At 35.0% G+C, this 72,089-nt stretch overlaps 5 protein-coding genes across 11 annotated transcripts in view; 2 read left to right on the top strand and 3 right to left on the bottom strand.

Annotated features, from left to right (window-relative positions):
- Positions 1–5,437, bottom strand: part of LOC125669133 (p21-activated protein kinase-interacting protein 1-like) — a 14,308-nt gene extending 8,871 nt beyond the window's left edge. For all 6 annotated transcript variants that reach the window (XR_008802382.1, XR_008802385.1, XR_008802384.1 and 3 more), the window contains exons 1-6: positions 5,301–5,437; positions 3,753–3,918; positions 3,233–3,353; positions 1,925–2,052; positions 292–374; positions 1–26 (exon numbers count right to left, since the gene is read on the bottom strand). The exon at positions 1–26 is cut by the window's left edge and continues 37 nt beyond it. Coding sequence is in view for 2 of the 6 variants with exons in the window: in XM_056162564.1 (XP_056018539.1) it covers positions 1–26; positions 292–374; positions 1,925–2,052; positions 3,233–3,353; positions 3,753–3,918; positions 5,301–5,402 (626 nt within the window). In the remaining 4 variants the exon portion in view is untranslated. The remainder of the gene's footprint in view (positions 27–291; positions 375–1,924; positions 2,053–3,232; positions 3,354–3,752; positions 3,919–5,300) is intronic.
- Positions 5,438–5,534: 97 nt separating this feature from the next.
- LOC125669134 (tRNA selenocysteine 1-associated protein 1-like) lies at positions 5,535–17,366 on the top strand. The gene is made up of 10 exons (XM_048903584.2): positions 5,535–5,680; positions 7,636–7,733; positions 7,902–8,001; positions 8,304–8,356; positions 8,596–8,699; positions 11,952–12,099; positions 13,798–13,927; positions 14,347–14,395; positions 15,324–15,382; positions 16,493–17,366. The coding sequence occupies exons 1-10, from the start codon at positions 5,645–5,647 to the stop codon at positions 16,574–16,576; spliced, it is 861 nt and encodes a 286-aa protein (XP_048759541.1). The 5' UTR covers positions 5,535–5,644; the 3' UTR covers positions 16,577–17,366.
- Positions 17,367–29,835: 12,469 nt separating this feature from the next.
- On the top strand, positions 29,836–57,452 carry LOC125671104 (ran-binding protein 3-like). 2 transcript variants are annotated; one of them, XM_048906562.2, is made up of 16 exons: positions 29,836–29,875; positions 34,122–34,183; positions 37,263–37,293; positions 38,666–38,758; positions 39,190–39,258; positions 39,341–39,394; positions 40,564–40,656; positions 42,495–42,744; positions 45,583–45,664; positions 47,552–47,687; positions 47,898–48,016; positions 49,553–49,673; positions 50,072–50,211; positions 52,651–52,802; positions 54,652–54,731; positions 56,524–57,452. In XM_048906562.2, the coding sequence occupies exons 1-16, from the start codon at positions 29,857–29,859 to the stop codon at positions 56,574–56,576; spliced, it is 1,554 nt and encodes a 517-aa protein (XP_048762519.1). In that variant the 5' UTR covers positions 29,836–29,856; the 3' UTR covers positions 56,577–57,452. The 2 variants fall into 2 exon arrangements, with proteins under 2 accessions (XP_048762519.1, XP_048762520.1); XM_048906563.2 differs by lacking the exons at positions 38,666–38,758; positions 39,190–39,258 and having other exon boundaries at positions 29,839–29,875.
- Positions 57,453–61,481: 4,029 nt separating this feature from the next.
- LOC125671109 (huntingtin-interacting protein K-like) lies at positions 61,482–62,607 on the bottom strand. Its single transcript, XM_048906576.2, has one exon. The coding sequence runs from the start codon at positions 62,173–62,175 to the stop codon at positions 61,723–61,725; it is 453 nt and encodes a 150-aa protein (XP_048762533.1). The 5' UTR covers positions 62,176–62,607; the 3' UTR covers positions 61,482–61,722.
- LOC125671100 (nephrocystin-4-like) lies at positions 61,482–70,639 on the bottom strand. The gene is made up of 2 exons (XM_048906558.2): positions 70,509–70,639; positions 61,482–67,051 (listed from the first exon to the last, which is right to left on the bottom strand). Exon 2 carries the CDS (start codon positions 67,036–67,038, stop codon positions 62,719–62,721), a length of 4,320 nt encoding a protein of 1,439 aa, XP_048762515.1. The 5' UTR covers positions 67,039–67,051; positions 70,509–70,639; the 3' UTR covers positions 61,482–62,718.
- Between the last annotated feature and the right edge of the window lie 1,450 nt (positions 70,640–72,089).

The raw sequence follows: 72,089 nt of genomic DNA, 5'->3' as shown, positions 1-72,089 counted from the left end.
GTCCACGATGAGCACACACAGGCAGTCTACAACATAAATTCTGTTTATGTACATGTACTACAACATCCTCTATATCATTTTTCTGTAATGTCGGAACCATTATTAACATGCGTATACACACAACTGATAAAAAAGGATGTCTAATTCTCCATTTGTGGGGCAAGTAAATGTATTCAGTCCTATCCCAATGTGGAAAGATTCTAAAAGATCAAAAGTTTGATGTTCCAAATAACAAAACTGTGTTAAGAAATCTAGCAAGAGAATGACAGCCAAGAACAAAACTTGCAATACCTCTAGTTTATAGACATCCACTTTACTGGCAAACACAACTGCGTAAAAAGCACCACTGGGAGACCATGATACAATATCAGCAACTGAAAGAAATTGATGTGAGTATGGATAAATACAAAAAGTTTGATAGATAACAATGTTGTTGTCTTGTATCTGTAACAGGAAGGGAGAAAATGCAACAGACCAGACAGGGATTTGAATCCGGGCCCCCTAAATCTCCAATCAGGTACGTGCTCTACCAACCAAGCTATCTGGCCACTGGTGATCAAACTCGTTTGACCGCCACCCTTCTCCTCCTTAAATGCCTTCACACCTTGAAGACATCAACTCAGGATCTTTATCCCCTTTGCAGGTATTTTCACCTATCAGTTCCAGGGGCTGGTCTAAGGCACCAAATATAATAGGATTAGAGAAAATGCAACAGACTAGACCAGGATTCAAACTCAGACCTCTAGTGCTCCACCAACTGAGTTATCTGGCTACGGTGATTGAACCCATCTGACGACCACACCCCCATTAAGTCCTGATTTTCAGCCAGTTGAGCACGTGTGGGACATGTTAGATCAGTGCATTCAAAGTGTCCCAATCCACCAGAAAATCTACCCACTTTGTATCAGGCAGTTCTGGGAAAGTGACAAACATCCCCATGGCACAAATAAACCACATAACTAACCCTATGCATCACAGAATTTGAGCAGCAACAAATGCTAATTGGAGCACATTCATATTGAAGTGGAAAAATTTCAATGGCTATCATCTCTTCAACCTTGACATTTTTTGCATTAGTGATGATGACTAACTCTAAATTCACTAAGTTTTCTATTAGAATATATGTGTCTTCTAATAGATATAAAAATCAAACAATATATTTGAATGAAATAATAAAACTAGTTCTAAAAATTGGAGGTTTCATTTCTTTTATATGCAGTATATTTAGATTATACATGTAGTATCTAACATTATGAAATTTTCTCTCTGCTGCAAAGAATATACTATCATTCCAGAAACAATGTGTCTTTTTGCACCAAGAACTGTGTGAAAATCCCACTCATGGTTTGATGTGTCATTCACTGATTGGCTGTTTGGTTTCCATACAAATGAGTCTGGATGACTACACTAAAGCATTTGTTCAATGTGATTGGTCACTGAGAACAAAAGTAAAACCTATTTTATTGAAGTCTATAAGAAGCCTCACCCAAAACAAAGGGAAATGACAAACTGTTACTGGAACATTAGTACACAAAACAGTGAGGAAGTTTTTAAATGAACAGAAACTAATTTGAAGAAAAGGCAATAACAAAATACCATAATGAAAGGGCTGAATGTGTCAGGACTGACATTTTCAGGTAGTCGGTCATGACTGGCTGACTGATACTCCAGTAAAATCTGTAACCTACTGATATTATTTAATTCAACAAGAAGAGTCTTTAAGCATATTATGGGTTATCTTTCATAACAAACACTTTGTATGAAAATAAAACCAGTTTTCTTATTCTCTCTTTATCATTGTTATTGTTTGAAAATACAAAGTACATGTATTGGTAATATCAGAAACCCAAAACTTCTGGAATTAAAACTATGTGAAGATGAGAAAATGCATGGCTATAGATTTATTTTACTTTTGTTCAGTTACCTCTTTTGATGTTCGAGATGTAAGCCGACTTTCCTGTGATGAGATTCCAAGTTCTCAGAGTTTTGTCTTGACCAACTGTTAATGCTAATTTCCCACTGGGGTGGACTGAGAGAGAAAGGACTGGTCCCCTAATCAAAAGAATACATCAGATTTAAAATGAAATTAAGAACAACGAGGCTCACAATGCTCATCTGAGCCACTCTGGCTCTGTTGTTCTTCATCAAAAGATTTTTTAAAACACCCACTTTATTTTCACTTTTAAAAAAAATTATGTCCCCTTGGAAAGGGATGTAGTTTTTCCTTTAAACAATTCAGAACCCCCTTTACCCAAAGATGCTTTGTGCTAACTTGATTTGAAATTGGCCTAGTGGTTCTAAAGAAGAATTAAACAAGATGTGTTTATGAAACACTGATGTCCCCATATGGCAGCAAAGTAATTCTGGTACCTAAAAAAGGTCTTGTCACAAAGAACACACAAATATGAAGCATAAAAGCTCTATCACTAACCATTCAAAAGTTATGGATAAGTTTAAAGTTTTAACAAAGTAGGTCAAACTCCAAAGTGAAGGCTATGACGTGCAAATAGCCTCTGTATACACGTGAAATAATGGAGTGCTTCAACGGCCAAGTTAATGTCTACTACAATAGATTGGTCAAATTTTTTGATTGATTTTCAAATATGTCAGGAAGAACTTGGAATTTTGGATGAAATTTGGTGACAATCTAAATATAAAGTTATATGCAAGTCAAAAGGTACAGAATGCAGTACAAAATACTTCTATTTGATTTCTTAATCGCCAAAATTAGGAACCCTGTACTAGGAGTTACAAGCCTCTCCTCTCTCTATTATTCATATCAAGAGTACCCAGATGTTTGGACAGTTTGTGGGGAAAGTGAACTACCATAATGAATGGAATCTTTTCAACCAGGGATTCATAACCCCACAAACATGTTATTGTTTACAAAACCAAGACAACTGAACCCCATGAAAATAAGTGATTCTACAATCTAATTAATATCAGACTTCTTAGATTCGCATTCTCACCCATAGTATACGGCATAGATCTAAGAAGTCCAATTCTAATTAGATTGAGTGATTCTAAAATATTATAAAATTTGAAAGTACACATGTATATGTGTTGATATCCGGATATATTCCCTCTTAACCGATCACTTATCCTCGAATCCATAGATTTACAGTAATTGTGCAAGTCAGAAGAGCCAGTCTTAGCAGGTGCATATGACTGTCAAACACCTGGTAAAAGAAACCATAACTTTATTGTGTACCTGAAACCTTGTGAAACTTACTTATGCCCTCTGAGGGTCTTCAGGCATTCCCATGAAAATGTTTTCCAAATGCAAAAGGTCCCATCTTCACTGGCACTAAACATATGGGAATTCTTATAAAACTGTACACAGGTCACAGATCCTGTGAAAAGACAATGAAGTTACAGATCCTGTGAAAAGACAATGAAGTTACAGATCCTGTGAAAAGACAATGAAGTTACAGATCCTGTGAAAAGACAATGAAGTTACAGATCCTGTGAAAAGACAATGAAGTTACTTTAGAAATGTTAATCAGACTATTTCATGAACAAAATATTGCAATACATTTTGGGTTAGAGTTTTTTTTTTGATGTTTGGTGGACAAAACCTTCTGACATGCAGTTTTCAATAACTCTGTTGGGTTACAATTTGATAATCAAAAGAAAGCAACATGTACTTACTATTATTTAATGTTCAACATTTTGGATGTCCATGTTACACAGCATGTTTAGTGTTTTCTGCCTAATAAAGATATAGTTATCAGATATGAAAATCATATTACCAGAATGGTGAGTCAGGGATCCTAGCTGTGACCGCTTTCTGAGACTGAACAGCTGAATGGTTTCATCTGTTCCTCCCGATGCAAGCATTCCTTTTGCTGACACAGCCACATGTTTTATACAACCAGAATGAGAATGGTCTGTGAAACTTGGCTCCAATTGGAAATTCTTTCAAAATAAGATGAAATTTTTTTAATACAGACAATATTCACTTTTATGAAAATGAAATGCAGTGGGAATTTGGTAACCCAGATGCTTTACCTTCCAGAAAATGGTTTTGTGGAAACCAAACTTTAACACATTATTTTGTATCTTTAATTTGGAAACAGATTATTGATAGATCGAACATCACACCATATGAATATAGAACTGCTATCCATATCAGATGTACTCGATTGTGAGTTAAGAATGTATGAGTGAGAATTATTGAAGAATACCTGGCAGTGGTGAAAATCCGGATTCTGTTTATATACTCTTGATTGAAGTTAAATACAATTAGTAGTAAGTTTGATATGATCAATGGTTTTCATCTATAATTTAAAATGTAACACATATACAGTGTACCACTGATCTAATTTCTGTGGAAATGAGACGGTAATGCATATTCGGTCTCTTCTGTCCCCTTCTTCCTATCCCAGTCTGTATAAAGTGTGAAATGTACAGCATCAGTCGCACTTCAGTTTGATATTATTTCAGGTTACATTTGATATGAATTCCACACTAAGTCGATGATAATGGTCATCATTTCAAATAATACATGTTTTCTGATGTCAATAATAAACAATGACTTAGCGCACATGTCATTTTGTAAGTTAATTTCCAGATGATTATCACCGATTCAGTGTGGAATTGAATGGTAAAATGGAAGCTGTACACAGCGAAATTCAAACTCTGACATAGGTTTTAGTTCACTTTCTACGCTAATTAAAATGGAATTCATGGCGAGTCAGTTGTGAAGGTAATTTTTTTGGTTTTATATTAATGATATGTGACATAATTTCACCAAAACATGTGCTGAGTGCAATTTTTATTTTGCTATAACATTCCGGGTATATGGGACACACTCTATGATCGTTTAAGCGGGTCCGTAGGACATGATCACTTTAATGATAGAACATCCTATCTAGTGGCCATCCCTGCTGACTCTTCATGTATAATACCAAACCATCTAGGACTCAGCATAATAAATCCATCAAGTTGCTGACATGTAATTCTGGTATCTTAAACATGTTAAAGAATTCATTTGTGCCGGGAGTTACCATCAAAGACTGGAACTTTAGTCTTATTACACCATACTGTGTAAACTGTGAAACAACAGATCAGTTTAAAGCTGCTTTAGCAGCCAATAGTGATTAATCAATCATTTCTGTGCAGTCAATTATCCTGGAGAAACTTTGCTCAGCAGTGAGCTAATTTCCAGTAACCAATACAGATACTTTTTCCTACTTTAATTAGCCTATTTTATCTATTTATTGTTTAGTAATCATTGACACAGATATTATACAACACTTAAAATTAAGATCTTTCAGAAAGCTACTTAAGAAACAAACCTCGCCTACTTGGATAACTCTAAACCCAAGTAAAATCTCTTCATAAGTTCCTACAACCACTTCGAAATCCATTTCTGCCATGTGCTTTGTGCAAAACGTCATCACTTTTGAGGTATACAATAAACATCCAACCTTTTTATGCCTTTGGGAATATGTTTAATTTTCGGAAGAACCAGTTTATATATGAAGGATAATTTTAAAATGCATTTCTTAAAAAATTATGAGAATATGAATCTGAAAACAAAATTGATATCATCACACACGAAATAGTCAGGAACGACATAATTAAGATATCGCCATACTTTTTTGCAGATTGCAGTTTCGATTTTGAGAAGAAGTGTAAAATGGCATCTGCTTCAACATCACTTTGGATGGGAGATGTAATTATAGTTTTATAGTGTATCTCTATAGACGTACACAGTGTCAAATTTTCATATTTTGGTTGCAGGAGTCCGAAAAGTAATACAAGGGATTTTAGTCAGAATTTTCTCTGTTCTTCTGCATGTTTAAGATCAATCTCTACCCAGAGTTATCGTTCCCGCTACGCTCCACTAATACCTCTGTCAACGTCTAAAAATCATATCAAAACGTACTAAAACTAACTTAGCATATCAAACTGTAATGATTATATCTAAGCAAATCAAACACTTGTCTGAATTTTATAAACGCAAAAGCTGGTAAATATGAGACACCTGAGCGTATTAAAAGGTTTTATATAAATATTCATTCATCCAATAATACTAGAATAATCATGGAATTCGTTGTTTTTTTAACTTACTGTAAGATTTTAAGCTTAACACTAAAACTTGTAAAATCATACTTTATTATGCAATAGGTAGAAATAAGATTTGCCAAGAATCTTGACATTCAGACGTTGACAGAGGTGTTGTAGCGCAGCGTAATACGCCCTCTGGTGAGAGATTGTTTTAAGATAGCTCAAACTTTAAAAAACAAAGACACTATTAAGAGTATGTCGCCCTGACTTAAGATATGACTAACAGACTAAAGACATGAAGTGTTTTCAAGACCTATCATTGCATGGTGATGACAGTAAAACACCTGTGTCTGTGGTATTGTAAAACGAGATATATAATTATACTTAGACAGGTTGGGAACACATCCCCTATAGCAAGATATTCTCGCTAAAACGCGATTATCCCTCATTAGCGAGAAATAAACATTACCACAAACAGGTGTTTTTGCGTCTTTATTGAAAATAATGTCAAATCCCATGCAACGCTGAATAAGTGCGACACACACTCAACATGATGCGAATTGTTTCTATGAAATTGACAACATAGTCATGAAATTGCATGTCAAAGTTGCTGCGTAAGAGGGAAGCAGTCTGAAATCCAATACACATCATGAGTGTTTTTGTTTTGATTAATATATTTGCAGAAGTATCAGACATTTATGATTTTAGCACTTTTTCTTCTTTTCACGTGAATCACGAAGAGATGTACTCCACGGGTGTTTTTCTCGGTTGTACGGGATATATTTATTCTCGCTAGAGAGGGATAATCGCGTTTTAGCGAGAATATCTCGCTATAGGGGAAGTGTTCCCAACCTGTTAGAGTTAGACTACTTTCTTGACTTCTTCAGGAGTATACTCAGTCAGCTTTGTAATGTTTTATTTTGTTATACTACTATTTTTCTATATTTATTTCTGGATCATTACAGGCAGTCTTCTCTGATATGCGTTTCTGCGGAATAATGTAATTGTATTTCTAAATTAATGTAATATATGTGTACTTAATTGGGGATTGAATTGATTAGCCTTTGAGTTGTATAATGTCTGGAAACAAATGTAACATTAAAAGATGTAATAAACCTTAGAATTGTCAATTTGTACTAAGTTTGTTTCGGGTTCAATTTATTTCATTGACTACTTGATATTATCTTTTTCATTCATGAAATACAAAAAGGATGTGCAGTGTTTTGTGGATTCCAGACAAATGAAAACTCCAAATATATATGCATGAATATGTATGCCTTTTAAAATCATTGTATTACTAACTAATTTTGTTACCTTAGCAATTAAGATATGTTATTAATAATTAAAGTAAGACTTAACAATTAACTCTTGTCCTGAAGAGATGTATCATCAGTGTGGTCTTATCTATAAAATAAAATAGAATTTCTTTCATCTGCTGTGGCCTGATATCTCTGACACTTGTGTAAATTTGTCATCTTGTAGTATATATGATTATATATACATGTGTGTGTATATATGTATAATATTACTGAAGAATTGTTGTTATAATGTAAAGACTATGTTTTAATAATTTAATTTGCATGAAAATATTAATGGGAATGAATATTATTGTGTTTTTAGCTGGACCCATACATGGATGAATCCTTCATTTCTATGGCCTTCAAACAGATGGGTATAGCTGTTAAGGGGATCAAGGTCATCAAAAGTAAAACAACAGGGTATGATGATTTGTGATTGCCTTGCTCAGTGTTTTTATGAAGAACATTCTTAAAATTCAATTCAGTTTTAAATCCGAGTGTGTAATGATTACATACGAAAGGACCTTAGGGTTTTACCTGTAATTCAGTAACATGATTTGTAACACATTTTCTTTATACCATCCATAGACTGCCAGCAGGATACTGCTTCATTGACTTTCATGATCATGAAAATGCACATCAGGCCATGTTAAAGCTGAATGGAAAGAACATACCAAACAGTACTCCAGTAAGTATCCGGGGGGCAGGAGCCCAGACAGAGCCCTGGGCGAGTATCAGACCAGCTTACAGTAAAATCTCTCTCCTTTTGATGACTTGTACAATGTTTTAAATTTTATTAGACAGGAACAATTTTCTAGGGTTGAAAACAGACTGGATAGCTTTTTGTTCCCACAAAGCAGGCTGTTGATGTTTTCAGAAGGTAAAATGTGTCCTCCGGTATCAAAGACTTGCACATTTATGATTGTTGTATAGGGTTGTGAAATGATGGTTATTCATAAGATTATATTCTTTCTTTTCTTTTCATTTTAGCAAAGACGTTTCAAGTTGAATAGTGCCAGCTATGGAAAAGAACACTTATCATCGTAAGAATTAAATCATGTGGTAAAAGTATCAGCTTTACTGACACATTCTCTGTAAGATAATATTAGTTTCAAAATATATGTTTTGATTGCAGTATAGAGGAGAAAGGTTATTCATCTGTAGATGAATTGCAAAGTGTTCTACACCAATAAACTTCAGGATATTTGTGTAACTGAAAATAATAGACACCTGTCTGTAGTATTATAAACAGGAGATTATATATCTTCTTTTTCTTCTGCAGCCCAGAGTTTTCCCTCTTTGTTGGTGATTTGACAGAAGAAGTTGATGATTACACACTGTACCAGGCTTTTTCTAGACGCTTCAGGTCTTGCAGATCTGCAAAAGGTAAATAAGTCTGAGGAGCGTAGGTTGATGAAGAAACAGACTCTTACTTATGATATTGAAGGATAAATGGAACTAAAAGAATACACATAATCTTATTTTGAGTGATTTTTGAGGTTTGTAAGAAGAGTAAGTAAATTCTGGGCCCATTACAAACATATAAAAAAGTAAACTATAAACAGAGGAAGAAATCCAAATGATAGACATTCTACATAAAGTTTCATTTTGATATATAGTAAAATTACTAAAGGGACAACTGACATGTATGTAGACATGATAGACAGAAAATACAGCAAGGGCATGTACGTATGTATATATATTTAGTTTCATTTTGTGCTTATATTTTTCCTTATAACAAATCCAATCATAAGTAGATTTTACAAGACAATTGTTATATTGCTTTTTTCATTTGACCAGAGCCATATCAGTTTATTTTTATCTGAGGGTGTAGAAAAAGAGGTATAGCGCATTTGCTGACGAAAAGGCCGACTCAGAAATCTAAATGGAAAACACCGGTTTCCAATAATAGACTGGCGTGTTATATTTAGATATAAGGCCAACGTTTTTGATGTTTCGTTAACCAAGATAAATAACTGCCACAGTTTATCATTACTGACATTTATATGAGTTGTTCTTTAATCAATAAACCATTTTCCTATTTGGAATGATGGACAGTACAATATTTTCATAGGTGCATTCATATTAATTACACAACAACCCTTTTACATGTGGCATTACTTAACTGACTGTCTTTTTCTGACATGACTGCAGCACCTTTAATAGATTTCATCAGTTCATTTGCCGTTGGTTGATAATTCGAGTGTTTAGCTTTGCCTAAATATCATATGACAGTTGCTACATGAGTTTTTATATTTACTCTTGAGAAGTCAAACTGTATAACAGTTCTTTTCCTCCCTTGACCTATTTTTACTTATTACATGCTGTGCATTTGTGCCCTTTTTCTTGTAGTATTTGTTTAGCTTTTCGTCAGCCACATTACGTTTGAAAATCCTGTGCACACAGGAACATGTTAGTTTAAACAAACGGAACTACAGTGATCTCGAAATTAATTCCTTTACTTTAAGTCGTAACTTGCAAATATTGGAAGTTATGATGAAAATGATTAATATTTGTTATAATATATGTATCACATTTATAACACACACACCCTCAAGAAAACGACCCAAAAAATGAAAAGCAAAAAAAAAAGAAAAGAGAGAGAGATTGGGAAAATATTGGACTTGAACTCGGAATGTATGGTTTAAGTGTTAGATTACCGAGCACCTAAACCACTAGGCCACCGAGGCATGTAAGTTTAAAGGTTTAACGTTTGACAGGCTGCTATATCTCAAGGTAAATTTTGAGAACTTTTTTTTTCATATTTTATCCATTTTCAACAAGAGGGCCACCTTAAACCAAATTTCCTCAAATGGACTTATGTACAGTCATACTCAAGTAAAACAATTTCAGTGTTTTATTTCTGGTTTAGGATGGCCTTTTGCAACAGTTTGCAATTTTTTAGGCCCATTACGTTACATCTACTATATACTCTATATGATCACAGTGATGTTTACGCTCATCAAATAAAGATACTATCAACATATAGATATCTTTATTAAAGCTGTATGGTCCGAATTACAATATTTTTTTTCCATCTCAAAAAAACGCTATTAAATCATCGCATGTATGTACTTATGAGACTGTATGACATATTATAAATTATTTCACCTGTTTTAACCCAAATAATTTGATTTTAAATCGATGTTTACAAATAACCGCGTAACTCTGCCATTTCAAGTGACAGTCACGTGACCAATTCAAACTTTCAGATCATCGGTGGTCTTATCTGTGTAAAGCTGTGTATTTTGTTATAACAGTGCCGTACCATAAGTTTAATAGAAATAAAAAATATCAAATACCTCTTAGTAATTCGTTGTTTTACGCTCTTTCAGCCTTAAAACTAGACAGTTGCGTATGAGTTAATACATCATGTTGGGATTCCCCTGACGCGCGTGGGTCTATTTATAGACGTCTATTATGGGATGATTTATATATGTAGCCACTATATTTACTTTCTAAATAATATTCGCACTGTTTTCTTTTACATGCAGATGTTTTCAAGCATGTAATTAAGGGAAAGTTAATAACTTTATAAAGTAATTAATCTGCTTTAAAGTAATTATGTACAAAAATAATACATGAACATCGGACCATACAGCTTTAAGTAATTTGGGTAAACAGAAGTATAAACTGCCATTGTATAGCAGAATATTTGTAAAAAATGATATTCAAGAAAAAAGTATTTATGTAGGCGAAATTGCATACCAAGTGCACTATACTCCTTTATATGAATTTTGATTTTGATCCATGAATTCTTTTATTTTTCATGTGTCATATACGGAACATTCAATGATAAATGACTCTCATCTTCTATGAAATCTAAATTACACACCCTACATTTTCCGTCAGACATAAACAGGAATATTTCTAAATCTGTCTACTTCAATTGACAATTTATGAGAACTAATTTGTAAAACATTTTAAAATAGTCTTAAGATAGTACTCTACATCGTCATAATGGCTGACTTCCTTTAAAAACATGGATGAAAAAATCGATATCAGCAATATTTGACATTTCCTTTTCCATTTAAATACCTAGCCGAGTAGCTCAGTAGGTTAGAATACCAACTGCTGAACTGTAGGTCGCAGATTCGAGTCCAGCAGGGGTTTTAAATTTTTTTCAGATTACCTTCTACTAAAACTGTATTTTTTGACAAAATAAAGTAAATTTGAAAAATTTCAACTTCAAAATATTGCTGTACATATCCTCCATTTTTCATCTACATCAAATTTCTTTGGTGTATCATACCTCCTTAATTTACTGAAAAAGATTTTTCTCTATAATGTCTTGGTTTGAATAAGGCATATGTTCATAGTGTTACCTTACTGATTTTCAGCACATTCAGACAATTTAGTACTTCATTCATTAACCAATCTTTTCCTCAGTTCATTATAAACTTTTGACTGAGGCTTATTGCACTATTAAATATTATCACAAGATAAGAAGAAAGTGACACTACCCATCCAGCAGCAAATTTTTTTTTCATATAACACTTTTTTAAAAAAAAAAAAACATGCATTAGTAAGTAAGGAGTCAGTCCGAGTCACCATCAGATTTGACATTATGTTGCAGATATTTTACAGTATATAAAGCTTCCACATAAAATGTCAGAGTATGCATATTTGTGCTTGCAGTTGTCTTGGAACCAAGTGGTAAGAGTAAAGGCTATGGATTTGTGAGGTTTTCAGAGGAGACTGACCAACAGAGAGCTCTCATAGAGATGCAGCATATGCAGGGAGTGGGCAAAAAACCAATACGGGTCAGTCTGGCCACACCAAAAAGGTACTTGTCTAGTACAATTTTTATTACATTTCGGGCCAAAATAAAAATATTGTTTGTTTCCCCTCGCCCGACCGAGTCTGAAAATTCACACTGACCCATAAATTTTTATTACGCCATTCTGGTGAAGTTTTTTTTTTTTAATTTTAAGAAAATTTCAAGGTCGTTTCTGTTGCAGATCAGTATTTTATAATGATGAAAATTTTCTATATCTTCTTTGGTTTCGATCCAAAATTAAAAATTAATAATACGAATACAGGAGGTGCTCTGGTCCGAAATCTAGAAATTTTGCCGCCTCCCGCTGGAGGCGGCATTCTCTGGCTGATTTCAAATACTTACAAGCCAAATTCAATTTTAAGCTCATAACTAATCAATAAAACGATTCTTCTTGTACTTACTAATATCGATTTTATGGGTTCTTTCATCACACAAACAGTCTCTTGAAAACATTTTATCAAACTGTCGAGCTTTGTTTTGAGTCACGAGACTCGTTTGCTCAAATGGCAGTGAAAATTCGGTTGACTACAATTGTTGGCTTCTGTTTAATATTGAATTTTGGATTGATATTTTCTTTTAATCGATATTAATAAGTACAAGAATCATGATTGTTTTATTGATTAATTACAAGTGAGTTTAACATTGAATTCGGCTCACAATTCGGAATAGTGATCTGCAAGATCGAGATGGAGAAATGTTGTCTATACGAGAAGCGAGGAAACAAGAGAATTCGGGGCATCCAGTGTGCAAGTTGTGTTCTTCAGTAGGGGAAAGTGTTGATATTTCGGACGGATGCGATATTTTTGACAGTCAATCAGAAGCATTCTCAATTTAACTTATTTCTGAACTGATGCTATATTTACAAACTGGAAAACACCTAATTATATGCACATGTGTAACTCAGCTCTGACTGGTTGATGTCAGCATCCATTTTGTTTGATCGGCAAAATCAAGTCCCGTTGAAACGTTTTCTGGTAAACTAGATCTACTGATATCATTTAAAAATATAATCAAAATCACTATCATATATAAATTAAGATAATGTGCAAAAAACAAAAGCATAAAATGTCAGTGAACCATAAATAAAAGACAGCAACCGAGTTTACCAATTTTATAACACCATGTGTCCAAAACTAACACCATTGTCCATAGTTGCAACATTCTCCCTAACTTTATTTAAGTGTTAGTATGTGGCATAAATAGCAGAGAAAATTCTGATGAAACCCAATGTTTGTCAAATCAACCAATATGTATACATGTAGTCCAATGCCTAAGTTTAGTGGTTAGATAATGAGCATTTCCAAAATACATGAAGTACTGTCCGAAATATCGACACCTTCCCTAATTGCAAAATGTGGAAATCAAAGCAGAATCTACGCGAGAACTGACTATACGAGTTTGATGAGGAAACATGGATGATGTGCTTCACGACGTTTGGTATCGGGCATTGTTAATGGTTATGGGAATTTCATAATAAATAAAATTCTGCTAGCTTAAAAAAAAACTTTTTACCTACCTACCGACCTTCCTCTGAAATTTAGGGTCGGGAGAGGGGAAACAAACACATTTTTAAATGTGGCCTCATTGTAAAAAGCATGATAACTTTTTTGATTTTTCTTTTGAAAGTGATTATAGATGATGTAGATGTGTGTGACTAGGTATTGTTATTTAAGTGGAACAGTAACAGATTGTATTATTTTTCAGGCCCATGGGACAAGACCCCAATGCAGCATTCTATGGAAATTATTATGGCCAGAATTACTACAACAATTCCTACTATAACTACTACGGATATAACGCCTATAACCAGTATTATGACCAGTATGCAAACTACGTACGTGTAATCCGTCGTACTTAGTGGTCAGCAATGCACCATGTGTTTAGCTTGACCATTTCCTTGTGAAACAAAATGCATAACTTTTTATTAGTCATCTTAATTCAAATATTATATTTAAAAGCTAGATTAGGAGATAATGCTTAAAGTGTTAGATACTATCCCTATATATGTTTTGGTTTAAATTGAATCTTTTATTAGTCATCTACATTTTGATTTATGACTGCTTGTATTAGAAAACTGTCTGTCCATTCCAAATATATCTTTCATACAGACTGAAAACTTGGGAAATTTTTTTCACTTTTGAATGTACATATTATTTTATGTGATGATTTTACACAGGACTTTTGAGTGATCATTGTAGCAAGAAAACTAAATAGTTGCAAGATGACTATAAAATGCATTATTTTATCTTGTAGAATAATTACTATGAAACTCAACAAGATGAAGACCCAGAAGCTCTGGAAGGTGAGATGAAATAACATATGTGTTTCCTCTCCATAGGAGGAGCTCAGAACTGGGTATCAGATATTGCCATGAATAAATCGACACTAGACTACAATCACTTGTAATACCTTCAACTGACTTTGTTTGGCAGAGGTTACATAGGAATAGTTGAGATTTTTAAGCATCTGGATACCGATACAGGAAAGTGGAAATTGTTTAAATCAGCTGGATAATATTGTTTACACTAGATTTTGTGGACAGATTCAGTGAAATTATGTTGAAGGGTAGGTCTATGCCCCCAGGGAAAAAGATTTATCCCTTTGCAACATGGAGGGGATTGATAATGTGATGATACCTGTGTGTTTTGTATTCATGTTTTGAATGCCATTATAGAATACATAGGGAGTGATGCCATGCTTATAAATATGCTCATTTGTGAGAATATAGTAATACTCCACTTCTCGGTGCTCTTAAGAGAATTTGAGGCACTGCATATGGAATTCTTTAATAACAATGAGGGAATCTTTGGCATTTTATGATTGATTCAGGTAATATTGCATTGAGATCAGAATGTTTGTATTTGAATTATTATCGCGAAATTGGTTGCTTGGGCAACTCCATGGTTAGATGATTTGACTAGTGAAATAGACCAGCCAATATAATTTTTGTTTATTTATCAAGATTATGTTTGCTCTCTTTGAGTGTTGTCTAATATAGAAACTTCAAAAGTGATTAAAATTCTATTCATATGTCTCCAGTGTAAAAACTTGTGCCTTTACTTTTGAACTACCAGTATATATTAAAGAAATTTTAGTTCTTTAATCCATCATTTCAAATTTTACATCAAGTTTTGGATGTGTTTAAGTGTTGAAAGCAGATATAAAATGAATACAAATATGAATGTCCTTGTACAATATATGTGTAATATTTATTTTTTTGTTTGTTTCAGAACCTGAGCTAGAAGTAGATGTGTTCAGATATAACAAGGACTATATGGAGCAGAGTGAGGTAAGAAAAGCCATACTATTGTGTAGTGGAATACATGTTCATATTCCAAGATTCGTTACATGTGTAGTCAGAGGGCAAGTCAGATATTGGGGCATTTTGATCTTGATGCCTCCTAGAAAAAGGGAAATATTTTATTGTGTGAGAGGAACATGAACAGTTCTTTTCTGTGAACAAGTTCATGACAGTGAGACTAAAGCTTTTCCATGTTGTAATGGACAAGGTATAAGTACATGTAAAAGAACCTAAATAAAAAACTCTTAAAATGTAATTAGTTTGTATTTAGAAGTGGGTTCAACTTTTTAGATAATCATACCAGTTCTTTCAGATGTTTGACCTTAATGTCTGCCCCTTGGCCCAAGACTGACAAATAATCGGGTGGATCAATAAATTTAAAACAATCTAACAAATTTTCTTGGGAAAACCAAGTAGCAGCTGTGTAATTATATGTAATATATTTATTTTCTAAAAATAACATTACCAATCCATGCTTCCTTAATAGTGAACTTGACTTTTTTTTTACAAACAATAATTTTCAATGTTGAACCAGGAGACCCTTAGAATGATACCGATGTCCAAACTAGTATGTATTGGTTGTGATAGATAACATAAGTACACAGAAGTCAAACAAGCATGAACAATATTCTCTGTATCCTTAATACTGCAATAATGGAATTTTCATCAAAGTTTAGATAATACATATACTATATGTAGAAAATTTTGCTTTGGAAAACATGAGCAAGTTTGCTATCTTAGAATGCATTTGATATGGTACTTAAGAGTTAGGCAAGCTTCCATTCTTTGAATTTTGAAGCAATTACTGATAATGCATTCAAAAAGAACAAAGTGGAAAATTTATCAAATTAAATTTATCATCCTTGGACCTCTGCAAAATCAATAATGAATACAATGTTCTTGTTTTGAAACGGGTATCATCATAGTTGGTTGATTATGAATGATCACATTGTTTTGAGACACACCAAAATATTGGAACAAAAATTAAATGGTGTTTTTATCATACCCTATACCTTTCAAAAAGATGTATTTTCCTTTTGATATCTTTGATGTGCTAGAACTCAATTCCTTTTGATATCCAGGTTTTTTGTCTTGCAGGAAATCTTTGATGTGCTAGAACTTTCTCGATGGACTCCTCTGGATTCAGTAAACTCCAAACTTCCAGCTGTGAAGTTGGTGTGATGAAATGCATAGGAAAACATTCAGTTTGTCAATGGCAACTAAATATATATGTACCATTAAAAAATTGGGAAGTTGTGTATTTTAGGGTGACAAGTGACCAACTTTTAAGGAAATGTTCTATTAGTGAAATCTTTTTCGATATTTTTATGCCTCCATGAAATGGCAGGGGCACATAGTGTTACCCGTTTCCATCTTTCTATCATTCTGTCATAATTCAGTCTCTGTTCATTATCTACATAATCAACTGAACAGAGTTGTGCCCCTTGGACCTAGAAAATTGTTTTTCGCTTATTATCTCTGTCATACATGGACATTGTTTAAATTGAAATTTAGTATAGAAATGTCACAGGTGCAGTTTGCATTTGGGTCTGGTGAAAAAAAATTGGTAGACTTAAAAAATTTCAAACATTCATTACCTCAGTCAATCAGTCATACATGGACATTTTGAATTAAAATTTGAGATATAAGAATATGCATGCCAAGTTCGTATTTGGTTCCGGTCAACAATTTTTGGAAGAATTCACTTTGAAAAATTTCAAACAATTCAGGGTTCCACTCATTATCTTAGTCACACATGGACATTCTAAATTGAAATTTTGGATATAAATACATCATGAGAATATGCAGGTCAAGTTCTTACGTGGGTCGGATGGCAGTTATGACTCTCGGATGGGGACAGTCGTTTTGCTTCGACACATCTAAAACTTGACTAATCATGATCACTAATGTAAGCCTGAATGGATATTTTATTTTTGTGAAAACTTTGAAATAAATTTTTTGTATAAAGTAATGTTCTTTTTTGATGTTTATGGTACTAGTAGACACATGTTGTCTTGAAGTTAAAAGTCTTCCCACCAGAATGAGTTGAAATTGAATGCGGTTCTTAATGTTTTACGGAGGATCTGTGGTTTACACTATTTGGAGAGTGTTTTTCTTTTGAGAAATACCTTTTTATACCCCTATAATCTGATTGGGGGTGGGGTGGGGTGTAGTTTTTTGTTTGTTTGCAAAACCTATGGCCATAACTTTTGAATGGTTGGTGATAGGGGTTTCATATTTCACATGTGTATTCCTTGTGAAAAAACCTTTCTTTTCATACCAACATTTTTGACCTTGGAGTTTGGCCATACATCAGTGTGTTTCACAAACACATCTTGTATATTTAATAATTGGCTAATGATATACTACAGCTTTTCAGGTCACCTGAGTTAATAACTCAGGTGACCTATTGCAATTGGTTGTAGTCAGTCATCGTCCGTTAACAGTTGAACATTTTGAACCTTTTCTTGATAACTATGTACTATTCCAATTCTTTTCAAATTTGGTATGAAGCATTGTTGGGACAAGGGGAACATAAATTGTAAATTTCATGACTCCAGCACCCCTGGGGCTTTAGGGGCGGGGCAAAAACTGCCCCAAATTGACCAATTTTCAAAAATATTCTCAAGAACCACATGCGTTGAAGAAAAACTAAATGCATTGTAATGCAGAACTGGAAGGCCTCTACCAAAATCGTAAATTTCATGATCCCTGGGATAGGGGTTCTGACCCCAGAGAGGGGCCAAACTTGGTACAAGGTGTTTATTGTGGCGTCGGTGGCCTAGTGGTTAAGCTGTCAGACTCTTGACCGAAAGGTCGTAGGTTCGAGTCCTGACCGACGTTGTGTCCTTGTGAAAGGCACTTTACACAAATTTCCTCACTCCATCCAAGTTTAGAAGGGGTACCTGGCTATAGACAGTGAAAGATATTGTTGGAATGTTAGTGCTCTAGTGCCTGTAATGGCAGCTTGTGCTGTATGCTTCCCAGGAAATTGAGAAAGTTCTAGATTGATATAAGGTCTGCCGGGGTAATAATGTATTGTAAAGCGCTTTGAGCAGCATTCGCTGGAAAAGCGCTATATAAAAACCAATCATTATAATTATTATTTATGAGTAAAACACTCAAATAACATCATCTTTAAAGCTATTGATACTAAATTGAAACTAAATGGATATTTAGAAAGAACAGGTAGTCCTTTACCAAAATTATAATTTTGATGATTCAAGGGGTAGGGGTTTTGGAATTAGGGTGGGGTCAAAATGGTCAGTTATTAAATGTGTGAACAATATACATTTTAAACTTCTTGATAACTGACCAATTTTCAGAAATCTTGCTCTCTACACCTACATATCTTGAAGAAAAATTCAAAGTGATATAGAGCAGGAAGGCCTCTGCCAAAATTGTATCTTTCAGGATCCCCAGGGTAGAGGTTCTGATTTCAGGGTGGGGCCAAACTAACTTGGTATATATAGTGTATATGTACAAAACACATAAATGATATCTGCTTTAATGTCATTGAAACTAAATGGATATTCAGAAGTAGTAGGTAGCCATTTACCAAAATTGTAAACTTCATGATTGTAGGGGGTTGGGGTTTGGTTTCAGGATTTGAAGAATTTCTTGTTTGCTGATACCTTATAAAATCTAAATGGATATTTAGGAATAGCAGAAAAGGATGTGCAAAAAATGGTGAATTTCGCAACCTCAGGATTTTGACTTGAGGATGAGTCCAAATTAGTCATCGTTTAACTAGTACTTAGGCGACTGATAATTAGGCCTGTGGGCCTCTTGTTTAAAATAATTATAATTTTAAACGTATTTTGGTATTCATTGAATATTATATTGGTGAATTGTGGATATTTAAATAAAAGTGCATGTTTCCACTCTCTGGGCACAAAGGAATAGTTTGATATAAAAATTTTGATTATTCATTGTGTGTTTTGATGTAGATGAATATATATACAATACTAGTATTCTAGGAACTCTATATTTTGTAAATATGTACATTGCCAGCAATAAATTTCCAAGTGAATTAGATAGATCATGCTATATCTGAACTTTTTAGTTCAAGGTGATTTTACTGTGTACAGCACTGGTGTATAATTCTATTTATAAACTTTATTAGTTAGCATGGAAATGTTGAGATAATGGAAAAGGGCCTGGTACACACACACACACACACACACACACACATATATATACAATGTATATAGTTATGGAAAAAAGAAACTAGTTTAGTAATTTTATTTATTGATTCATATACAAAATATTATGTAAATCATTATTTGATATAATGCATTGTCTTTCAATTCAAACATCAAATCACGGACTATGTCCATTATGGTTCATTCGAACAGCCACTGAAAAAAAGGGGGGGGGTGTGTGCAGAAAAGTATCACAAGTTTGAAAGAAGTGCACCCATGCATTCTTCACACCTACGACGCATTGAACAAATCGGGTTATGTAGAAATACCTCGGGAATGTTCTGCCATATGCGCAATAAGGTAAAGAACAACGCAAAGCATCCAACGGACCAGAGGGGGGGGGGGGGGGGGGGGGGAGGGGGGGGTGCTCGACGTAAACTTCGTTCCATTTCATTCCAAACATGTTCTATAGGCGATAAATCCAGTGACACCGCAAGGTCAGGCTAGTACATTCACGTTTTGCTGCTGTAGATAGTTACTAACACGGCGTGCGGTCGTGTGTTGTTCTGCTGCAGAATGACGTTACGCTGGTTGTTGTAAATGAATGAAATGACGTGGTGACGTACAATCTCGTCACAGTAACATACGCTAGTTAAATTGCCCTCCACTGTCACCAAAGGGGTCCTTCCATGTGTTGTAATTCCACCCCAGACCATAACACTCCCTCTGCCGAATTAGCGGCGCTGAATAGCGCAGGCATCAATGTACATAATGTTCTCCGGCATGACGGTAAGCCCAAGTGCATTCTCAGAAATCGTGATTGATGGGTAGGGTTGTGGCCACAATATGGGATCTAAGTTGTATAATGGAATAATATACGTATAGTATATAAGGGAAAACTTTAAAAATCTTTTTCTCGAGTTCAATAGGGTCATTTTATTTAAGTAAAGCAGAGTCTAGTGTGTATTTTGCCTCACTTGACAAGAATTTTAGACAAGTAAGATTTTCCCCTTTAACCCCCCCCCCCCCCCCCTTTACTGTAAAAAACAACAGATGCTACATATCAATGTACATTCGTGCCTGAATGTCAAACTGATTTGACAAGTATTTCTGATTATTTTACGCCTATATTTGTGAAAGACATTGTCAATGAATGTATTTACTACTTTCCCCAAATTATAAATTTTTGTATCGTTTGTCTCTAATATAAAGATGTAATTTTTCTCGTACATTTCTGCCCCACATAGTTCAGTACAATAAACAGTTTTATCCGCATCGAAAGTATATAGACATTGCACAATCTAAATGTAAATTCATGGTCATACTATTCATTTTGTACGTACATTAATTATTGGATTGTTTCCTCGGGTCGATATACTATATAAATGTATTTGCAATAGAAATGAATTACACAAAATCTTAGTGAGAATCAGTGGCGGATATAAGGGGGAGGAGGACGCATCGGCGCCGCCCCCCCCCCCCCCCCCTCTAAAATTTTCAAACTTAAGGTAAATCGTGGTATCTTATTTAGAAAAATATACTAAACGATGTAAAAAACAATTTCTTCCACTCTCGGAGAAATAAATGACAAAATATATTTATTGATTTCTTGAATTAATTTATTGGGAGAACTCAATTTTTTCCAAAACCCCTTAGTATTTGCGTCATTTTATTAATTTCACCTCATAAAAAATGATAAGAAAATGGTACAAAAGACTAAATAGGAGATCTATTTCAAGCCCTATATAAAATATGTAAAATTCAGGAGCTTCTAGAGGTTTCGCCCCCTGGGCCCCCACCAGGGCGTCGACTCCAGACCCCCTGCCTCATAAAGTGGCACCCCCCCCCCCCCCCTGTAACTGCAATTCCTGGATCCGCCCCTGAGAATAAACTTTTTATACAATCTAGATGCGTTCAGTTGTCAACACGAGGTACCTATACTTCTTTGCGTAATGCATTTATCTTGACTCCTTTCGGGGTTGTGTTTTAATTGCATGGAATTCGAATGACTGCGCTCGTGAAGTCATACATGTACACCTGTAAATTCTTGACGCTAATTACTACACTATTTTTATTCACCAATATTCATGATTTCTGAAAACTTCAAGAATTCTAAACATTATAGATAATTTGTTTCTACTTTTCATGTACATGTGTATATATGCATCTTCGCAAGTCAAGGGTTATTGCATCGTCGCAAACCACGGGTTATTGTTTCATTTCTATTGTGAACGATGGGGTTGTTGATTCGTTATCTCGCACTAACGTTAGTGCGAGGCAAAGAATCAATAACCCTTGACTTATGTACGGAGCGCCAAATTAACATAAACTCAAATAATTGAAGAGATCTTCAATTATTTGAAGATATCATCAATTCATTTGATGCGCGCAACAATTTAATTAAAGATCTCTTCAAATAATTGATGCGCACTTTAATTGAATTAATGATCTCTTCAAATGAATTAATGACATCAACAATTGGATTGATGTGCGCTACAATTCATTTGAAGAGAGTAATAATTGATAATAACGCGCGCATGAAATCAGTTGATGAGAGCAATAATTAAATTGAAGCGCGCATTAATTCATTGGATGAGAGCAATAATTCAAATGCGCGCATTAATTAAATTATTGCTCTCTTCAGTTGAATTAATGATATCCTTAAAATTCATTTGAAGAGAGCAATAATTCTTTTAGAGGGAGCAACTCTATACATGTAATTTTAAAAAGACATCTTCATTTTAACATATCCACAGTTGAATTAATGATCTCTTTAATTGAATTGTTGCTCTCTTTAAAAGAACTGATGCGCGCATTAATTCCTTATACAAAAGCATTATAAATAATTAAGATATCTTCAATTGAATTAAAAAGATCATCAAATTATTTATACCGAGCTCTAAATTAATTATTGCGAGAAATATTTTTACGAAATTGACGCTCTCATCAATTGAATTGAAGAGAGCAATAATTGAATTAATGCGCGCATTAAATCAATTATTGTTCTCATTAATTCAATTGATGCGCACATTAATTCAATTGATGAGAGCAATAATTGAATTGAAGCGCGCATTAATTCATTTGATGAGAGCAATAGTTGAATTATTGCGCGCATTAATTCAATTGAAGAGAGCAATAATTGAATTGATGATATCTTCAAATAATTGTTTATGTTTATGTTAATTTGGCGCCCCATACTTGTGAATATGATATAAATGTATCTGTACATGTAATACTGTATCTATAAGAAATCTTCTACGTTTGCGCATGATTACTGCGTGAATTTATGTGAAATTTACGATCATTTCATGAGAAATATACATCAAGTACTTGCACAATAATGAACAAACAGATGTATTCGTATATATATTCCCTACCTGATTATGAAATAAGTACAATCCAAGGGAAAAATCCGAAATATATCGAAGCCTATTTTGCATTCACCGTTCGCTCTGTGTGCGTTCACCGTTCGCTAGATGCGTGCGTTCACCATTCAAGTGGGAAATAAAAGTAGAACGTTTATGGGACTGTAAGCATGTTCTGGGATGCGATTCCTGTCTCCGATGGCACCATCGTTTACAAGTGTAGAACGGGTGTCTCCATTCAAGAGTAAAATATTAAGTCCAACAGATTTTTACCCGGGATAATTTTAGTGGAGTAAATAACCATTATTTTTAGAATAATGGGATTTTCTTCATATTTTTCAAACATTTTCAAGGTTTTAGGGGGAAAAAATTTCACTTTAAAAATTAGTATGATTTTTATAATTCAATTTTTTATTTATATACATTTTACAGCACTTTCTGAAGTCCAGCACGGACTCCAACCTACGAGTCTGTCGATGCATCGTCGCAAGCCACGGCTGAAACATACGCATGAAAGGGGAGAGGAGTGTATGTTTTAGCCGTGGCTTGCAATGATGCTGTCTATTGACCATAGATTAAATGGATTGACTGGGGACGGACGGACGGACTAAGGGACAGATTAATTATGGGACCGGAACTACCTGTTATCGGATGTGACTTCTATATGGGATCATAGTTTTACATACGAATAAATCTTTTAAAAATCTTATTCTCGAGAGCTGCAAGGCCAGGATTAGAGATATCAATATGCAAGCATCCTTGGTTAATGTAGATTCAAGTTTCTTCAAATCAGTGCTCTGATGGTGGGTTTGGGCCACAATATGGATTTAAAGTTTTACATGGGAATGTATGGGGAAAATTTGAATTTTTTTGGTTAACTCATTTGAGCTGAAAGCTCAAGTGATCTTTTCTGATTATCTTTTTGCCTGGTGTCTATTTTCCCATCTGTCTGTGAGTAAACTTTTTACATTTTCAACTTCTTCCCAAGAACCACAGGGCTAATTTCAGCCAAACTTGCCACAAAGCATGATTCAGGTTTGTTCAAACGAAGAACCACACCCTTTTAAAGGTAAGGTGATAAAGATTTAGTGAAAATTTTATGGCATCTTTTAAAAATCTTCTTCTCAAGAACCACCAGGCCAATTTCAATCAAACTTGGCACAAATTCTTGGGGTAAAGGGGATTCAAGTTTATTCAAATGAAGGGCCATGCTCCCTCTAAAGGGGGTGGGGGGTGGGTAATCAATTAAACCTTCTCAAGGAGCACTGGGCCAGAAAGGTTGAATTTTACATGAAAGCTTCTTCTCATAGTGCAGATTCAAGTTTGTTCAAATCTTGGCCCTCTGAGGTAGGGTGGGGCCACCATAGGAGATAAAAGTTTTAAATGCGAAAATATAGGGAAAATCTTCCCAAGAACCATTGGGCCAGAAATGTTGACTTCCCTATATAAAGCAGGTTTGTTCAAATCGTGGCCCTTGGAAATAGGATGAGGTCACAATAAGGGATCATTACTGGGCAACAAAAAAAGTTTACATGAAAACTCCCTGAATAGTACAGTTTGTTCAAAAGGGCGGACCTACAATAGCTAGGGGATCAAGGATTTGCATAAAGATAAATCTTATCAATAACCACTGGGTCAGTTTACATGAAAGCTTCACTGGCATAACGCATCGTTGCAAGCCACGGCTGAAATATACGCTCCTCTTCCCTTTCACCCGCTGAAACGTACGCTCCCCTTCCCTTTCACCCGCTGAAACGTACGCTCCCCTTCCCTTTCACCCGCTGAAACGTACGCTCCCCTTCCCTTTCACCCGCTAAAACGTACGCTCCTCTTCCCTTTCACCTGCTGAATCGTACGCCCCCCCCCCTTCCCTTTCACCCGCTGAAACGTACGCTCCTCTTCCCTTTCACCCGCTTAATGGGAAGAGGAGCGTACGTTTCAGCCGTGGCTTGCGACGATATAACAGAGTAGATTCAACGTTCTTTAACCATGACGCCCAGGGTTAAGGTGGGACTACAACAGAGGATCAAATTTTTTTAACATGCAGATCTATAGGGACATGTTTTAGAATCTTCTCAAGAACTGTACAGAACCATGGATAGTCATGTTAATATGCAAGCATCCCCAGGTAGTATCGATTCTAATTTATTCAAAGCATTACTCCCGTGGGTAGGTTGGAACCACAATAACTTGGAGATCACGGTTTTACATAAGGATTTACAGGGGAAACATCTTTAAAAATCTGCACCCCAACAACAGCAGGATCATGATCAGTCATATTGATTTACTAGCAGCTAAAGGTAGTTCAAATTCAAGTTTGTTCAACCCAAGAGAAGGGTGGGGCCACAATATAAGATCAAAGATTTATATGGGACTATACAGAAAATTAATTAAAACGAATTATTTTCAAGAATAGCAGGGCCACACTAAATCATATAAAAATACAAATGTTTTCAAGTTGTGTAGATTCAGGGTTTCTGACATAGTGGAGATTCAAGTTTGTTAAAATCATGACATCCCCCCGGGAGGTGGGTGGGTAGGGTAGGCTGGGGCCAGAATAGGGGATCAAAGTTTTACATACAAATTTATTAGGAAAATCTATAAAACTCTTCTTCTCAAGAACCAATGGGTCAGAAGAGCTGAAATTACCTGAAAGCTTTCGGACATAGTGGAAATTTAAGTTTGTAAAATCATGAACCCCGGGGATACAAATTTGTCTGGATCTTTCGACACTAGTGCTTCATGTGTCAAAAATCTTGGGATGTTTTTCGACAACACACTTTACATGGAGTGTCAAACAAGTGCATTGACTAAATCATGTTATTTCCAACTTCGTAATATCGGTAGAATTAGATCTCTTATGCTTGATCATTGATTACATCCCGTCTTGATTATGAAAATGCACTTCTTTATACTGTTAATTCAGCATCCTTGCAGAAGTTACAGAAAATTCAAAACACTGCTGCCAGGCTACTGACATGTTCACGGAAACATGAGCATGTCGCTTCACTGGTTACCTGTGACATATCGAACGAAATATCAAATCCTATTGTATACTTTCAAGGCTCTTCATAGATTAGCTCCAACATATATCCAGGAACTAGTTCAAGTCTACCATCCACAGCGAACACTTCGTTCTGCGGATTCGTTATACCTTCGAAAGCCACGCGCTCGTTATGAACTGTATATCGAGTGTCATCATCAACTCTATGGAACTGCCTCCCGTTGGATCTTCGTGTCGAGGGTTCATTAGCTGTTTTTAAAAACAAACTTAAAACACGTCTTTTTAAACTTGCATTTAATCTGTAATTCTGTATTTATGGATACCATTATTTAAAAAAAAACCCACCTCAGTTTTAGTATTAGTTTATGCCCTTTTCTATGTATTTATTGATCTTTGTTTTAGTTTGTTTTTATTGTGTTACCTCGGTTTTAGAATTATTTTATGCCTATTTCTATGGATTTATTGTTTTTTGTTTTAGTTTGTTTTTATTGTGTTACATGTAAAGCGCTTCAGGGTAATTGTCTTAATTAGATAAAGCGCTATATAAATGTATAATAATAATAATATGCGAAAATCTTATAAAATCTTCTTCTCAAGAACTACTGGGCCAGAAGAGCTGACATTTACATTTACATGAAATCTTCCTGACATAGTGCATATTTAAGTGTTAGAATCATGGCCCCGTGGGTAGGATGGGGCCACAATAGGAGATCAAAGTTTTACATACAAATATATAACGAAAATCGTTAAAAATCTTCTTCTCAAGAACATTGGGCCATAGAAGTTTACATTTACGCGAAAGCTTCTTGACATAGTGCAGATTCGAGTTTGTAAAAAGCATGACCCCTGGGGGTAGGTTGGCCACAATAACGATCAAAGTTATACATGCGGAAATATAGGGGGAAATCTTGAAATTTGGGCCAAGATGACTCAGGTGAGCAATGTGGCCCATGGGCCTCTTATTTCTCGGTCCTATCAAGTTCGAGATAACAAGGTTTCACTGTCCCGAATCAGTTGTGTGAAAATAAATCATTTTAGTTTCACAGTATCTCAACATGAAATGACTGTTGCCACTCTTAGACCTTTTCTTGATTTGTTACAGCATTAGTTATTTATCCTCTTCGTCCTGGAGGGACACGGGGCCTCCAGAACAGCTTGAATGCCATCTGTTTCTGTCTTGGGCTGTATGTTTAGCCTCACCCCAGGATATCCAAATAGATCTTAACTCTATCTAGGGTTTGTATCCGTTGTTGTCGGATGCCCTCTTCCTTTTGCCCTGAAGGTTCCAGTCTAAGGTGTGCCTCACTATGCTGATGTGTCGTCTTCTGCCACTTTCTCTCTCTGATGATGTGTCTTTTGTGGAACGTTCACAACTTGGTTGGTTCTTCTCCGTATTCGCTTAGAGCTCAAGTGAGCTTTTCGGATGACCGTTTTGTCTGTCTATAAACTTTTTATATTTTCATCGTCTTCTCCAGAACAATGGATCAATTTCAATGAAACTTGGGGATTGAAGTTTATTCAAAAGAAGGACCATGCTTTCTTCAAAAGGGAGATATAGCCCAAGAAAAGGCAAAATTAGGGTTGGGTCATTTAAAAATCATCTCAAGAACCACTGGACCAGAAATTTTTAAATTTACTTGAAAGCTCCCTTTTTATTGTAGACTCAAGTTCGTTCAAATCATGGTCCCCGGGGGTAGGATAGGGCCACAATAGGGGATTAAGTTTTATATGCTGTTATGCAGGAAAAATCTTTAACAACTTTATTTTCAAGATTCACTGGGCCAGAAAATTTAAAGTTTACATTTACATGAAAGTTTCCTGATATAGAGTAGATTCAAGTTTGTTCAAATCATGATCCCTGGAGGTAGGGTGGGATCACAATAGGGGATACAATTTTTACATGCAAGTATTATGAGGGGAAAATCTTTAAAAATCATCTCAATATCAAACCACTTGACCAGAAAACTGGAAATCCTGACATATAGATTAGATCCAAGTTTGTTCAAATTATGACCCCCAAGGATAGCATGGGGTCACAATAGGAGATAAAAGTTTTATATGCTGTTTTATAAGACAAATCATTAAATATCTTCTCAAAATCACTGAGACAGAAAATTGGAAATTTACATGAAAGCTTTCGACATAGAGTAGATTGAACTTTGTTCAATTCACGGTCCCAAGGGGTAGGGTGGGGTCACAGTAGGGGATTAAAGTTTTATATGGGAATGTATGGAAATGTAAATTCTTTTCAAAAGTGGCAGGATCATCCTAAATCAAATCCAAATGCAAATGTTAATCCCAAGTTGATTGGGATTCGATTTTTCATGCCCTCTTGTCGATGACATATTTTGTCCTGTCTGTCTGACTAACCTTTATCCTTGCTTTGAGTTGTAATTGATTTCATATACACATTCCTTGTGAGTACATGACTTTCTTTGGCAAGAAACTTTTTAAGCTTGTGACCTTGACTTTGGACTTTGACCTACCTTTAAGAAAATTTAACCTATTCAATATCTTCTTAACTATTTAAGGTAAGACTTTCATAATTTGTATGAAAATTCCTTATGGTGAGCCCTTATAATTATTTCATATATGATCTTTTAACCTGTGGCCTCAACCTTGAAGTTTGACCCAAATTTTAAATTTGAAGTTTACTCTTAACTTTTAGACAGTGAGCAATAGGATGTTCAGCATCATATGTCCAATCCAATTACACTGGAAAAGGTCAGACCCTTCTCCGGTGTAGTGGTTAGAGAAGATCTCATTTTAATTAGATTAATCATGTCATATGTACATTCTTTGTGAAAAAACATTTTCATCAAAGTTTTAACCTATCTGACTTTGATCTACTTTTAAGAAAAATGTAACCTATTAAATATCTTCTGAAGTATTTAAGGTAGGGCTGTCATATATGTCTAATAGTTTCTTTATGGTAAGAACTTTCATGTGATACCATGGTGTTTGACTTTGTGACCTAACCTATCGAATATCTCCTGAACTATCCAAGTTAGAACTTTCATGTTTGTACATAGATTTCTTATTGCAAGTCCCTTCATTTCACACATGATCTTTGATCTTGTGACCTTTAAGTTTGACTTACTATTAAGAAAGCATAACCAGAACTATTTATTAAGAAGGGTTTTCATATTTTGTATATAGATTATTAATGACAAGACCCTGTGGTGTCACGGTGTTTAATCTTGCCTACTTTAAAAAAAAATCTGAACTATTCAATATCTCTATCTATTTAAGGTAGAACTTTTATATTTTGTGTTTAGATTTCTTATGGCAAGGCTTAAAATAATTTTATACTATGATCGATATGTAACCGTGACCTTCTCCCAGAACAGCTAGGTCAGGTTAGTCTTATTCATATTGGTGTTGAGGCATCCCCATGTTGTGTAAATTCATGTTCAATTATGTCGGGACCCTTTGAAATGTTTTGTGGTAATAAAGATTTTAAAAAAAATCACTTTAAAAAATCACAACAGTTAAATAGCTGCAGGGTCAAGGTGACTCAGGCGAGCAATGCATACATGACCCATGGGCCTCTTGTTTGTGCAAAATTTGTACTTTTCATAACTTTGTAATTATGAACGGATATGACGTTTATAACAGGCTAATATCTACTCCTTTTCACAAATCAGTCTGACTATCTAAACCCAGCCCATAACTAGGCCTAGTACTAATTCACTTTAATAGTTCACAAATAGGCCTAAAATATTTATATTCGATAAAATAAACAAGAGCCTTTGACATGTTAACATTTTTGATGTCAATTCTTCCATAAGGAATACCGTTTTTTATGAGTTGTCAAAGATACTATTAATGGTCTATGGACAGTAAACAGCGAGTATAGCTTGTCTTTTTTACTTTTAAATTTTGGCGCCACTAACAACCGGAAGTGAATCGCTCCGAAAAGGTAAAAGAGTTAAAAAAGAAATCAACATGGCGGATGTTTATACGGGTGAGCGCGATTGTGTAAACTTCATAACACTTATTTAGCATTAATATCTTTCTTTTGTGATAAAGCGGTTATTGTATATATTCAGAAGGTGATTCAACGGAAAATGTTACTGTGTTTTGTCAAATTGAATAATTCAATAACGATCTCCTCTTTCAACCGGTATTTCTTTGATTCAGATTTCATGTTCAGTTACTTGAATTTTCTCTGCATCCAATAATTAGTTCGCATTTCATCAATAAAGTAATAATAATCAAAATCATAAGGTTGTAAATCCATTGTTACACATTAAAAAACATGTCATTCTGAAAATATATTTACTTTTAAGACTTGTGCTTTTTAACCTCGGCGACAGACCCTCCGTATTTTAATGAAAAGAAATGTCAACAAGACCAGTATCTTCAACCCGTTAGTTCATTATTTGAATCTGAATCTTATCGATAAAACTGTCATTATGGCTTTAGGTCACATTCAAGTCAGGTCAAGTAGGATGTTACCTTAATGTAAACAGCCAGTGCATAGGTCAGTGTAATCTCAGTGAGATTGAGGTCAGTCTGAGAGTGAAGTACTCCAGCCAGCTAGAGGCTCAGTGGCAACTCTTATTCTTGAGAATGAAGTAACCCAAAATTGAATTATATGCATTTGTGTGTTTCGGTGACCTGGACAATTTTCTAGTATTCTAATCTATGTAACTAAATTAAGTTATGATTAAGTTTATGATTAATGGTAGTTACCACTGTAGAGGTAAATTAATCTCGGCTGAGATTCGGCTTGGCTGAATATTTGGACTGACGCCTTCACCGAATCTCAGAGCAGTCCTTCATAATTCATGTCTGGAAATTTACGTTCAACTTTGGCCAGTTCTAACAGGCAAGAACTGGCCGAAGCTGAATTCCAGAAATGAAGTGTGAAGGACTGCTCTGAGATTAATCTCGGCTGAAATTTGGCTTGGCTGAATATTTGGACTGACCCCTTCACCGAATCTTGGAGCAGTCCTTCCTAATTCATGTCTGGAAATTTACTTTCATCTTCGGCCAGTTCTAGCAATTAATGTACACTTAGGTGACACTACCGTTTGCTTCAAATCAGTTAGTTGTCAATGACTATTAAACCAAATCTGAATCACTATTAATGCTGTATTACTTACCGTCTAAGAATGTAAATTCCATAAAATAAACCATCACTAATTTTTCCGTTCAAATGAAGACTTCTAGGGCCCAATATTTTATCTCCCAAAATTGAAGTGTTCCTATAGTTTGTTTTTTAAATTAGCAAAGTGCAAGTAGGTATGTAGAGATACAATGTATCAGTAACTAGATAAAGCAGACTATAGGAACTCTTCAGTCCCATGAGATAGAATATTGTGCCATGGAAGTCTTCATTTGAACGGAAAATTGAGTGCCCATTTTCATTTTGGGATTTTTACACCTGGACAGTAAGCGATACAAAATTAATAGTGATAGAGAGTTAGTTTGATCGTCAAGTTGAGTGAGCATCGATCTGTACATGTCATTGATTTTTTAGTTTATTCCTGTCAGTGTGTTATATTTATTCCCACCCACTCATTTTAATTTGACCACTTACAAAAACTATAGCTTTAGCTGGTCCTCACTGTATTGTGCGTCCCATTGTATCATGCTATTTTTATTTTCGTTGATTATGTTGAATGAGCACCGATTCCGTTGCCATTGCGGCTGGTTATTTTTGGAATCAAAACATGAAATCGCGTTGTTGTGTCAGACAATATATTTTGAATCAAAGTTGATGTTATTGGTAAGTTTCAGCAAAATAAGATCAAATAAAGCAGAATTTGAATTTTTTGAAAAATGGACCAAGAAATCATTTAGAATAATGTACATTATTTAGCTAATGCCAAGTCCAATCCATCTGAATAGTTTCCAAAATGTCATGTGGTTATTTTTTGTTATTTAGAATATGTGATTAGTGGCAATGCTAAAAATGTATAGAAAGCCAGAATGGTAAAAATTATATATTTTCATGAAAATTTAACTTGATTTTATTTTTAATGCAAATCATATTAAATGATAATCATCTACTAGGTATAATTTAGGTATTTTAACACTTTTATCTTCATTCTTAAATTGTTAGAAGTAAGAAATATTACTCAGTGATTGGGATAAGCAAATTGCTAAATGTGACAATGGCACGTTACCAGCTAGTATCAATGTGACATTTCTAAAATGAATGCACCATATTGAAATTTTTATGTGACATTTTAGAATGACGAGTCCGAGAGACCGGTAAATTATAATCTAAACACTATACTGACAGACTGTATTGCCATAGTTTTATTATTTGTGTTTAAGTATGTTTTACTTTAGAATTGATCAATCTCATCGTGATTGTCTATTTTGATGTTTTCGCGTCATCATTTCTGCTCCTACAGTGTCTACTGGCAGTACTGGCTTATCATTCAGACGAAAATTAAGGAAAGTTTACCCTTTTTCACGCTTAGGAATTTTTTTGTGTGGCATCTTTAGTCAGTGCACGTTAAAATTACAATTTAACGGTTTTAACTAATCAGATAACCTTTTACTGTTTGATTAGATACTGAGGAAATCAAAGTCATACTTGCGCTTAAAAGAACGTAAAGTTGTACTATTACAAAAGCACTACAGCAATAAAGATTTTTCAAGCACTAAATCAATATAGATTCAGTGGGGGGTCAGCTCAAAAATTGAAAAGTTCATAGATCTACAAAAGTCAGTCGGGGGAAAGCTCACTAAGTATAGATGTATATATTGTTTTCAATATTCTATACGCCATTTTATAATTTAATGCGACTATGGCACAGGGCGCTTGCTTATCCCAATCACCGATTACTGTCTGAATGTAAACAAATATACCAAAACCATTCATTTATTATTATTGACCGACAGCTTAAAACTTAACAAGGCATCAATCATATATGCTGAATTTTCCGTGTAATATTTTTTTATTTTATAATAGGTCAAAGGTAAGAAGAGAGCCAAGCGTGTTGTAAGATTTGGAAAAAAAAGAAGAAAAGAATTATGTCACCTTTTCTGCTCTATAGATTGATTTGATGATGTAGCACAATACATTGGAACTGTTCAATTTCAACTAACATGAAGCAAACCGAAGCTGTTTGCACGATTTTAAAGAAAAATATTAAAATTGTTTTAAATGTGTAGGTTGAGGAAATTATGTACTTTTAAAACAACAAATATAACACAAAAGGTTAGTGTATTAAAATGTTTTCATAGAAAACATTTAACTAGCATGATACAGTGCAGGGTTGGCAAAAAAGTGGTCAATATGAGTATTGACCGGGCCAGTGGTCAATACTGGTTAAAATCGGTCAATACTGGTTAATACTGGTCGATTCAAAATTATTTGGTCATTATAGTCTGTGTTATTTATTTTAAATGTTTAAGTGACCATTATGGTAAATACTGTAATTCATAACATACACTATCAGTTTATAATATACTTATAAGTCATAATTAAATAAATAATGTATAAATGACTGTTGAATTGGGGAAGATGTAAAAGTTTCTGTTCAAATTCCTTAGTTTAACAAGAACTACCTATAAGTATTGTTTCATCAATCTTCATTTTAACTGTTGAATAAACATTTGAGGGGGTGGGTTTGTGATGTTTTCATAACAATAACAGGCACACTGGTCATCTCTGGTCCCAGCCTATGCTTATTAACACCTGTCAGCTCTGCAGGATATATAAAAATTAAGTGCAATGTTCCACTTTTGAAAGCACTTGCATGTATTATATATCTCAGGTCCTGAAGTCTTCAGCAGGAGTTTTTTAACTGTAGATTTAAGAATCTGAAAGTTGTTTTCTTTTTCTGATGATATTAAACACTGTGGAGCATGATTTGCCAACACATCAGTGATTTTTCAAGTGAGTCCTGTGGCTTTCAAATGCGGAAAAATTGACAACATTTTAATCAAATTGGGAAAACCTAGACATTATTTTAAATATACTAAATATGTCATATAAAACGAGATCAAAACACAAATTGATGTCATTCTTCTTTTATTTTACATATTTAACTTTCTTTTTTAACAAATACAATGTTCGCCAGTTTTTATTATTGGGAAAAGTGCAAGTTAAATTGCGAAACATTTGTTAATTGTTGGGAAGGGAAAGGTTCGATATTCGGACCTAAAATGGGTCTTTAAAAAATCACTGCATCATGCATATTGTTACTTGTATATATCATTAAAATGTGTTTTAAACACTGTTTTAGATTCTTCAGATGATAAGAGAGAAGACAGTGGAGGACAGAAAGAATCCTCGGAAACACCTCAGGTTTATACTAATTACACGCCCGTCAAAGATGGGATGTATTATGGTTTAGCGTTGTCCGTCTGTCTATCTCTGCGGACCTTGTATGCAAAGCTCCAGGATCTTATAACTTTGTACATTTGATTACCATGATGAGAGAAAGACAGAGTTCTTGAAAAGTGTTGGTTTTGCCGACAAAAAACAAAACAAAAACGAAATGTCCGATATAAATTGGTTGCAGTCCAATTGTCCGACAAAAAATCATAGCTGCAGTTAAATCAATTTTAGAACTGGAAAATCACTTCCACTCCGCAATGGTCACAATGCAAATACAATAAAAGTCAAACAAATATGGCAACCTCGTGGCTGATAAAGTAAAATATACAGACAAAACACTTAAGTCTAAACAATAACAAGAAACATGCAACAATATGAACAAAACCGTGGACCACACGGGTTTTAAGAACACTGATAAAAACTATGAGAATGCCTGAAATATGATGAAAGGGGCATGGCATCTGTTACTTCATGCAATAGCAATCTCACACCAAACTTATAAAAAATATTACGTAAAGCTATTTCACAATTGTATTATTTAGTTTTATCATTTAGTATTGCAATAAAATAAATATACCTCAAAATATGTGTTCTATTGAGACATGTTTCCAGGGTGACACCCCTTGACCATAAAACAACATTTTTACTAGTTTGTGAAAAAAATGGTTCCAACCTTAAAACTGGAGGTGTATTTGATTTCCGATTTTCTCTCTGTATATAGATTAATCCAAGAACACATCATTTATTAATTTATCGTGCAGAATAATCCTTTAAGTTTCAAGTGTGGCCCATTTTCAATGTTAAAGATGAGGAAAAAAAACCATTATTTAGTTTTGAAATAGTTTATTCATGAATAAATGAGTTATTGACACTTCGTTTATATTTTATACATGTATCAAATAAATCATAATTCATAATGTCAGTAAATGGAGTTAAACCATAAATTCAGCAAATCAACGTACATAAGTACCGATGTTTGATGTCGGAATATGAAAAAAACTAAGGATTTGCTTGAAAAGTTAAAACAAAGTCAAATTTCAATGGAATTGAATTTGACTAAATTTCTATTCATTGTTTAATTTTATGTAAGTTATTTAAAATTCCACAAAATTGTTCAGGCTGACAAAATTTCCCAGTCCAAATGTCTTGCAGAGAAAAAAAAGTTTTCAAGAACTCTGGGAACATGCCTATTGTTTTTCAAGGTCAAAGTTGTATCGGTTAATAGGAAAACCTTGTTGGCAGAATACAGACCGAACTGTTGGGTCTAGGATCTTACAATTTGGTGCATTTAATCACCATGATGAGAGAAAGCTGCCTATTGTTTTTCAAGGTCAAAGGTCAAGAACATAGTATCGGTAGATAGGAAAACTTTGTAGGCAGAATACAGACTGAACTATTCGGGCTAGGTACATTACACTTGGTACACATACTCCTAATGCCAAATGGAGGACGCTTTTTGTTCTTCAAGGTAAGAGGTCAGAAGTCAAAGTATCACTTAGTAGGAAAAATCTTGTAAGCAGGATGCAGACTGAACCGTTAGGGCTGGGACCATCAAACTTGGTACATATATACCTTATGCCAATACGCAAGTTCTGAGATCTCAGCTCTTCTCTGATGGAGGTACATTCAGTATTCTGTTGAATGCTTTGGTGGGTACATGGTGTGTACATATATTATAGACTAGCTATGTGAATAAGGATAAAAGTTATGAAAGCATAAATTTTGTTTATATCAGCCAGTGGTATTCATTAAACTGACCATATGAAGAATATTATTTGTTTGAATTAGGTCATTAAATCAAACATGAATTTATTTTTATTTTCTCTTCAGCATTAGTGATATTTTTAATCAAAGAAAGATAGTGATTATTGATTTTTGTTTGAGCTATTTTATTACCAAATAACCAAATAATCATAAACTTACTAAAATTGGGTGCCCCAGCAGTTTGCGTGGTTGCATGATGTCCGATAATCATCCTTTAGGCAATATATGAAGGCAGCGATAGCATTTGTACCCTCCGCATGGGTATGTAAGTATGTTTTGCGTCTCACTATGCGTAAGAGTTCTACAAAAGGAAAGAACTATTGGGCAACTCGGAAATTGTGTATTGGAGGATGCCTATTGTTTTTCAAGGTCAAAGGTCAAGGTTGTAGTATCAGTTAATAGGATTACCTTGTCGACAGAATACGGACTGAACAATTGGGGCTAGGTACGTCAGACTTGGTACACATTTGCCTCATGCTAAGTGAAGGAAGCCTTTTGTTCTTTTAAGTCAAAGGTCAAGGTCATAGTATCACTTAGTAGGAAAACATTGTAGACAGGATACAGTCTGAACTGTTGGGGCTAGGATGGTCCAGCTTGGTACACATATACCTTATGCCAAGTGGAGGATGCCTATTTTTTTTCAAGGTCATGGTATCACTTAGTAGAAAACTCCCCTTTTTTTCTTTTCCAGTTTTTTTTTTTGGTTATGAATACATGCATTGTCCTGCAATTTTGTCATAACCTCCCTCTTTAAGTCTTAGAGAAATACATATTCAGTTCATATTTCAACTTGATTGGTGCACCGTGACCTAGTGTAGGGCAAATAGGTAGATCAAAGTGTTTCCTGGACTTTTTTTCATCATGGATACAGATAATGCACTGGAGGTCTATTTTCTCATCATGGATACAGATAATGCACTGGAGGTCTAACGGGCGTATGTTGTACCGTGTGCGGTACTCTTGAATAAGTATAGAATTGTGTCAAAATGTATTTTGGAAAACTAATTTTTACTGAATATGTGTGTATAAATTGTAAATCTTGAAGATTTCATCCTATTTAATATCATATGCCAATCCACAGAAATAGATTTTCGAATTCCTGAACTTTTATTTTGTCAACATATTTAAGGAACTGATTTTACCTAGCTTGATACATGTATGTTTAACCTATTGAATTTTACAGAGTGAAATTTAGAGGTGTATTCTTCTCTGAATCTCACAATTTTTTGAATTTACCAGACATGCATTTCACTTTCATTGTATAAATAAACTTTATTTTTAGACCAAAGACGGTAGTTCTGGATCATTTCATGGTAAGTTTTAAGCATTAAACATAAACATTTTTCTGGACAGGACGTTATTACAGTAGACTTCTTCCTTGTATTATGGTATAAAGACTTTAATGTGTAGCCAATAGACATTAATTTAAAAGATTTAAGATCTTTACCTGAAGCAGGCCTGTAAGATTAGCAAATCCTCTTTTGAATTTTTTTGTTTTAGAATTCATGAAGTAAATCAGTAAAATTTATCTTCCCTTCTGTGACATTGGCTGCTATGAGTTTGATCATTTAAAGACATGTATCAGTAGGCTATAATTTGTTCTCAGACAGTTTTTAAATACAGTAAAATATCTCTATCTCGAAGTCCGAGGGACCTAAAAAAAACTTCGAGATATCCGGGGGTTCGAGATATCCAAAATCGATCTTGGATATTTTTTTTTTGAAGGAGGATATTTGATGCATAGTATGGGATTTGCATTATAAACAACAACCCCCTTGCCGTTTCTTATAGTTTAATACAAGTTGATAAATTAATATTGTGGAATTTCAAAGACAAACATTTCGTTTATATATATATATATATATATATATATATATATATATATATATATATATAAACATCCAATTGAATTCACAATGTGTTTCAAAATTAAGATGATCGTGCCTGTACGTATGCTTACTTTAAGTTTACTGATGTCCAGGCTCGACTTTAAAAAAACGTTTAAATGTGTATTAAATAAATTTTCATGTTTACTCGGTACTGGTATTAATGATGAAGCGTGTGTTATTAAATGCATTATCATTATTAAGAGCATTACCTTCAAGCGTACTTCGACGATTTTGTGCGTTTATCTAACCCATATGTTAATGATAGAGCGTGTGTCATTCAAAACACCATCCCTGGAATCGGGTGTGTTAGTTCATAATTGGCGGTGAACTTTAGCCGTAATGTTGGAGGGCTTCATTAATCACCCAAGCTGTTGAACCATTTATTGCGACCTGGGTCTCGGAAAAGGCGAGCATGGATTAGAGGTCAATAATTATAATTGATGTAGCTGCGGGTGTGAATGTGTGACTTAACGACGCCTGGTATGGTAAGCAGAGCGGAAAATCAACTGCACTTCGAGATAAACCTGGTGAATTTAGGGTATGGGACCTTGAAAATACTTCGACATAAGCGGGGTATTCGAGATTACCGTGTTCAAAATATCAGAAGTTTTTTTTAATCATTTATATAGGGAAAACGGCCGGGACCGGCGATCGACTTCGACTCAAGCGGGATATTTGAGATAAACCATATTCGAGATACAGATATTTTACTGTATTTGTAGATAATGTTAACTACTTGGTTCAAAATGAATATTAAGAATGATTCGTAGTCATTGACTTGATGATATATTTGTAGGAGTGGTTCCGCCCAACCCATTTGGGCCACGTCCCATGCTGAAATCAGATGTTGTTTCAAATTCTTCTCACTCCACATTTAATACACACCCAGGTTTGCATGTTGTCACTGTTCTCATGAAGTTAACTTTTAAAAATTTTGTTAATGTTTTTATTAAGTTATCTGTAAAATTTTGGGTAAAAGGAATAAATGTGTCTGTTTAGGGCTATGAAGTTAATCTTTTTCACACTGTTGAGTTAGATTTATGGTTAAAGAGTAATTTTGATGGCAAGGGACATTTTAGATTTGGAAAAAAGGATATCAAACATAAATAAAATATGGATTGACAAAGTACTCATTAGACTCATATTTGCAGGAGAGTTAGAATTGTATTAACTTGTAGGTGTTCTTATACATGCATCAATACTTTAACATGATTTGCATAGTAACTTTAAACAGACACTTTATTTGTTCATATTTGATTTACTTACCAAGTTGCTGTTGATTTACTAATAACAATAGAATGTTTTACAATCTTCTTGCAGTGTATATAGCTCCTAGTAGACTCAGTTCTAGTTCAGTGTTTTCAAAATCTCAAACCTCAAGTGGCACAGGTAAATTCTCTAGCAGTACTCACATGAATAGCCCTTTCTTGAAATGTGATACTATTACTCACTGCAATCTTGTCTTTCCTAGATAACAAAGGCAGTGGCCCACACAAGTCCTCTATTCTTGCTCCATCTAAACTGGGTAGGTACAATGTAAAACAGTTAAAGATTAGATTTTGATCTTCTTGTATCACCTGCTTTTTGAAGATTTTTTATTGCACACATCAGAGTCATACTGCCCAGCTTTAATGGATGTTCCTGGGGTGATTTGGGTAGTATTTTTTGAAGTTCGGATCCAACATTTTTTATTTTATTTTATATATGTTTTATTGCCAGAATGGTACTTTTGTTAATGTTCTTGGACTGGATTTTAATTAATGTTTTGTAGCAGTAGTGTTGCCTTTTTCAATCGTGTAACAAATAATTTAATTTGTTGCTCCAGAGAATATTCTGAATAATTGTCTCTGTTTTCTTTTTCTGCTACCAGGCAGAAAAACACTCCAAATTTCTTCAATAGCTGGGTGACTGTTCTGCAATAAAATGTTTTGGAGGGGTAAAAAATTCTGTGATACTTAGGGTATCCTTATCTGCTGAATAAGTAATAAATAAGTTACGATTTTATTATGCTCCACCATGAATATTGCCGGGGCATATATTGTTTGTCATGTCCGTCTTCCATCTGTCCTTCCACCATACTTTCCATTTAGCTCAGTTTCAAAGAAACTATTCAAGATATTTTCATCAAACCCCTTATGCTGATACATATGGGTGACATCTATTCAACTGCATCAATATTTTTTGACCTTGACATTTTCTTTGACCTAACTTTTCCTTTTCGGTGTTTAGCTCAGTTTCAAAGCAACTATTGACAATTTTTTTTATGGAAACTCTTACACTGATACATATTAGTGGTAGCTATACAACTGGGACATTATTTTTTGACCTTGACCAATTAACAAAGAATTTGTTTGCCCCTTTCTGAATATGGCCGGGTATATAGTGTTTGTCATGTCTGTAATATCCATGAATATAGATGAGGATCTGCATTTCATGTGAGGATAAAAAAAATAATTTTGGAGTAATTTTGAATAATGATAATGAATATTGTCACACTAATAGTGTTATATAACATAGTTTTGATTGGTTTCTCTTCTAATGGTTTTATTAATCATTAATATATATTCCCATGCCATTGAGAGGTTTTGTGGGGAAAAAATGGTTGCCATCACTTTCACAGCTATCGTAAATGATGCACTATTATTTTTTTCATGAGAAGTAATTTTGGGTCATTGATGTCGTTTTCTATTGCAGACATGTTGAACCAGACAGAGAGCTCCAGTCCATCTAAATCATTATTACGACCTTCACCTCTTTCTTTCTGTGTTCAGAATCTGAAACAAAAAGGTACAAATTTCATTCAAGTAGTTTTCTTTTAATTAGCCTGTGTTTCCAAAGATGCAAACAGATCTCATCACTGATGTGTTTTTCATAAAGGTTTCTCCAGCAGTATTACATATTTTGAAAATCAAGTGATTTTATAAATGTTTTTAACCTTGATATATTAGCTCACCTGAGTCACTCAGGTAACCTATTGAAATTAGTCAGCATCCATCATTGTACGTTAACAATACGGCAGTTTCAAGCTATGAGCTCTTTTGTGTATGAGGTACATTTAGTGGAACTTTGAATGCCTAAGTTGGACAAAGTGGACCAGTGAGGAAAACGATAAAATGTATTAAAAGCAGCTTCTCTAATGTGGGAAATACAAAATACCATCGAAAGAAATGTTTTACTAAAGTGGAAACATAAAAACAATGTCATACTTGCAAGTAATATACTAGATATGGTCCGTACGACCAGCAAAATAGAATTCCATGTATTTGATTACTCCCTAAATACTTATCACTTTATTAGTTTTGTGTATCATTTGAATTTGGGTGATCAAACGGCATATGAGAAACTTAATGACTTGCGTGGTAATGAATATTTGTCCCACTCCCGCATGTATACAAATTGTTTTGCGCCTTACTATGTACAAGAGTTCTCCAAAGGGAAATAACTCGGACATATCTCGGAACCGGTGTAAGGCCAATTCAACTTAATTAATAGATTATCATCTCCACCCGCCCCTAAAAAATCGGCCTGCTCGGAATTTTTTTTATTTTATTGAGCTTGTGATTTCCGGAAAATTTTCATGTCCGACTCCGGTATTTACACTTCTTATTACATTTCCGGTATAGCAACATGAAAAGCCACGTGAAGAAAATTAGTCATACTATGGTTTCCTTAATTTCCCGCCTTCTTACAGGCGTAAATGAAAGGAAATGATTAATGTGCTTCATATCTTGAAGAAGTCTGATATCTTTCTGTGTTTTAAATTAAAGCTTAACCTGGAATTCGTCTGTGAAATAAGCATATTCGTCTGTGAAATAAGCATAGATCCATCTGGCATTAAATGATGCATTATTTGCTTGTCATTAAAATTTTTCTCAGAAAATAAAAATTATAAAATAAAATCCCACCCGCCCCATACTTTTTGGTGATCCTGGATGATAATCTACTAATTAAGTTGAATTGGCCTAATGAACATTTTTTAACTTTTTGATTGCTAACAATACAATTCTTTTCAGATTTGATATGAATCATCTATGGGACAAGGGGGACATAAATTGTAAATTTCAGGACTCCTGTACCTCATGGACTATAAGGGCGGAGCAAAAACTGCCAAAAATTTACCAAAATTAAAAAAATCTTGTGTACAACTGCATATCTGTAAGGAAAATGAAATGCAAAATTTTCACAGTCATTTATTGTCTTCATCATTTGAAACACTTCTTTAATTTTCTGATACTGTATAATAACCAAATGCATATGTAGGAAAAGCAGAAAGGGAGGTACCAGTATTGTTAAGTTTGCAACCTCTAGGGCAGGCCTAAAATAGTCATATAGTGTTAATGTAATATGTTATTGTCTGTGAAGTCTTTCATCAGTATGGCCACTTTCAGGGGCATTTGTTATATTTAAAAGAACATGTCTTGTTTTATACTGTTGCTGAATATTAGAATTTAACTTAATATACAGAACAGGGAAATTATTACTCTGCCCATGCTCTAAGTAGAAGAATATTTTCATGACAATTTCTTGTTGCATATATTCAAATAAGTTTCCATATATTTTCTTATATGTTGAAATAGTTTTAATTAAAATCTAGATGTATCATTCAGATGTATTGTGTTTTTAAGAGGGTGATGTGAAAAACAAAGAGAAAGAAAATCAAGAGAAGTCGGGCAGCAGTGACCTTGATCCCAGTGAAGACGGCAAGGTCACTGGTGATTCAGGAGTTAAAAGTGAAGTGGAAGTTAAAAAAGACAGTGATAAAGAGACGGAGGCTTCTGGATTAAGTGACTCTAATCAACCTACAAAAGCGAAAGCTCGGAAACTGATAGTTACACAGGAAAATTATTTTGCTGCTGCACTTGCCAAATCAGATGGGTATGTATCAGTTTTCTCCTAATTACCAGTAAAGGGTCTTGGCAAGGTACTTTTGAGTTGATGCCATGTACATAAGGCGTGTAGGGACATGTAGATTAACGAGGCTTAAAATAAAAATTGATTTGTTTGATGTACTCCGACCAACCCGTGAAATTTGCCCCGACCCGATCATTTTTTCTGCGCTTGGAAATTTTAATTTTTTTTTTATTTGCTCCCTGGAAAATAGACATTCTTCGAATTAGTATTAAACTTGATGCCATTTTTTTTTATTATTTGGACTAGTTGTTTTACAGAATTCTTGATGTCAAAATGTCCTTAGGGCGTCTTTCGGTTCTACTTTCACTTTGATAATGACCATTTGTTAATCCGGGAACTTTTCAAACACTTTTCTATGTGAACGATCAAATATACCGCATCACAGCTCCAAATTACCACATTATCTACCAACAAGATAGAACAAGGAGCTACGAACTCCCCCACCGAGGCCTGATCGTATTTATGTACAAAAGTTTGAAAGCCAAGTTATTTAGATAAAAAATCACGTGGGATAGCACACCAAAATTATGGCGGACCACGAGTCGGCGCTTAAGTTGATGGTCTATATTTTTGATAAGGCACGCATATTATTTTGATATGGGATTATCTAAATGTTATGACGATTTAATAGGTGAACAGCACTTTTACTTTGCTCTTAAACTGGAACACGATCGTCACAACAATTTTAACGATGCGGGAAAGTCGGCATCAAAATTATATTGGGTAATATTAAAACTTACTGTAAATTGCTGTCATCATGCAATTCAATTGGATATTCATGGATCACATTAAAGTGTTTAAGTGATTGCTATTATGAATGTCGAAATCGACCGGTGGTAACAAAAAGGGGTGTTAATTTATTTATTAACAACTGTAGAGGTCCTCATCCGTGACGAATGCAAAACGTCCTGAGTAAATTTTAGGAGACATTGGAAGATTTACGTGTATTATATACAATGTGTACAAAATGAATGTTCTAAACTCTATTCTGTCTGGCAGCGTTATGTGTTTAATGAAAACATCAGTTAAATTTGTAAATCTGATTTTCAAAACAAAAAAAAATACCGACCTACCTACCCGACTTGAAAAATGTGGGTCGGAGTACATCAAACAAAAAAAATTTTAATGATGGCCCGAAGACAAACCAGTAATTGTCAAATTGAGTGAATATTTAGTTAAAACTTTCAGAAAAAAGTGATGCTTTATAACTGCAAAAATCATTATAGTTTATTATTCAAATGTTGGTATAATACTGATATTGTCCCTCTACTTGTGTATACACCTGATTTGCAATTCATATATGTATGTACTCGTTTCCCCCACATGCTACATCCACATGTAGTTTGCAGCTCATGTAATCTCTAGTTAATGTTGTAAACTTTTTTTTGTTTGGAAATTTCCTTCTTTATAAGCTGTCTTGCTGTTACGCCCTCTGTGCCCAAAATTGGAATAAACTTATCTTATCATATCGGTTGGGAGGTCATACTTGTAGGAGTGGATTGTAAGTGGTTACACATTATGCGTACTTCAGGGTTAAGGAGTGTTGTTTGTTGATTATATGTACTTTTCTTTCCGTTGAAGTTTCTAGTTTGAGTCTGAACTTGGCATTCACAGACTTATTGATAGAGATCGTTTATTTGTTGTTGATACATGTAGTACATTATCACTAGCACGTGCATGTAGGCTATTTTATGTCTTTTGAATCTGAAGATTTGGGGGCATATGGCAGGCTATATTGTTGGTCTTTTTATCCAAATTCTACATTAATTATAACTTTTGAACTGCAGGTAGGTGTGTAGTTTGGATGGGAGTCATCCTTTCCAAGAGTGCCATAGTTTGTGACATTTGATCAACTCATCAAAATATTGAACTTATCACACTGAATCACTTTTGAACTATAGATCAGAGAAGGCTTTGATATTTAGTTATATTATGTGTATTTAAGTCTTGTGACAAAGCCTTTCATTCAATATGTTGATGACCAATTGACTTTAGATCCACAATTAAAACTCTTCAAAATTGTCATAGCTGGTGACTTCTCTAAGAGTGATTCTGGGTAAAAAATTCTTGAATGGGACATGAATGATAAAAAAATAAGCAAATGAGATAGATTGTATTATGAATTTCATCCATTTGACAAGGCCTTTCTAGTGTTACTTGTGATAGGAATTTGCTGACTCAGGACAATAGGCTGTACTACTAACTGGGGCATTTATGTTTTTATGCTCCCTGAAAAATTTTGGGGGAGCATATATTCGCCATCATGTTTGTCCGTCCACCCAAGCTCATATTTCCTAACCCTTTCATCAGAAATTTATCATAATTGATCACTAACTCTTTCATAAGAAATTGATCCCAACATTCCTTGAAACAGGGACTTTTGGATCAAGGTCATTTTAGAAAGGTCAAGGTCACTCAGAACATAAACCTTATGTAAGGAAAAAATGCCATACATGTATTTCAACAGTTTTTGAGCACATATTGATCATGTATTACACAAATAATTAATAGGGAAATGGCTTTCAGGCAGAGGTCACTCAATTTCATTTTGTAAAAGTCGATGTAACATTACTCAACATATACTTTTTATATGACCCCCCCCCCCCCCCCCCCCTCATTTCAACAATTTTTCAACAGTTATTGATCATTGTCCGAGTCATCTGTCTTGAAGTACATGTTGTAGTTCATTGGTTAAATGCATTTTAGGAAGCATCCATCAGTTTTATTGATTTTCTTCAAACTTGTTGTTTTGATTATAAATATTTTGAAATAAGGATCTTTTAAAAAATCTGTATTTTTCAGACAAGAATCAGAATCATCTCCAAAAGATGAGGAAAAATCAGGAGCATTTATATTTGGTCAAAATTTAAATGAGCGTGTTACCGTAAGTACACTTTTAACATTCACTTCCTAATCTTGCAGCTTTGACTGCTTTTTATTCATCCTTTGAAGACGGGATGTATTATGGTATGGCATTGTCCGTCCGTCTGTTTGGACCTTGTGGGCAGGATACAGACTGTACTGTAAGCTCCAGGATTTTACCACTTGGCACTTTTGATCACCATGATGAGAGGAAGATGCCTATTGTTTTTCAAGATCAAAGGTCAAGGTCGTAGAATCACTTAGTAAGAAAACCTAGCAGGAAAACGTGGGCAGGATACAAACCGAATTGTAAGCTCCAGGATATTACAATTTGGCATATTTAATCACTATGATAAGGGGAAGATCCTATTCTTTTTCAAAGTCAGAAGTCAAAGGCGTAGTTTTTCTTAATAGGAAAACATTGTAGGCAGGATACAAACTAAACCCTTTGCTCCAGGATATTGCAGCTTGGTACATTTGATCACCATGATGGAGAGGAAGATGCCTGTTGTTTTTCAAGGTCAAAAGTCAAAGGTCAAGGTTGCAGTATCATTTAGTAGGAAAACATTGAAGGCAGGATGCAAACCGAACCATAAGTTCCAAGATATTGCAACTTGGTACATTTATTCACCATAATGAGAGGAAGATGCCTATTGTTTTTCAAGGTCAGAGGTCAAGATCGCAGTATCACTTAGTAGGAAAACCTTGTAAGCAGGATACAGACCAAACCATAAGCTCTAGGGGGCCTCTGTGGCCTGGTGGTTAGAGCATCGCGCTCAAAATCACACGGCCTCTCACCTCTGTCGACGTGGGTTCGAATCCCGCTCTCGCCGGTAAGTGAGAAAGTTTCCCAGTTTACTTTCGGAAGATCGGTGGTCTCTTCACAGGTACATCGTATCTGGATTCTCTCTTCCACGAATAAAAACTGGGTGCCACTAGATAACTGAAAAATTGTTGAGTGTGGCGGAAAACATGAAACAAACATAAGCTTTAGGATATTGCAACTTGGTACATTTGATCACCATAATGAGAGGAAGATGCTTATTTTTCCAGGATAGATGTCAAAGGTCAAGGTTGTAGTATCAGTTAATAGGTAAACCTTGTATGCAGAGTACAGAGAGTACTATTAGGACTAGGACTGTTAAACTTGGTACACTTACTCCTTATGCCAAGTGGAGGAGGCCTTTCATTTTTGAAGGTCAAAAGTCAAGGTTGCAGTATCACTTAGTAGGAAAACCTTCCACATACACATGCCAGATGAAGGATGCCTATTGTTTCTCAAGGTCAGGTTGTAGTTGCAGGATACAGACTGAACCGTTGAGGCTGATTGATCATCAAACTTTGTACATCTTATGCCAAGTTAAAATATTATATATAGAGAACATTATTTCATTGATTTGTCTGTTTTTACGTACTTTGCAAAGAAAGTATGTCACACCCAGATGATTGCTGATACTACTTTAAGCCAAGTTCTACAAATCATGGTGTAAGAAAAACAGCCTATATTAGCTTTTTATGGGCGTATTATATACTGTTGGCGGTACTCTTATTCTATAAGTACATGTGCTGCCTGTCCAGGTGTAATGGTGATATTCCCTGAATAAGACATCCATCTCTTTTGATTGTTTGGGTCTATAAAGTTGAGTGTGGCATGGCTATTGAAATTAATGTGCTCACCATTAAGTGACGACTAATGGCAGTCATTGCTGATATAGATTTAATCATTTTACACTTTTAAATCTTTTGATTGCTAAGAATGAGCAACGGCAAATCTAAATTCAAATGGGCAGCAGTTGTAAATCAGAATTTAATATTAGATTATTTTATATAAAGCATATCAGTTTAAGATGATAACAACTTAAGTTTGCTGTATGTTTTTAGAGGTGATGATTTGACAATATATTCACAGGGTGTTGCAAAGTCTCCTGAGAAAAATAAAGAGGAATTTGTATTTGGCCAAAATTTGGAGGAGAGAGTGATCAAATCAGATCCTTCTGGTGAAAACAAAGAAGCAGATCCAAATAGTGAATGTCTTTCTCCTTCAGGTAAAAATTAAACGAGTTTAAACAGGTTATTGTTATGAACAGTTAGGTCAGATGCAAATGTATGTCATTCAATAGCATTCATTGTTCTGAATTAAGGCATTAGTAGTGCAAGAGAAACACTGATGATTTAGTCCTAGACAGTGATTAATGACAGAAACATGAAAAATGTTGGTGATAAGCACAGCTAGGTGTTGTTTTGCATGGTTGCAGATAAAGCTCTAACTCTGGAGGAATCAGCCCGGGAATTCCAAGCTAGGACAGAAAAGCATGTAGATTACAAAGAGGTGGATGTTGTCACTGGGGAGGAGGGAGAATCTAATGTCTTGCAGGTAAACAATAGCCATACAGGTATATTGAATTGTAAATGATCCGCAGTCATGCAAGTGAACTAACAAGTAAAACAATAGTCAGAGATGTAAACTTAACTTTTATACAATTGTTTTATATGTAAACTTAATTGGAAAACTAACAATAAACAGTAATCACATTAGTGTTAGAAGTAAACTAACAGATAAACAATAGTCACAGAAGTAAACTAACAGGTAAACAATAGTCACAGAAGTAAACTAACAGGTAAACAATAGTCACACAGGTAAACTAACAGGTAAACAATAGTCACAGAAGTAAACTAACAGATAAACAATAGTCACAGAAGTAAACTAACAGATAAACAATAGTCACAGAAGTAAACTAACAGATAAACAATAGTCACAGAAGTAAACTAACAGGTAAACAATAGTCACACAGGTAAACTAACAGGTAAACAATAGTCACAGAAGTAAAGTAACAAATAAACAATAGTCACAGAAGTAAACTAACAGATAAATAATGGTCACAGAAGTAAACTAACAAATAAACAATAGTCACAGAAGTAAACTAACAGATAAACAATAGTCACACAGGTAAACTAACATGTAAACAATAGTCACACAGGTAAACTAACAGGTAAACAATAGTCACAGAAGTAAAGTAACAGGTAAACAATATTCATACATGTAAACTAACAGGTAAACAATAGTCACACAGGTAAACTAACAGGTAAACAACAGTCACAGGAGTAAACTAACAGGTAAACAATAGTCACAGAAGTAAACTAACAGGTAAACAATAGTCACAGAAGTAAAGTTACAAATAAACAATAGTCACAGAAGTAAACTAACAGATAAATAATGGTCACAGAAGTAAAGTAACAAATAAACAATAGTCACAGAAGTAAACTAACAGATAAACAATAGTCACAGAAGTAAACTAACAGGTAAACAATAGTCACACAGGTAAACTAACAGGTAAACAATAGTCACAGAAGTAAACTAACAGATAAACAATAGTCACAGAAGTAAACTAACAGATAAACAATAGTCACAGAAGTAAACTAACAGATAAACAATAGTCACAGAAGTAAAGTAAAAGAGACCACTATAGATATTAAAACTAACTTTACCAGGGGCATTTTCAAATTGAACCTATGATACCTCTATATTTGTGAACATCAGTTTGTAAACTGAATCAGCTCAAATGTATATTTCTCTGAAATGTCACTGATTTAGTCAGATGTTTAACACAATATATGCTTGAACTTTGTCACCTTTGAGGGACATAGATTTCTATGAACATTATGGATGCATACTGTAAAATACAAACACATCATGTTTTTTAAATGAATTTGAAGATATATGCAATTACTTTTAATGTAATCCGGACTTTTACAATGGATTATGTGTTAATCTAAAGAAACCTCTTCATATTAAGGAAACGCACAACAATTTTTTAAAATGTTTTATTTGATAACCAAGACAATAACATGAGAAATATTGAACATTGAATTGTGTAACAGTTTGTTTTTCATTGTGTATTCATTCTTTTAGGCCACAGGGAAGTTGTTTGTGTTTGAATCCCATGGTCAGAACTGGGTGGAACGTGGCAGGGGCCTGCTGAGGTTGAATGATCTGATATCACCTTCCCCCACAGAGTTCCAGTCAAGACTGGGTAGGGAATCCAATTAACATCTGCTTGTCAGAATAGTCAAATTAAATGAAAATTATTAGATATTTTAGAAAATGTCACATTGCAAATTACTTGGTTTTTAGCATCATCATGGTGAAACTGGGGCAGGTGGGTGATGCTCTTAATTTTCAGGGCAGGGGAAGAGTTGACATTTTTCTAAATTAGCACGCTTTTTATGTCATATATTCATTTATATTGATTTTATGGTAAATTATATGTTAGACTTGAAACCGCCTACACCATACCATGAAGAGGAGTGCAGCTAAAGTTCAATGATTTGTTAAATATTTGATTCCAACTCAACAATTTAAAAATTCATTGAATTTTCAGAGTAGTTGTTGAGAAACTGGTACATTTGTATATTTTTATTTTGTACATAGTGATGAGAACTCATGGTAGCCTTAGAGTTATACTAAATACCAAGATATGGCCAGGCATGACAATAGAAAGAGCTAGTAACAAGAGTGTCAGAATCACAGCTACAGATGGAGCTGAAGGCATCAAGGTGTTCCTTATAATGGTAAGTCATTAACAACATCAAGGTGTTCCTTATAATGGTAAGTCACTGACAACATCAAGGTGTTCCTTATAATGGTAAGTCACTAACGACATCAAGGTGTTCCTTAAAATGGTAAGTCACTGACAACATCAAGGTGTTCCTTATAATGGTAAGTCATTAACGACATCAAGGTATTCCTTGTAATGGTAAGTCAGTGAAGGCATCAAGGTGTTCCTTATAATGGTAAGTCACTAACAACATCAAGGTGTTCCTTATGATGGTAAGTCATTAACAACATCAAGGTGTTCCTTATAATGGTAAGTCATTAACAACATCAAGGTGTTCCTTATAATGGTAAGTCACTAACGACATCAAGGTGTTCCTTAAAATGGTAAGTCACTGACAACATCAAGGTGTTCCTTATAATGGTAAGTCATTAACGACATCAAGGTGTTCCTTGTAATGGTAAGTCAGTGAAGGCATCAAGGTGTTCCTTATAATGGTAAGTCACTAACAACATCAAGGTCTTCCTTATAATGGTAAGTCACTAACGACATCAAGGTCTTCCTTATAATGGTAAGTCATTAACGACATCAAGGTGTTCCTTATAATGGTAAGTCATTAACGACATCAAGGTGTTCCTTGTAATGGTAAGTCATTAACGACATCAAGGTGTTCCTTATAATGGTAAGTCTCTGAAGGCATCAAGGTGTTCCTTATAATGGTAAGTCACTGACAACATCAAGGTGTTCCTTATAATGGTAAGTCACTAACGACATCAAGGTGTTCCTTAAAATGGTAAGTCACTGACAACATCAAGGTGTTCCTTATAATGGTAAGTCATTAACGACATCAAGGTGTTCCTTGTAATGGTAAGTCAGTGAAGGCATCAAGGTGTTCCTTATAATGGTAAGTCACTAACAACATCAAGGTGTTCCTTATGATGGTAAGTCATTAACAACATCAAGGTGTTCCTTATAATGGTAAGTCTCTGAAGGCATCAAGGTGTTCCTTATAATGGTAAGTCATTAATGACATCAAGGTGTTCCTTGTAATGGTAAGTCAGTGAAGGCATCAAGGTGTTCCTTATAATGGTAAGTCACTAACGACATCAAGGTGTTCCTTATAATGGTAAGTCACTAACAACATCAAGGTGTTCCTTATAATGGTAAGTCATTAACAACATCAAGGTGTTCCTTATAATGGTAAGTCATTAACAACATCAAGGTGTTCCTTGTAATGGTAAGTCAGTGAAGGCATCAAGGTGTTCCTTGTAATGGTAAGTCATTAACGACATCAAGGTGTTCCTTATAATGGTAAGTCTCTGAAGGCATCAAGGTGTTCCTTATAATGGTAAGTCACTGAAGGCATCAAGGTGTTCCTTATAATGGTAAGTCACTAACGACATCAAGGTGTTCCTTAAAATGGTAAGTCACTGACAACATCAAGGTGTTCCTTATAATGGTAAGTCATTAACGACATCAAGGTGTTCCTTGTAATGGTAAGTCAGTGAAGGCATCAAGGTGTTCCTTATAATGGTAAGTCACTAACAACATCAAGGTGTTCCTTATGATGGTAAGTCATTAACAACATCAAGGTGTTCCTTATAATGGTAAGTCTCTGAAGGCATCAAGGTGTTCCTTATAATGGTAAGTCATTAATGACATCAAGGTGTTCCTTGTAATGGTAAGTCAGTGAAGGCATCAAGGTGTTCCTTATAATGGTAAGTCACTAACGACATCAAGGTGTTCCTTATAATGGTAAGTCACTAACAACATCAAGGTGTTCCTTATAATGGTAAATCATTAACAACATCAAGGTGTTCCTTATAATGGTAAGTCATTAACAACATCAAGGTGTTCCTTGTAATGGTAAGTCAGTGAAGGCATCAAGGTGTTCCTTATAATGGTAAGTCACTAACAACATCAAGGTGTTCCTTATAATGGTAAGTCATTGATGACATCAAGGTGTTCCTTGTAATGGTAAGTCAGTGAAGGCATCAAGGTGTTCCTTATAATGGTAAGTCATTAACAACATCACGGTGTTCCTTATAATGGTAAGTCACTGACAACATCAAGGTGTTCCTTATAATGGTAAGTCATTAACAACATCAAGGTGTTCCTTATAATGGTAAGTCATTAACGACATCAAGGTGTTCCTTGTAATGGTAAGTCAGTGAAGGCATCAAGGTGTTCCTTATAATGGTAAGTCATTAACAACATCAAGGTGTTCCTTATAATGGTAAGTCTGATGACATCAAGGTGTTCCTTATAATGGTAAGTCACTAACGACATCAAGGTGTTCTTTATAATGGTAAATCTCTGAAGACTTTCTTAGCAAAGATGGGGTTTGAAATGGCTATTGAGGAGATAGCTAAGTATTACAATTGAAGATAATTTGTAAATGATATGAAAGAAGTAAAGTTCGTTTAGATGCATGCGTTTTGACTTGTGTTGGCAGACAAGCCCCAAGGATTCAGAGAACATCCTGAGAGCGGTAGACTGGCGAATACAACAACAACGTGTAAGAGAGGATGCAGATACACCCCAGTCAGAAAAACGCAAAGTTGATCATGACGAGTCCTCAAATGAAGGCATGACAAAGAAGCACAGGCAAGAAATTGTTTGTCATGTTATTTGCAGATTGCTTTCTTAATTCTGTTGTAAATATTAAAGGGGCATGGACACCATTTCAACTGAAAATTTTCACATTTTATTTTCCACATTATTAGCTCTTCTGATCAAAATTTGTCCGTTGTCTGTTGTCGTCGTAAACTTATCACATTTTCATCTTCTTCTCAAGAACTAAGGGCCAATTATAACCAAACTTGGCCAAAAGCATTCTTGGGTAAAGGGTTTTCAAGTTTCAAATAAAGGGCCATACCCCCCTTCAAAGAGGAGATAATCACAAAAATGCAAAAATAGGGTGGGGTCATTTAAAAATCTTCTTCTCAAGAACCACTGGGCCAGAGGAGCTGAAATTTTCATGAAAGGTTCCTGACATAGTGCAGATTTAAGTTTGTTCAAATCATGGTCCCCGGGGGTAGATTGGGGCCCCAATAGGGGATCAAAGTTTTACATACAAATATATAGGGAAAATCTTTAAAAATCTTCTTCTCAAGAGCCAATGAGCCAGAAGAGCTGAGATTTACATGAAAGCTTCCTGACATAGTGCAGATTCAAGTTTGTTCAAACCATGGCCCCCGGGGGTAGATTGGGCCACAATAGGGGATCAAAGTTTTACTTGAGAATAAATAAAGAAAATATTTAAATTTCATCTTCTCAAGAACCAATGAGCCAGAAGAGCTGAGATTTACATGAAAGCTTCCTGACATAGTGCAGATTCAAGTTTGTAAAAATCATGGCCTCCAGGGGTAGGTTGGGGCCACAATATGGACTAAGGTTTTACATGCAAATATATATGGAAAGTCTTCAGATATGGGCCAAGGTAACTCAGGTGAGCGATGTGGTCCTTGGGCCTCTTGTTAATGTTTACAATGCTTACTAGGGTATTTCTAATGATCAGCAAAAATTTTAATGTTAGTTGTTAAGTTACATGAGAGGTATAGCACTCATGATTCTTTGTTATGTAAACAAAGCTCGTACCATATTTTTGTTTACATATAGCTTGCTTAATAGAAAATATCATGTTTAAAACAAAATGAGATGTGACAAACACTGGAAAACAATGTAAACCAGCTAATAATATTGTATGTATTTGCGTTGTTAAGCAACTCTGCATTATGTACACATCTCCGGATTTTTGATTGTTTATAGCAACATCAGCCGTATTTTTTGCTTTAGTAAATGCATTTCATGTAAAATTGTTCTGATGATGTCCGCCCTAAGGTCAAAATAGGTCAACCAAATAAAATTCACCCAGCATTCGCATGATGTGTTGGTGATCTGTTTTATTTCTTGAAGTAAACACTAGAAACTGTTTAATTGTTTTCAGAATTAACTTGTAAATTGAAAAATCTGCTTTAAACAAAACTTTTACTAGTATATTTAATCTATGTAAACAAAAACATTTTACGAGCTTTGTTTACATAAGAAAGAATTGAAAGCTCTGTATCTCTCTTGTAACTCAACAAATGACATTAAAATTTTTGCTGACCATTAGAAATATCTTAGTTAAGTATATCTTTTACAACATGGGAGGTAGAGCTTTTATATTTGGTCTGTGTATTTCTTGTGGCAAGACCTTTCCATTGACACCAAACTCTTTGACCTTGTGACCTTAACTTTGACCTGGTTCCACTTTGTTGTAATCCAGGGGCATCAATGTTTCTCAAACACATCTTGTTTTACATAGCACTTTATGTATTACATAACATTTGGTTCATTACATTCCACTTGACTTTCTCAACACTTGATTCACTACATTTTATTTGTTACATTACACTTCATTCACTACATAACACTTTATTCATTACATTACACATGATTATTTATATTTTAGGCCAGATGACAGTTCCTTGACAGCAGGAAGTTTGAAGAGAGAGGAGTCAGATGGGAGCGTTATTGGACCAGAGACAGATGGTAATGTCCAAGTCAAGAATGTTGATTTTGAATTATTGAGACTTTAATGTATCTTTTTATTATTTAGAGACTTAACAGGTCATATATCTGGTGGGGCATTTGAATCTCTAAATCTGACAAAATTTTTATGTCTAGGGATTTAAGATCATCAAACATGAAATTTATTTAGATCATAGGTACCTTGGGAGATGATTCATAATGCAGCATGTTCAGGAATGGTTGTGGGCAGGAGGTGTATTACAGTTAGAGTTGAGCAGTCCTATTGATAATACGTATACTGTAATTTTAAAACAATATAGGATGTTTTATTTGGAATCAGAAAGCCATAATAGTGGAATTTTTAGCGAGACACAAATTTAGTGATTTTCCCTTTAAAATGGGTATATATATTTAGCGAGAGCTAATTTTAGAGACTTTATAATTCCAGGAAAGATAACTACTATTTCCTGTATGGAATAAATTGTTAGCGATATTCTATTTTAGCAACCTCATCACTTTTGCTAACAATGCTAAAATTAAATCCTTGCTAAAAATTCTGCTTATACGGTACTTTTATACAGTTATCAGTTAAACATAACCCAGCATCCTGGATGTGCAAGCCCTATAGCACTCCACCTGACCATAAACACTCCTTTATTTGGAACATGATACTGAGACTATTTCATAACCTACAGAATTCATATTCAGTATGCAAGGGGACCATTTTTGAAAAGAATTTTTAAGGTCTATAGGTCAAGAGCCCATTGATGGAATGACTTTGGGACATTGTGATGTGATAACTTGTGTAATTATACCCCCTACAACAAGTTGTTGGGGGGGGGGGGGGGGGGTATACTGGAATCGGGTTGTCTGTCTGTCCGTCCATCCGTCTGTAGACGCAATAGTTTCCGGGCTCTAAAGCATTATCCTTTCCACCTACTGTCACCATATCATATATATGGACTACCCATGGGATGAAGATGTTCCCTATCGATTTTGAGGTCCAAAGGTCAAGCGCACTGGACATCGAAGTAGCAATATGGTTTCCGGGCTCTAAAGCGTTATCCTTTCCACCTACCGTCACCATATCATACATATGGACTACCCATGGGATGAAGATATTCCCTATCGATTTTGGGGTCAAAAGGTCAAAGGTCAAGCGCACTGGACATCGAAGTAGCAATATGGTTTCCAGGCTCTAAAGCGTTATCCTTTCCACCTACAGTCACCATATCATACATATGGACTACCCATGGGATGAAGATGTTCCCTATCGATTTTGGGGTCAAAAGGTCAAAGGTCACGCGCACTGGACATCGAAGTAGCAATATGGTTCGGTTTGTCATGCCATTTGTTTTTTACACTCAGAAAAGAGGTAGTTTATACCTATTACCAACACCCTTTGGGAGATTGGGGTAAGCGGGGGGTATTCTTAGTGAGCATTGCTCACAGTGCCTCTTGTTTTTAACAGACTTTATGTTCAGTATGTAAACAATTAATGGAATGACTTTGGGACATTGTAAATGATTAATGGTCAGAAAAAATTCAAGGTCATTGCCTTGATTAGACTTCAATTTTGATATGGAGGTACTTATAAGTTATGACAAATGAAGGACACAAACTTTTTAGTGCTAGGTTAAAGGTCAATGTCACAATGGCTCTTTTAAGAAATTGAAAAGCAGCAGGGTCCACTAGATGTATGATACAAACTAATGCCATAAAATGATTGCATATATATTTAGTAGTATAGATCACAAGAGAAGTGCTTGGAGTTGGATGTGTAAAATTTTATACTTTATCATTACTTTTACAGCCTCATCAACTAGTTCAACATCATCCTTGACCCTGAGATCGGAATCAGACTGAGCAGCGAGTAACTGGAGATGTCGGAATGCAGGGGAATTCACCGGATGTTTCATGGAGGTCTATAGACTGCTGAGATCATGAATTATGCTTGACTCTATCTGTGCAATGTGTACATAAAGTGTTAATTAAATAGAGACTGTCTCACCACAGATCAAGCAAAGGTTCTCTTGGTGCATTAAAAGATGAAATAAATCTGCAGAGGAGTAGCTTTAAAAATATTCAATGTCAGTTTCAAGTTGAAATCTTGTATTAGGAAAAAAAAATTCATATTTTTAACAGAAAATATCCAGCAATCCTTGATGTTGAAATAATATGAGATGGATATGATTAAACAGTATATATGTATATTTCTCTCAAAAACACCTAAGTACATCATATGAATAACATTTACTGTTCAATAAATGACCATAGGTGGATTAAAGTTCCCATTTCATAAGATAAAAACACATGCTATAGTTTTGTGAGCTGTGTCCCTAGTACTTCCTGCTGCACACCTTGGCAGTATTGTGCTATTTTGTATATTCAATGTAATGGTGCATTAGTTAAAACTAATATTTATTAACATAATATTTATGTTATATGAGATTCCCAATTTTCATGCGACTTGCAAATAGAAATTGTGATTCACATTTCATTTTTGAAATCAATTTTTTTGTTCAAACATTTCTTAACAGTACTTGTTTCAGCACAGAATTCTGTGGCAGTAGAAGCATGTTTTGAAGTTACTCCATCAACATTTCTCATATAAATATGTTTTAGAAAAATACATGAACAACTTAGGGCATGTGCAAATTCATTTAGAGATAACAACATAATCTATCATGCTTTGAATGAAACAATTGACAGTTGTGTAATAAAGAATTATAAAAAAAAAAAGATTTGTTACCTTTTAAGTGAATGAGTACTAGCTGTGAACTCTGTTGTTTGTAAATGAAAATTGAGATCTGTTTTCACTTCATTAATGAATTTGTGGTTATATCTATATTACTGCAGTAACTCAATTTATTTACACATTGGTGATTATAGATGGGGCTGAACAATGACTCTGATTTTGATTACCTTTTATGAATGATCTTGATGGAGGGTCAAGACACCATTCTCAGTGACTTTGTTTAAATGGCATTGGCAATATGCATAGATGACAAGCAAGCTTTGTATTGTGTACGCATTCTATCATTAAGCTGCTTGTATAAGGATTAATGACCTTGTCCACATGTCTTTAGTCTAGACCCATCTGTAGTTAAGTTTTCTATTGATCTTGGGTAAATCTAACATTTATAAATCTTTGTCCCTAAATAATGGCATAGACTTTTCCCAGTGACCATGGTATTTTACCAAGAAAGATGACCAAATTTTTTTTTTTTTTTTTTTTTTAGTTATGGCCCATGCAGGCACACTTTTCTTTCACAATAATTGAATTGCTCTCTTTAATTGAATTAACGATATCATTAACTCAGTTATTGAGGTGTACAATAACTTTTATATAGTTAGATATATCTTCAGCCTATCCACAATTGAATCGATGATCTCTTGCCCTCTTTCAAAGACTTGATGGGCACATTAATTCTTGCTCTATAGCATTGTAAATATAGATATCTTCAACTGAATTAAAGAGATCCTCATATCATTTACACCGAGATCCAAACTAAATTTTGCGAGCAATAATTCCACTACATTAACGTGTGTAGCAATTGAATTGATGAGAGCACTAATTGAATTATTATGTGGGCATGAAGTTGATCATTGCTCTCATCAAATCAATTATTGCTTTCACCAACTGAATTAATGCCTGCATCAAATAAATCATTGCTCTTAATTATCAATTCAATTAAATATATCTTCAATTATTCAAGTTTATATCAATTTGGTGCTCCATAAGATCAAGCTGACTCTGTTGAACTAGATTACATTGAACTTTGTGCACTCCCATTATGGTAAGAAGTAAAATAGTCTAAAAAGATAAGTGGCTGGGATTTCCGAATTACATTGACATAACCATGGTATTCGAGATTTCGGTGTTCAAGATACCAAAGTTAAAGGACATGGTTTTAAGGCTAGGGCCTTTGTAAATAACTTAAGGCGTGCATTAAAGATTTTGATTCTCGAAATTTTTAGCTCAAGTGAGCTTTTTTGATCGCCTATTGTCCGTCTGTGAACTTTTTACATTTTTGACTTTTTCTCCAGAACCACAGGGGCAATTTCAACCAAACTTGGCAAAAAGCATCCTTCGGTGAAGGGCTTTCAAACTTGTTCAAATGAATGGTCATGCCCCCTGCAAAAGGAATATAATAAGTATAGGGTGGGGTCATTTAAAAATCTTCTCGAGAACCACTGGGCCAGAAGACCTGAAATTTTCATGAAAGCTTTCTGGCATAGTGCAGATTCAAGTTTGTTAAAATCATGACCCCCTAGGGATGGATGGGGCCACAATAGGGGATCAAAGTTTTACATACAAATATGTAAGGAAAATCTTCCTCTCAAGAACCACTGGGCCAGGAAAGTAGAAATTACATCTCAGCTTCCTGACATTTTGCAGATTTAAGTTTGTTAAAATCATTATCCCCTGGGGTAGGACAGGGCCACAATAGGGGATCAAGTTTTACATACAAATATATAGGGAAAATCTTCTTAAGAACCATTGGGCAAGAAAAGTTTAAATGAAAGCTTCCCGACATAGTGCAGATTAAAGTTTGTTAAACTCATGCCCCCCAGGGGCATAGTTGCCAACCTCCAACATGTAAAAAGAGGTCATGACCCTGTTTGGAAAGCAAAAGATCTGGTCAAAATGCGTAATGCCATATTTACTAGGATTATATGTGATATAAATGTTTATATTTCAAAAATATTTACAACAGTTTGTGTATTGTATACTAATTAACAATCTAATTAAAATTAGATCTTTGATCTGCTCATGCATTCGCTAAGTAGCGATTGCATGAGCGGATCAAAGATCTAATTTTAATTAGATTGACTAATTTATTGAAGAGAAGCATTTGCAACTGACAGTGGCACATTTTCAAGACTGATGAAGATGGACAATATTAAAAGGACACAGATTGATTAACCAATTACTCCTTTAAATTAAATTATAAGAAGTATTTTACATGATTTTAAGTTTTGTCAGATAATATTAGCTCCAGACCCAATAGTGCGAGTTACACAACGGACAATAAGCTTCATATGCTGTCCTCAATGGCTTTTTTTTTTACCCATGAAGTCATTTTCCCAAATTTGTTATTAGATACACAAGTATCAGTTTCATTTTGTTGGCGTGTCTGCTGGCCCTGATATAAGGATCTCTTCTTGGTGGAAGCCATTCTACATAATGACTTCAACACCCGATTGGCCAAAACTCCCAGATAATTGTCAACTTATCTGTAATGTACATAACCATCAGCATTATTTACATAGATCCAAGTGCGTGTTGCAAACTGGAAATTATACGCGCGAACTAATCCGGAAATCGGGTGAAAGGTATGATTTCAACAGTTTTTTTATTCATGTATATAAAGAAAATGCATACATAAATAGGATTAGGCAGCAGGAACAACGCCTATATAAACCCTTTCCATGAAAGGTATGACCCGCTGGGTCAAAAAAATAATTGAAAAATCGGGCGTAACCCAACAAAATCAGGTGAGTTGAGAAATATGCCCAATGGTAGGGTGGGGCCACAGTAGGAGATCAAAGTTTTGCACACAAACACATAAGGAAAATCTGAAAAATCACTTGGCCAGAAGTTTACATATGAAAGCTTCCCGACATAATGCAAATTCAAGTTTGTAAAAATCACGGCCCCTGGGGGTAGATTGGGGCCACAATAGGATGAAAGTTATAGGAAAAATCTTAAAATATGGGACAAGGTGACTTATGTGAGTGATGTGGCCCATGGGCCTCGTTTATTTTCTTAAATGTTTAAAATATTTACAGGCCGTTAAAACTTGGGGGAAATATTTTACATGCAGAGCTCTTGGTTTGTCTATCTACAATTTGTCGGATATTTTTACTAGGATCATTTACTCATCTTCGCTAGCCAAGGGTTTATGATCCGCTTCTCTACAACAAATGAGAAGCAGAGCGGATCACCCTTGGTGAGCGAAGATGCATTTACTCATACCATGTAAAAAAGTCACAGCTTGATGATGGCCAATACTACCTCAAGTAAAGTTTTACAACTCATGGCTCAATAAAAACGCCCTACATAACCTTGTAACGTGCATATTATGTTCAATTTTTTTTTATATCTAGTTAGCTCAGTGGATATTATGCCTGTCATGTGACCAGGGATTTTTAAGGGCTGTCTGTAGGGGGCCAAAATAAGGCCCTATATTCCCAATGCTCATATATATTTTGTGTTCTGTAAACTAGAATAAATAAATGCAGTTCTTTCTTTCTGCCAGTCGTGTTGAAAAATTGGGAAAATTTCATAATCGATCATAATTGGAAGAACTGTTTCGATCAATATTTACATGTAGTTAATAATTATGTTTATTATTTTTGGAGTAATTTCTATTTAGTTTTATGGATATGTGCAGTATACACACTAGCTGGTGTAATTGAATTCCCAATTTTCAATGTGGAGTCCACTCTTACTCTCCCCCGCACATGTTTCGATATAAAAGCGGGAGCAAGTCAGATGAATCTCGGATTAGATATTAAATAGTGTACAGGCAACAATCGATTATGAAAAATAGAATCGATAATCGGAATCCGAAGAGCCAAAAATGGTCACAATCGATTGTCAGCGACAATCGTTTCATCATTATCTGCAAGTAATTCTTATATGCCCTGTTCGGGCTCTGAATTAGAAATAAATCTAGTTCTACTCAATACACATAAAAATTCCATTCCAAATTGCCCATCTTTGAGCTATATAGAAAAAACCATGACACACTAACCAGCACATACAGCATTTTCTAGCTTTATTTTGCATATTAATAAATAATAGAAGACAAGTCTACACATGAATAAATCACAATTTTAACAATTTATAATTGCGTGAATACATCTGTTTGAATGTTTGACCAGTCGTTTCAGAAATCTGCAACCTATAGTCACATCCTCCCGTGGTACATTAGTCTAGCTTTCACTAAAGAACAAATAATTTGAAGTGGAAAATAAAGAAAGAAAAAACGCTTCACACACATCAGTTCGTCAAAGCAACCAACGCCTCCACGACATCTCCGTTGTGTTCCCGTAATTTCCGTTCCGCAATTTGTCTTGTTATTTCCATTTCCGACACAATTAAGTCTACATCTTCTTTGTTTATCTTAACTTTTGCTAGCTCACGTTCCCTTTCCTGTTTCTTCGCCCTCTCTTTTGTTTTCCTGTCACTCATTGCTTTCATTGCGTCTCCGATACTTTGTGCTGATATTTCCTTTTCTTCAACATAGTCTGTAACTTTTTCAAGATCCCTTGCACCCGAATCGTGCTTTTTGGTCTTGATTTCATTGGCATCATCTTCCACTTCGATTTGAGCGTCATCTTCGTTGTTCGCCATGCTTGCGGAGCACCGGTACTGGACAAGTCGTTCCTTAGTATATTCCAAATCAAACGTAACAAAACAAAATTTCATGGAAAAATGTCGAACATTTAACATCTTTAAATATACTTAATAGCACATTTTTGATTTCTACATCTTTTACTATAAAATTCTTAATGAATAAATAAATCTACATCAACTATATTTTCAAAAAAAATTAAAAAAAAAAAAAAAAAATTAATAAAATAAATAAATAAATACATAAAATATACTACATAAAACATAAAATTAACAGTTTAAACATCGCTGAAGCACTAAACTTAAACATCAAAACATACCATTAAATATACATGTACTTTAAAAATAATACAAAACTATTTTAAACATCAATACCTAATACTCAATTTCTCATAAAATAATTCAATACAGAGTTTTTTCACAACTTTCCACATGAAGTAATAATGAAACAGAGGAACAGAAAATCTATCTTTTTTCCACAAATGAAATTTTATATCTATTGATTTAGTTCTATAAATTTTTCCTTAAATGCATCAACATTCATAGAGCTCTTCAGAAACTTATTTATAACATATGTACAATAACATGTAAAATGCCATAATATCAATAAACATGCTTAGAATCGAATATCATCAACATTCATTACATGTAAGTAGCAGTGATTTTGAAGGTTTCTTCATTTTTATCATCCTCATCATTAATGAATACCAGAATTTCAGCAACTCCTGGTTTCATCATGGGAATGAATTTCAATCCAATGGTATAGGTCTCCCCTCCCTCTACAATGAAATGGTTTTCTCTGAACTGCAGTAAATCCTCCCTGCTGGACAAGGTGTGATATTCTCTTCTGTGTGGATAAGGATTTGTGTAGGTGATTTTCTTGTTGCTCCCTTTTCCTCCACCTACTGGCAGCTGCAGTTCGAAGGCTCTAGAAATGCTTGGTGGCTGGCAGCTGACAGAGATGAGCCAAGTTCGGACCAACTGATGACACTCAACATCTATTACATTTAAATGGAACTGCTTGGTGCCTTCTTTCATTGGGCGAACTGCCACACTTAATTCATGAACGGCTCCGGCTGCTAATAAGAACTGCTCTGATGGATAGAGCTGCATTTCCCTTGGATTTGATGAGAAACTGCGGACTAGACGTGATGCTTGGGTACCTCTTAGGAGCAAATTAAACCTGCTGGTTTGACCTTCTACACATGAAACATCAACTTTCTGTAAGGCATGAATATAGAGCTGCCATACTTGTGCAGGACGAGTCAAGAAAGCATCAGAGTAAATGCAGACATAGAAGTGTTTTATTTGGGGCGATGCTGCCAAAGCTGCCTTTATGAAAACATCTACAGGTTCTCCACTCTGTGTGGGTTTGCACTCTGAAATCACATTACTGTCACTACATCGGACATAAAACTGCATTGTACCAGGTCCTCCCATCGAAGGCGTAGAAATGCTTAGTGAACCTGGTAGTCGAATAGACTTTTTAAAGAATGACTGTTCTGGGTGGTAGAATCGGAAGGTTTGATTTACTACATGAGGCTGAGGTTCGATTTTCAGGTGCAAAATTGAGACAGCTTTGCTGTCTTCTCCTTTGAAGAGTATTCTAGCATATCTTGTCTGCATTGGCTGGAGAGTTTTCTTTAAACTTTGATCCTTTTTGGGTTTATAGGGATCAGAAGGACCCTGCGGCTGTGCTGTGTGTTCCGCAGTGTAGCTTAGATATTTAAAAGGAATTTGAACAGTTTCTTTTGGACGAAGGAAAACCTGAGGGTATTGTGAGGAGCTGTCCTTGATGAACATATCCTCTTCAACCTGTGTCATTACATGATTAAGCTGCTTGAAATATCGCCACTCCCTAGCATCGGTAATTACCCTTAAATCGGAATCTTCATGTTCTATTGTGATAGTCTGTTGTACATTCAACGGGTTTTTAAGAACAAATTCGAAGAATTCTGATGTTCCAAAGGAAGGGTGAATGACATGTTCGGTTGAGATAGACTGGCTCAACATGTTCAAAATGCCATCTTTTTTTGTTTGTAGTCTATAAATCTCGAGAGTTTTGTAGTCCTTCATTCTCTCTTGTTTTTCTGTTTTAAAAGCCATAACTGTATTGAATTTGTTGTCGACACCTTGCTTCTGCCTCAATGCTTCCATTCGAGCCAATTTTCTCTTTTTCTCTGAATCTCCCTCCTGTGAACTTTCATCCTTTTCTGGTACCATCTGATCATTGTGGGTAGATAATAGCTGGGCAATTTCTTTATTTTTTTCTGCAATGTGGTGAGCACGGACAACTTTTTTCTTTGATGACAAACCTGACTTTGTGGTTATAGAAACCCCATCTAAACTTCCACCTGGATAAGAAATATTACCTGCTGTCTGAGAGATGATCACGTGGCTTTTGTTTTGTACAGTCAGTGGAGTTACAATCTGGGACTTGTGATCCACAACGTACCCCACATTAGCCATTCTAAAATGAAGCTTTCCATTTAGCCAGGTCTTGTAGCCAGGATATTGTGCCGAGTTGCCACTATCCATAACCCTGTTAGGCATCTCTTTATACTCTGTCTTCATTACATCTAGTTCAAATGTTGACTGAACAGCTTCGTGTCCATTTCTGCACAAGTATTTGAGATCCACTGCACACTGTCCAATCAAGAATAATGATTCTCCATCCCAAACATCTATATACAATACTTGCCGAGACAGATGTTGAAGAAACATATTTACTTCACCTGGTTTCATGTACGCTGGATCCATCATGTATTTCATTTGAAGACCTGCAGGTCCAGATTGATCTTTTTCCATTCTGTGAATGATATACGGCATGGACGTATTGTCAGATACCAACTCGTTTTTGGGTTTACTCAGCAAAACTCTTTCTGTTGTTACTTGAGGTAATCTGTAGAACTGGAAAGTGAAGAAAATTGTGTTCCCGTGGTCTGTAACATATTTCTCATCAGAGGATGACCTGTCAAAGGCAAGAAACTGGAAAACAATTTCATTACACTGCAAAGGATCTTGAATTTCTCTGTTCAAATCAACCTCCCACGCTTTCTGCACATCAATAACTTCTGGAGGCTCCCCATTCGCATCAAGAATAGCTGGGAAGTCAGTTGAGTACAACTTTGCGTATGCTGCTCGTGATAGCCCTTGTTGTCTGCTTGGTTGAGGTGGAAGTGCCATGATGGGTGCATGTAGAGGCTGGTAAGGTAGTTCTTTCATCTCTGGGCCAGACGGCACTGTACTTCGTGGTGTTTGCTGATATGCTGGACCATATCCATACATGGGTTGCTGTACAGGCATATAAGGATAACTGGGCTGTATATTTATGCTTGGTGTTGTCATCTGTTGCTGAAGTACACTTGAGTACATAGCAGCTGTCATCTCGGGTTGCAGAAGTGATTGCTGGGGAATTTGAGGAACAGAACCATTTCGCTTCCCTGATGGGGGTTTTCTACCTGTTGGAGTGTCCATTAGCATTGTCTCATCTGCTTCACTGTGCATAGAGGAGATAGAGCTTGGCTGAAGTAAGTGAGAAGTGGGCAGTGGTTCACTTATACCACTTCCTCTCCCCCACTGCAGTGTCATCATGCCACCAGCTACTCTGCTTGCTTGCAGGTTTTGCATTTTTGTGTTAGGCATCTTGAAGAGGAAATCATAGTCTGGGAATGTTGTTGGTCCTCCTTGCAGGGACACCTGAACTGTATTGTTTGCTTGTAAAACTGGATTCAAAACTCCCCATCTGACAGATACAGTTTGAGTGTGTCCCTTTGTAATACTTTGAGACAATCTTTTTTCTTCCTCAGATATTTTGTGTCCTACAACGTACTCTAATGTAAAAACGACAGCACACATGGGGTCGTCCAACACTTCATTTAGTTCTACTTTATTTTTCATTACAAGACATGTTGAAGCACTATCCGTGCCAGTTGCAGCTTTCTGTGAAGTATGAAATCTTTTGCTCCTACGGAGATTTGGACTACTTTGAGGTTTGAGGGTTTTTGTAACTTCATCATACACTTCCAAGTGCATTGTCTCTGGTTTCTCAAGGAAATTTAAACCATTATGAACTCCAACTATTAGTCTTCGTTCTAAAATGGATATGGAAGTACCAGCAAGTTTCTTGTTCTCTGTTCCCTCTCTATCTTTGTGCAGAGCCTCACAAAGTTCTTCATCAAACTTTTCAACAGTTGGATGTAGCTGAATGCGCAGATTATTTATTTGAATTGGTACTTGATTCAGTAACTTGGGTTTCTTTAATGAGTCAGTACTTTGGTTACTTCCATCCAACAGGCCTGGGATTGTGTCACTTCTTCCTACAAGGGTATTTTCAGGAATAAGGGACATAACTCCAAACATTGCTTTGTGTTTTGCAACTGTAAATGATAATGAACAGTCTGGAATTGGCTTCAGAAATTCATTGTCCTCTACTGGTTCATCCATAAAGAACAATGCTCTTGGGGTTCCATAATTGAGCTGGACTTTTTGCATCCCTTTTGATGATGCTTCTTTGATCAAAATTTCTTCATCAAAGATCCTCAAAACACTCCATCCACAAGATACTCGTTTTGGCTTGGCACTAGCTCCCTGTGTTATCGCAACAACCTCCACAACAGCAACAATATTTGCATTGTGAATAGATGTGTGGAAATAAAGACTTTCATTATATTTTAATTTAGGTCTTTTAGCTCCACCTCCTCCTTGTGGTGCCAAAATAGGTCCAACCCACTGGCTTCCAAAAAAGTGTCTGTAGGCTAAATCATAAAGGCTGACATAAACTTGATAATCTGGCTGCTTGTCAGAGTCAACTTTTCCAATCAGCCCCTCTATGGTGTTCAGAGTGATGTGCAGTGGTGTTGATATATCTGGTATCGAATGCTCCCTTTCAAATGCTGGAGGAAGCTGTGTAGTCTTGGAAAAAAACTCTTTCCATCTCTCACCCGAGCTAAATGCTGCCATCTTTTCTCTTAACCTTAAAATGGAAAAAAGGACCAGAAATTAGATACATACATGTTTATGGATCATTACCATCTTTCTCAATGATAAGTCAAGCAATCCATTGTAAAGTACATACTATGCAACACTTCAACTTATGATTTAGACGTGTATATTTTCACATGAAACTCGGAAAATCTATAAAGTGAGGGATGAACGTAATTTTAATTCTAGCATTCCCCCAACATTGTAAATGCTATGTATCTGTAGTGAAAATGCACATTCTGACTTTAAAGTAAGCCATCCTTACCAACACCAGTCCTATAAAGTTGGGTTCTAGGACTCAACCCTTCTGTATCTGTATGGGTATATTGAATGATCCAATGCTGGCATTTCATCAAGTGTTTGTTTTTGTGTACAATGTTTATATGAGTGAAGTTCCCATGAATTACCAGTATAATACTGGTAATATCTATTCTTGTCACAATTAATGTATATATTTCTCGATTATTGCTCCATAGAATAGGGTCTTTATCCTTTTCAATAGTTAAATATCTCAATGTGTTTCCATAGTATGCGAATAGTTCACCAGGTATTCATGTATATTTAAATTCCGTGCAGTTAGTGTTGGGTGCAGATGTGTTTATCTGCATTGATGTTTATGTATTTCATCTAGTAATAGTCATCAAATTTTAATACCTTGTGACCAGAGTCCACTACTTCTGAGGTAAGTTTACTTATTACTTCAATACTTTTACTCTACAATTATCCCTAAAATGGCCAACGTACAAAGTTCTTTACAATTTATATTAGTATTTACTGTGATAGTTCTTGCGAGTACACAGTACATTCATGCGCTATTTTATTTCAGATGTATATATATTTACCTAAACGTAAATGTACGGTGTACTGTTCATACCAGAGTATAGGGAAATGCCCAGAGTACGCAGTAAAATGCTATTTCGTAAAGTGTACTGTATATGCAGTAAAATGCAGCATGTAAAGTGTATAATCAGTAAAATGCAGTGTGTAAAGTGTATATGCAGTAAAATGCAGTGTGTAAAGTGTATATGCAGTAAAATGCAGTGTGTAAAGTGTATAAGCAGTAAAATGCAGTGTGTAAAGTGTATAAGCAGTAAAATGCAGTGTGTAAAGTGTATATGCAGTAAAATGCAGTGTGTAAAGTGTATATGCAGTAAAATGCAGTGTGTAATGTGTACATGCAGTAAAATGCTATAAAGTATAGTATATATAGTGAAGTATGCAGTAAAATGCAATGTGTAAAATGTGCGGCAGCAAAATGTAGTCTGTGTAAAGTGAAGCAAAGTAAGTGTTGTATGCGTATTGAATCAGTGTATCTGTATCTAAATCGTTTTTACAAATTTTATCGTTACAGATCCCTTCTTCATTTGACTCCTTTTTGAAGTACAGAAAAGGCTGATGAACATTTGTGTATATTTCGAATGTATTAAAACAGTATAAACCACAAAACACGTCTTGCTAGTTAATGTCTGGCGACCATCCTGTGACAATTCTATAGTTGTGTCTTTTGCCATCTCATGATAAGATACACTTTATACTCATTATAATATTTTAGTTCTCATAAGTGCACCTGTGATGCATTCCATTATTTACTAATTTTGCATACATGTACGGTAATGAGAAATTACATGTATTGACAAATTGTATTCACTGTTGGTGTGTAAATAAAAAAAAAATAGCCTTTTTCATTTAAGGAGGAACAACACACCTGAGAAATCTGATATGGATGGAAAGTGGAGAACATGTAAAATATTTAATATTTTGAAATTGAAAACTTTCAAATCTATCTCATTTAGTTCAATGTAATGCAGTTTTAGTAAAGAGTAATCTGAAAAAAATTAAACCCCTGCCAGACTTGAACCCATGACTTGCAGATCAGTAGTCAACATGTTAACCTACTGAGCTTCATTCAGCTTGGCAATTAGATTTAAAAGGGATATATACAAGTATTAGATATGTCAAGAAATTAGAGTTCCCCAGGTGGCAATTTTGTAACCAGGTTACAATAGGGAAAATATTTTAATCCAATTTAGCATATGAAACATATTTGTCTTGTAACTAGTGCTAAAAAGCTAGTAAATATCCGACCACCTATATTTTAAGGTTGTGAGAGTTACAGACCTTTCTCTCAACACCCACTTGTCATTAAATGCAGGGTTACAGGGGTTACGAGAGTTACAGACCTTTCTCATAACATCCACTTATCTTTAAATGCAGGGTTACAGGGGTTACGAGAGTTACAGACCTTTCTCATAACACTCACTTATCTTTAAATGCAGGGTTACAGACCTTTCTCATAACACTCACTTATCTTTAAATTCTGGGTTACAGGGGTTACAAGAGTTACAGACCTTTCTCATAACACCCACTTATCTTTAATTAAATGCAGGGTTACGAAGGTTATAGACCTTTCTCATAACACCCTCCTATCTTAAAATGCAGGGTTACAGACCATTGTTTCAACACGAGAGAAAGGTCTGTAACCTTTGTACCCCCTGTAACCCTGCATTTAAAGATAAGTGGGTGTTGAGAGGAAGGTCTGTAACCCTCATAACCCCTGTAACCCTGCATTTAACCTTGTAACCCTGTTTTCTAGTGTAACCCTCTTAACCCTGCATTTAACCTTGTAACCCTGTTTTCTAGTGTAACCCTGCATTTAACTTTGTAACTCTGTTTTCTAGTGTAACCCTTGTAACCCTGTATTTAACCTTGTAACCCTGTTTTCTAGTGTAACCCTTGTAACCCTGCATTTAACCTTGTAACCCTGTTTTCTAGAGTAACCACCTGGGGAAACTGCTCTGATTTTTGCCATATATGACAAGTATTGCTGATATTCATTTTTGCATTCTGGTGTTTCAAAAGAAAGTCGGCCACTATGACCATGTGTTATTTATCCTTAAGTGATGTTGATCTACATTCGTCATTCTCATTTTCAATTCAAAACATTTCATATTAAGGCATAAAATTAAATTCAAGCTGTGTTTCTGCTAACCCAAAACGCCATCATAAATTAGCCTAGCTATACCTCCTACTCTAGAAAATGTTTAATATATTGTTTAAAAGATTATCAAGGAAACGCTTTTTAGAAGTTTACACTATTTTAAACTATATTGAAGGTAATTCATATCAAAGCATATTTCAAAGTTAAGTTTGATAGAGTCTAGTGCAAAATGAGCCCTTCAACATGTTAATGCACCTGCAACTTAAATGGAAATTGTGATCAGAATGGTTTCTTTGTGTACTCTTAAAATGAAGTTTAAGGAAAGATGTAATTTATTTCATACCGACCTGCTATAATTTTGACTTGGATTTTAGCGTAAACACAACAATCTATATTTTGGTATTTTGCAGGCTTAATTTCAACCAAGTTCGAAAACAGACTCCCACTATTTCACGAATACATCACATTTTCACAACAGTTTAACCCCAGCATTACTTATTTTTGCCCTTACCTTCAGTTCTCTTAAAGGGAACCGCTATTTATTATTGTGCGCGGCTGTTTGTGTATATTTTCTGTCCAATATCGTCTTTTTCAATCGTTATGGCCGCCATGATGTAAACAAGTCCGATCCCGCTCGGTAATAGATAAGTCGGACAAGGAGTATTCGGTTTCCACGTACAGTAACTTCATAAGCGCATCTAGCGGAGTGGTGTAAGGGGTCAGGACCCTAAATATATATATTTCTACGCACATACAACATACAACAACAACAAAAACAACATAAGAATTAATGTTACATAGTTATTTGATATAGGATGTGACGAATCTCCATAGAATATATCAGTTTTGCGATGAAATGTTGATATTGCTTCTGGGGCTACATTCAGACCCCTCAACATAATTATTTACAATATTGACATTTTCCAGAGCTTCACTAAAGACACTATAGGACAGATATCATCAGGCAACATTCATCAATGTAATTTTAAATCTTACCAGAAACAAACTAGAATACAAACAAAATTATTGATAGGGGTGTTTTATGATAGCAGAAGAAAACAAACTAGAACACATAGAAAGATTGTGGATAAGGGGGTTCATCAGATAATGATATAGCAAACAAAGAAAAAAACTAGAACACAAAGAGAGATTGTGGATAAGAGGGTTCATCAGATAATGAAAGAGAAACAAAGAAACAAACTAGAACACACAGAGAGATTGTGGATAAGGGGATTCATCAGATAATGATGGAGCAAACAAAGAAACAAACTAGAACACAAAGACAGATTGTGGATAAGAAGGCTCATCAGATAATGAAAGAGCTAACAAAGAAACAAACTAGAACACACAGAAATATTGTGGATAAGAGGTTTCATCAGATTATGATAGAGCAAACAAAGAAACAAACTAGAACACAAATTGAGGTTGTGGATAAGAAGGTTCATCAGATAATGATAGAGCAAAGAAAGAAACAAACTATAACACAAAGAAAGATTGTGGATAAGGGGTTCATCAGATAATGATGGAGCAAACAAAGAAACAAACTAGAGCATAAAGTGAGATTGTGGATTAAGAATGTTCATTAGATATTGAAATAACAAACAAAGAAACAAAGTGGAACACAAAGAGAGATTGTGGATAAGAAGGTTCATCAGATAATGAAAGAGTAAACAAAGGAACAAACTACAACACAAAGTCAGATTGTGGATAACGGGGTTCATCAAATAATAAAAGAGCTAACAAAGAAACAAACTAGAAACACCCAGAAAGATTGTCGATAAAAAGGTTCATCGGATAATGAAAGAGCTAACAAAGAAACAAACTAAAACACAAAGAGAGATTTTGGATAAGGGGGTTCATCAGATAATGATATAGCAAACAAAGAAACAAACTAGAACACACAGAGAGATTGTGGATAAGAAGGTTCATCGGATAATGAAAGAGCTAACAAAGAAACAAACTAGAACACAAAGAGATATTGTGGATAAGGGGGTTCGTCAGATAATGAAAGAGCAAACAAAGAAACAAACTAGAACACAAAGAGATATTGTGGATAAGGGGGTTCGTCAGATAATGAAAGAGCAAACAAAGA

Source organism: Ostrea edulis, chromosome 4 (genome assembly GCF_947568905.1).
Source record: "Ostrea edulis chromosome 4, xbOstEdul1.1, whole genome shotgun sequence".
NCBI lineage: Eukaryota > Metazoa > Mollusca > Bivalvia > Ostreida > Ostreidae > Ostrea > Ostrea edulis.
The sequence above is the reverse complement of the archived record's forward strand: the minus strand, read 5'-3'. Positions and strand labels throughout refer to the sequence as shown.

What these genes read in the sequence shown, in the direction of transcription:
- LOC125671100 (XM_048906558.2), bottom strand. Translation starts at nt 67,038, where the DNA reads ATGGCAGCATTTAGCTCGGGTGAGAGATGGAAAGAGTTTTTTTCCAAG.
- LOC125671104 (XM_048906562.2), top strand. An exon ending in TAGTTCTGGATCATTTCATG is followed by an intron (nt 37,294 to 38,665) that starts GTAAGTTTTAAG and finishes ATATATTTGTAG; the next exon opens with GAGTGGTTCCGCCCAACCCA. An exon ending in AGAGTTCCAGTCAAGACTGG is followed by an intron (nt 49,674 to 50,071) that starts GTAGGGAATCCA and finishes TTTTGTACATAG; the next exon opens with TGATGAGAACTCATGGTAGC.
- LOC125669134 (XM_048903584.2), top strand. Translation starts at nt 5,645, where the DNA reads ATGGCATCTGCTTCAACATCACTTTGGATGGGAGAT. An exon ending in ATCAAAAGTAAAACAACAGG is followed by an intron (nt 7,734 to 7,901) that starts GTATGATGATTT and finishes TACCATCCATAG; the next exon opens with ACTGCCAGCAGGATACTGCT. An exon ending in AGTCTGGCCACACCAAAAAG is followed by an intron (nt 12,100 to 13,797) that starts GTACTTGTCTAG and finishes ATTATTTTTCAG; the next exon opens with GCCCATGGGACAAGACCCCA.
- LOC125671109 (XM_048906576.2), bottom strand. Translation starts at nt 62,175, where the DNA reads ATGTTAAATGTTCGACATTTTTCCATGAAATTTTGTTTTGTTACGTTT.